The sequence below is a fragment of the Mustelus asterias genome, unplaced genomic scaffold (genome assembly GCF_964213995.1).
Source record: "Mustelus asterias unplaced genomic scaffold, sMusAst1.hap1.1 HAP1_SCAFFOLD_2226, whole genome shotgun sequence".
Taxonomy (NCBI): domain Eukaryota; kingdom Metazoa; phylum Chordata; class Chondrichthyes; order Carcharhiniformes; family Triakidae; genus Mustelus; species Mustelus asterias.
In genome coordinates, this window is record NW_027592171.1 from 1 (window position 1) to 61,720 (window position 61,720).

Here is a 61,720-nt window from a genome sequence, read left to right on the forward strand (position 1 = left end):
AGTAAGTTGCACCTAGATCTCCAAACTGTACCTTGTCCCTGGGAATGTTTGATGGGGACAGTGTAGAGGGAGCTTTACTCTGTATCTAACCCCGTGCTGTACCTGTCCCGGGAGTGTTTGATGGAGACAGTGTAGAGGGAGCTTTACTCTGTATCTAACCCCGTGCTGTACCTGTCCTGGGAGTGTTTGATGGAGACAGTGTAAAGGGAGCTTTACTCTGTATCTAACCCCGTGCTGTACCTGTCCTACGAGTGTTTGATGGGGGACAGTGTAGAGGGAGCTTTACTCTGTATCTAACCCTGTGCTGTACCTGTCCTACGAGTGTTTGATGGGGGACAGTGTAGAGGGAGCTTTACTCTGTATCTAACCCCGTGCTGTACCTGTCCTACGAGTGTTTGATGGGGGACAGTGTAGAGGGAGCTTTACTCTGTATCTAATCCCGTGCTGTACCTGTCCCGGGAGTGTTTGATGGAGACAGTGTAGAGGGAGCTTTACTCTGTATCTAACCCCGTGCTGTACCTGTCCTGGGAGTGTTTGATGGGGACAGTGTAGAGGGAGCTTTACTCTGTATCTAACCCCGTGCTGTACCTGTCCCGGGAGTGTTTGATGGAGACAGTGTAGAGGGAGCTTTACTCTCTGTCTAACCCTGGGCTGTACCTGTCCTGGGAGTGTTTGATGGGGACAATGTCGAGGGAGCTTTACTCTCTGTCTAACCCTGGGCTGTACCTGTCCTGGTAGCGTTTGATGGTGACAGTGTACCATGAATACAGAAAATTACAGCACAGGAACAGGCCCTTCGGCCCTCCAAGCCGGCACCAACCACGCTGCCCGACTTAACTAAAACCCCCTTCCTTTCCGCGGACCATATCTCTCTATTCCCATCCTATTCATGTATTTGTCAAGACACCCCTTAAAAGTCACTGCCGTATCCACTTCCACTCTCTCGCTCGGCAACGAGTTCCAAGCACCCACCACCCTCTGCCTCATACATCTCCTTTAAACCTTGCCCCTCGCACCTTAAACCTGTGCCCCCCTAGTAATTGACATCCACCCTGGGAAAAAGCTTCTGACTATCCACTCTGTCCATGCCTCTCATAATCTTGTCGACTTCTAACAGGTCGCCCCTCAACCTCCGTCGTTCCAATGGGAACAAACCAAGTTCCTCCAACTCTCCTCATAGCTAATGCCCTCCATACCAGGCAACATCCTGGTAAATCTGGTAAATCTTTTCTGTACCCTCTCCAAAGCCTCCACATCCTTCTGGTAGTGTGGCGACCAGAATTGAACACTATATTCCAAGTGCGGCCTCACTAAGGTTCTATAAAGCTGCAACATGACCTGCCAATTTTTAAACTCAATGCCCCAGCCGATGAAGGCAAGCATGCCATATGCCTTTTTGACTACCTTCTCCACCTGCATTGCCACTTTCAGTGACCTGTGTATCTGTACACCCAGATCCCTCTGCCTATCAATACGCTTAAGACTTCTGCCATTTACTGTATATTTCCTATCTGGATTAGACCTTCCAAAATGCATGTCTGTAGAGGGAGCTTTACTCTGTATCTAACCCCGTGCTGTACCTGTCCTGGGAGTGTTTGATGGGGACAGTGTAGAGGGAGCTTTACTCTGTATCTAACCCCATGCTGTACCTGTCCTGGGAGTGTTTGATGAGGACAGTGTAGAGGGAGCTTTACTCTGTATCTAACCCCGTGCTGTACCTGTCCTGGGAGTGTTTGGTGGTTGGTTTGAGTATTCATTCAGCCATTTTTGAGTTGGGGCTGTGCTGGTCCTTTCTCAATGGCCAGGGTTTTGCAAGTGTGGAGTTGGATGTGCTGGAAGATTAATGTGGTGTTTATGTGCTCTGTTGTCTCCCTGGCAGGAGGAGATTCCACGACAGCTGCAGTACATTGGGCTGTACCTCCTGCATATTGCGGGCGCTTACCTACTCAAGTAAGACTGGCTTGGAGCAAGCTTATGTTTCGCATGGGGTAAAGGGCTAAGGGTCAGAGTGCAGGGCAGCAGGACGAGGGGTCTTGGATCAGAGTCCAGCAGCAGCAAAGGTCAGAGTGCAGGTCAGCGCGGTGAAGGGCTGAAGATCAATGTGCAGGACAGCAGGGCCGAGGGTCCGATCATGGGTCAGCAGGGTGAAGGGCTATGGGTTAGAATACGGGTCAGCAGAGTGAAGGCTCATGGGTCAGAATGTGATCAGCAGGGTGAGGGGGTCAGAGTGCAAGCCAGCAGAATTAAGGGCTGAGGGTGAGAGTGTAATGGGGGAATGTGGGGTAAGGTGTACTCACTCAGTCTGTCTCTCTGTAGTTTGACACGGCTGGGAGTGGTGTTGCTGGTGTTACAGAGTGTGGCGGAGCTGGTATTTCACACAGCGCGTTTATTCTACTTCATCAATGAGAACAACCAGAAGTTGTGAGTATGCGGTCATGCGGCTCGGTTTGAGCTGGCTATGATTAGCCTGGAGATGGTGCTGGGAATGGTACCACACCCCTGGGACAGCAGAAGGAATGAATTGAATTGATTCACATGATTGGTAATGGGGCCGGACGGGCACGCTGAGGGATGAGATCTTATTTTAAATCTGAGATTGAAAGATTTTTGTTATCCAGAGTTATTAAGGAATATGAGGCAAAGGATCAGCCATTGTTTCTTTGAAAGGCACACCAGCTCCAGCTGTGCGGCACTTCCTCAACACTGACCCTCCGACAGTGCGGCACTCCCTCAGTACTGACCCTCCGACAGTGCGGCACTCCCTCAGTACTGACCCTCCGACAGTGCGGCACTCCCTCAGTACTGACCCTCTGACAGTGCGGCACTCCCTCAGTACTGACCCTCCGACAGTGCGGCACTCCCTCAGTACTGACCCTCCGACAGTGCGGCACTCCCTCAGTACTGACCCTCCGACAGTGCGGCACTCCCTCAGTACTGACCCTCCGACAGTGCGGCACTCCCTCAGCACTGACCCTCTGACAGTGCAGCACTCCCTCAGCACAGACCCTCTGACAGTGCAGCACTCCCTCAATACCGAGCCTCTGGCAGCGCGGCAATCCCTCAGCACTCACCCTCTGACAGTGCAGCACTCCCTCAGTACTGACCCTCTGACAGTGCGGCACTCCCTCAGCACTCACCCTCTGACAGTGCGGCACTCCCTCAGTACTGACCCTCTGACAGTGCGGCACTCCCTCAGCACTGACAGTGTGGCACTCCCTCAGTACTGACCCTCTGACAGTGCGGCACTCTCTCAGTACTGACCCTCTGACAGTGCGGCACTCTCTCAGTACTGACCCTCCGACAGTGCGGCACTCCCTCAGTACTGACCCTCTGACAGTGCGGCACTCCCTCAGTACTGACCCTCTGACAGTGCGGCACTCCCTCAGTACTGACCCTCTGACAGTGCGGCACTCCCTCAGTACTGACCCTCTGACAGTGTGGCACTCCCTCAGTACTGACCCTCTGACAGTGCGGCACTCTCTCAGCACTGACCCTCTGACAGTGCGGCACTCCCTCAGTACTGACCCTCTGACAATGCGGCACTCCCTCAGTACTGACCCTCTGACAATGCGGCACTCCCTCAGTACTGACCCTCTGACAGTGCGGCATTCCCACAGTACTGACCCTCTGACAGTGCAGCAGTCCTTCAGCACTGACTCTCTGACAGTGCAGCACTCCCTCAGTACTGACCCTTTGACAGTGTGGCACTCCCTCAATACCGACCCTCTGACAGTGCGGCACTCCCTCAGTACTGACCCTCTGACAATGCGGCACTCCCTCATTTCTGACCCTCTGACAGTGCGGCACTCCCTCAGTACTGACCCTCTTACAGTGCGGCACTCCCTCAGTACTGACCCTCTGACAATGCGGCACTCCCTCATTTCTGACCCTCTGACAGTGCGGCACTCCCACAGTACTGACCCTCTGACAGTGCAGCACTCCCTCAGTACTGACCCTCTGACAGTGCAGCACTCCCTCAGTACTGACCCTCTGACAGTGCAGCACTCCCTCAGTACTGACCCTCTGACAGTGCAGCACTCCCTCAGTACTGACCCTCTGACAGTGCAGCACTCCCTCAGCACTGACTCTCTGATAGTGCAGCACTCCCTCAGTACTGACCCTCTGACAGTGCGGCACTCCCTCAGTATTGACCCTCTGACAGTGCAGCAGTCCCTCAGCACTGACTCTCTGACAGTGCAGCACTCCCTCAGTACTGACCCTCCGATAGTGCAGCACTCCCTCAGTACTGACCCTCTGACAGTGCAGCACTCCCTCAGTACTGACCCTCTGACAGTGCAGCACTCCCTCAGTACTGACCCTCCGATAGTGCAGCACTCCCTCAGTACTGACCCTCTGACAGTGCGGCACTCCCTCAGTATTGACCCTCTGACAGTGCAGTGCTCCTTCGGTACTGACCCTCTGACAATTCAGTCCTGACCCTTCAGTAGTGTGGCACTCGCTCAGTACTGACCCTCTGACAGTGTGGCACTCCCTCAGTACTGACCCTCTGACAGTGTGGCACTCCCTCAGTACTGTGCTTGATGCGTTACTCCAGACTGAAGCCTGCGGCCTCCTGCTTGAGAGGTCAGTATGTTACTGACTGAGAGTTGAGCATATGTGTCTGGGCGATGTTGTGATGATGTAATGGGACTATCTCTGTTCACTGCTTCCTTTCTTTTTGAGCAGTTTTAATGCCTGGGCGGTTATTTTTGTCGTGACCCGACTAATGACCCTGACTCTTACTGTGCTGGTCGTGGGCTTTGGTCTGTCCCGTGTCGAGTATCAGACCTTTGATATAGAAAAGGGAATCTTCAACACCCTTCCCATTCGGTGAGTTCACGTCTCTCAATATCTCTCCCTCTCTTAGTCTTCCATACTCTACCTCAGTCTCACTTGAACCTACCTCACCCCCAGCACTCCCCAGTGTCCCTCTGTCTCTTGTTTTATTTGTTTATGGGATGTCATGGTTGCTGGCTACACCAGCATTAATTGCCCATCCTTGATTGCCCCCTTGAGAAAGTGGTGAGCTGTCTTTGTGAACCGCTGTGATCCTTGAGGCATAGGCAGATCCATAGTGCTGTTAGGGAAAGAGTTCCAGGATTTTAACCTAATTACAGTAGTGTGTGCGCACCCATGGTGTGGGGAATGAATGCTGAATGTTGTAGATGGGGTGCCAAGCAAGCGGGCTACGTTGTACTGGAGATGTGTTTCTTCACTGTTGTTGGAGCTGCACTCATCTGGGCAAGTGGAGAGTATTTCATCACACTCCAGACTTATGTTTTGTAGATGGTGAAAGATCTTTAGGAAGTCAGAAAGTGAGTTATTCTTCAAAGAATTCCCAGCCTCTGACCTGCTCTGGTAGCCACAGTAAGAAGTTTAACAACACCAGGTTAAAGTCCAACAGGTTTATTTGGTAGCAAATGCCATTAGAACCTAGAACATAGAACAGTACAGCACAGAACAGGCCCTTCGGCCCACGATGTTGTGCCGAGCTTTATCTGAAACCAAGATCAAGCTATCCCACTCCCTATCATCCTGGTGTGCTCCATGTGCCTATCCAATAACCGCTTAAATGTTTCTAAAGTGTCTGACTCCACTATCACTGCAGGCAGTCCATTCCACACCCCAACCACTCTCTGCGTAAAGAACCTACCTCTGATATCCGTCCTGTATCTCCCACCACGAACCCTATAGTTATGCCCCCTTGTAATAGCTCCATCCACCCGAGGAAATAGTCTTTGAACGTTCACTCTATCTATCCCCTTCATCATTTTATTAGCTTTCGGAGCGCTGCTCCTTTGTCAGGTGGAGTGGAGATCTGCTCACAAACAGGGCACAGAGACACAAACTCAATTTACAGAATGGCTCTGGTAGCCACAGTATGACTGGTCCAGTTATGTTTCTGGTCAATTGATAGGGTATTGATAGTGGTGGTTTCAGCTGATAATGTTTTTGGGAGATGGTTAGATTATCTCTTGTTGGAAGTGGTCATTGCCTTGCTCTAGTCAGGCACAAATGTCATTTGCTACTTATCAGTCCAAACCTGAATGTTGTCCACGTCTTGGTGCATTTGGACATTGACTGCTTCAGTATCTGAGGAGTCGTGAATGTTGCTGAATGCTGTGCCATCATCAGCAAACATCCCCACTTCTGACCTTATGATGGAGGGAAGGTCATTGATGAAGCAGCTGAAGATTGTTGGGCCTAAGACACTACCCTGAGGGACTCCTGAATGATGCCCCAGCACTGAGTTGCTTGACCAACAATCACAAACATCTTCCGTTGTGTCAGGTATAACCCAATCAGTGGAAAGCTTTCCCCAATTCCCATTGACTCCAGTTTTGCTAGAGCTCCTTGATGCCAAATGCTTGATATCAAGGGTAGTCACTCTCACCTCTCCTCGAGTTCAACTTTTTTGTCCATGTTTGAACCAAGGCCGTAATGTGGTCAGGAGCTGAGTGGCCCTGGCGAAACCCAAACTGAGTGTCAGTGAGCAGGTTATTGCTGAGTGCTGCTTGATAGTCCCAGCCATCACTTTGATGATGATCGAGAGTGGACTGATGGGCTGGTAATTGATTAGATTAGATTAGTTCTCCATTTTGTGGACAGGATGTACTTGATCAATTTTCCACGTTGTTGGATTTCTGTGTCTCACTTGCTGCCACTCACATCCTCCCTCCATCTTTCCAGTTATGAGTAATGTGTTCGGTGACTATCCTCGAACTATGTGCTCACTTCTCCCTTTCTGGTTCCAGACTCTGTATCCTAGCAACTGTGTGTATCACCCAGGCCTGGATGATGTGGCGATTCATTAACTTCCAGCTGCGACGGTGGAGAGAGTTCCGAGCTGAGCAGGCATCTCGCAGGAAAATCACAGGAGTGATGGCAACAAGGGGGCGGGTTATACGTAGGGAACCAGGTAAGTGATGGGGCGGGTATGGGGTCAGTGTGGTGGGGTTTTGATGGGGTTTAAGGACAGTGTGAGATCACAGGTCAGATGGGTGTTAGGTTGGGGATTGAGGGTGGAATGGAGGTCAGGGTCAGTGGGAGTGTTTGGGATCAGATAGATTTTGGGGTCTTGGCTCTCAGTAACTCAATTTCTTTTTCTCTCAGGTCACCATGAGAACGGTTTGATTAAATCAGAGAATGGAGCATCACCAAGGGCTCGGAAAACCAAATCTCCTTAAACTGGACCAAGCAGGGTTGGGGAAATTGACCAATCACATCCTGCTCCTGAGAATTACCCCAGAGCCTCCAGTCAATTTTATTTTTTTCGTTCTCCCCTCAAATACTGCCTCTGAGCTTTGATGTTCCATCTTCCAGCAAGGTATTCAACCATAGGACCAATCTGCAATTCACAGGAAATGAGTTACCAATCACTTCCATCCGAGCTCACTGAGAGCAGCTAACCCCAGACTAGATGACGTCAGCTCACCAGTGTAGCCCAGAGATGGGGTCTTAACCTTTCTGCTCAGTTGGAGCTGGTGGGTTTAACCCGTGGCTCTTTGGGCCTGGGATTAACTCAAACTGTATTTGGACATATGTCATGTCTATACCCCAGCAGCGCACTCTAACGGCCCAGTGATTATCGCTGTGGCCCCACCCTGGGAGGAGGTTCTGGTGCTGGGAGAGGGTGTCTGAGATCATGTAATGTTCAGCTCTTTCCACAGCACCCCAAGAGCAAAGGTGATTGGTGGATAATGGCAAGGGTCATTCCCACAACCCTTACTGACCTCAGTCTAGGGGTTGCAGTCATGTAAATCATGAGCATAAGTGTAAATAAAAATGTGCATTAAATATTGTGTGTGTGTGTCGATGATGTGTATCTCCGAATAATCAGACTTGTGCTTGTGAGACTCTGGGGAAGGAGAACTCAATACTGTGACCCCTGACAGCAGAGATTGGAACCCCTGGATGGGTCAGTTTTTCAGGGAGGCTGAGGGCACTGTGACTGCAGCAACTCAAAAGACTAAGACACAATCTTACTGAATGAAGGCAGTTACTATCCAACAGTCTGCAGCAAGTGTTTGAAATATTACTTTATTGGAATTGCAATTGCTCCCAGTTAGAAAGATCACTTCCTGTGTTTGACATTCACGTTTAATATTCTCAGTATGTTGACCTTAGCGTCCTGTAGTACACGCTGCAGTGTATGGGTACTGTGCTTATCAGATGCCTCCCTGGGACTGGTATCTCCCTGCTACAGTGGTGGACAGATAGCTTCCTGGGACTGCTGGACTTGAATATCTCCCTGGTACTGCGGTATCTGAATATCTCCCAGGGATTGAGGTGGGCAGATATCTCTCTTAGATTGTGATTCTGGTGGTCTGGAGTCAAGGAACTGTGTACATTCTAATGGCACCATTAAACAGTCCTCACTGCTCATCTCTACAGGAGCAGGTTCTCGGTCACTAAACGACATAGTGCTGGAGAAACAAAAAGCAAGGTTGATAGTTAGAAGGGGGTTAATTCTGGTGTTGAAGGAAGGTGCTTTGATTATTGGCAGGGTGGGGGGAGGGTTAACTGTGGCTGGTGGACAGGATCAATTTCGTGGGTGGGGGGGACTTTATTACAGGCAATGAAGAGGGCAATTAGCATCAAGAGGGGCACAGCCACCTAGCGATTTGGTATACAGCTAATTACTGCTCTAGAGTAATCAGTTAATACATTCCAGCCAACAGTCCTGCAGGGCAGCTCAGCCCATTCAACTACTGTGATACTTTTTAAAGCTTATTTATTAGTGTCACAAGTAGGCTTACATTAACACTGCAATGAAGTTACTGTGAAAATCCCCCAGTCGCCACACTCCGGCACCTGTTCAGGTAAACTGAGGGAGAATTCAGCATGGCCAATGCACCTAACCAGCATATCTTTTGGACTTTGGGAGGAAACCCACGCAGATGTGGGGAGAACGTGCAGAGTCTGCACAGTGACCCAAGCTGGGAATTGAACCCAGGTTCCTGGCACAGTGAGGCAGCCATGTTAACCACTGTGCCATCATAATACTGGCTGCCAATGACCTGAAGCAGAGTAAAAGGTCTAACTTGGGCTTTCCAGCCACAGTGGCCTGGGGTCTGTTGATTGAACAGACTTGTATACATATGGGAATTGAATGGGATCAGGATCAAGCTCTGTCATAACTTGGCAGAGCTGATTTCCAGTTGAGATGCTGAAGGTGCTGGGGTAAATATATCAGAGCCTGCAGGAGGAAATCAAAACTGGAATGAAAGGAGCACTTACCAAGCTTTCTGCTCTATCTCCTTCAGTTGGGTTTTCAGTGACTCCTGGACTATTTGTGTCTTCCTTTCCTGGGCTTTCTGGCAGAATGAGTTCAGAGTCTCACTGGGGAATTCTGCAGCATTTGCTTCCAGGTATTTATAAACATACGCATCAGCATCAGTGATGATGAAACGACAGCCAAGAACTAGAGTGACAAATGTAATTCATGTGAGAGAAATTGGGCAAAGGGGAGAACACATATCGGAAATTGAACTGCAACATCAGGAACATTATGTACATCTCTGCCTGTAATAAAGTCTCCCCCCACCTCTAGAAATTGATCCTGTTTCATCACCCACAAAACTCAGTTCCCCCCCGCTCCCCTCCCCCGCCAGCACAGAAATAGACCATTCAGCCCAAGCAGTTCATGCCAGTGTTTAACCGTCTCTTCCCTTCTGCCTTTCTGCCTGTTTAGCTTTCTCCTAAATGTGTCTACTATTCACTTCAACCATTCCTTATGGTAGCAAGTTCCATAGTTTTATCATCTTTGGGTGGAGAAGTTTCTTCTGATTTCCATAGTGGATTTCTTGGTGACTGCCTTATATTGATGGTCTCTTTCATGCTCTTCCCCACATTCTCTAGAGTGGCTAGAGTGAATGTTGGACCCTTGGAAGATGAGAGGGGGGATTTAATAGTGGAAAACGAGGAAATGGCTGAGACTTTAAATAAGTTCTTTGTGTCGGTCTTCACGGTGGAAGACACAAATAGTTTGCCGAATATTAGAGATCGAGAGTTGGTGGGAGGGGAGGTCCTTAATACAATTACTGTTACTAAGGAGGTGGTGCTTGGTAGACGAATAGGACTGAAGGTAGACAAGTCCCCGGGCCCGGATGGAATGCATCCCAGGGTACTGAAAGAAATGGCTGAGGTAATAGCAGATGCGTTAATAGTAATTTATCAAAATTCGCTGGACTCTGGGGTAGTGCCGGCTGACTGGAAAACAGCTACTGTTACGCTGCTGTTTAAAAAAGGAAGTAGACAAAAGGCGGGTAACTACAGGCCGGTTAGCTTAACGTCCGTAGTTGGGAAGATGCTAGAGTCCATTATTAAAGAGGAAATAACAGAGCACCTGAATAAGAATGGTTCGATCAAGCAGACGCAGCATGGATTCATGAAGGGAAAGTCGTGTTTGACGAATCTACTGGACTTTTATGAAGATGTCACTAGTGCGGTTGACAGAGGGGAACCGGTGGATGTGGTGTTTTTAGATTTCCAGAAGGCGTTCGATAAGGTGCCTCACAAAAGGTTGCTGCAGAAGATTGGGGTACACGGAGTTAGGGGTAAGGTGTTGGCGTGGATTGGGGATTGGCTATCTAACAGGAAGCAGAGAGTTGGGATAAATGGGTGCTTTTCTGGTTGGCAATTGGTGACCAGTGGCGTGCCGCAGGGATCGGTGCTGGGGCCTCAATTGTTTACCATTTACATAGATGATCTGGAGGAGGGGACTGAATCTAGGGTATTCAAGTTTGCTGATGACACGAAGGTGAGTGGGAAAGCGAATTGCGTGGAGGACGCGGAAAGTCTGCAGAGAGATTTGGATAGGCTGAGCGAGTGGGCGAGGATCTGGCAGATGGAATATAACGTTAGCAAATGTGAGGTTATCCACTTTGGAAGAAATAATAGTAAATTGGAATATTATTTAAATGGAGAAAAATTACATCGTGCGACTGTGCAGAGGGACCTGGGGGTCCTTGTGCACGAATCGCAAAAACTCAGTCTGCAGGTGCAGCAGGTGATCAAGAAGGCGAATGGAATGTTGGCCTTTATCGTGAGGGGGATAGAATATAAAAGCAGGGAGGTCTTGCTGCAACTGTACAAGGCACTGGTGAGGCCGCAACTGGAGTACTGTGTGCAGTTTTGGTCCCCTTATTTGCAAAAGGATATATTGGCCTTGGAGGGAATGCAGAGAAGGTTCACCAGGTTGATACCGGAGATGAGGGGTGTAACTTATGAGGAGAGATTAAACAGATTGCGTCTGTACTCTTTGGAGTTTAGAAGGATGAGGGGTGATCTTATAGAGACATATAAGATAATGAAGGGGCTGGATAGGGTAGAGGTGGAGAGATTCTTTCCACTTAGAAGGGAAACCAGAACTAGAGGGCACAGCCTCAAAATAAGGGGGGGCCGGTTCAGAACAGAGTTGAGGGGGAACTTCTTCTCTCAGAGGGTAGTGAATCTCTGGAATTCTCTGCCATAAGACCATAAGACCATAAGACATAGGAGCGGAAGTAAGGCCATTCGGCCCATCGAGTCCACTCCACCATTCAATCATGGTTGATTTCAACTCCATTTACCCGCTCTCTCCCCATAGCCCTTAATTCCTCGAGAAATCAAGAATTTATCAATTTCTGTCTTGAAGACGCTCAACGTCTCGGCCTCCACAGCCCTCTGTGGCAATGAATTCCACAGACCCACCACTCTCTGGCTGAAGAAATTTCTCCTCATCTCTGTTCTAAAGTGACTCCCTTTTATTCTAAGGCTGTGCCCCCGCGTCCTAGTCTCCCCTGTTAATGGAAACAACTTCCCTACGTCCATCCTATCTAAGCCGTTCATTATCTTGTAAGTTTCTATCAGATCTCCCCTCAACCTCCTAAACTCCAATGAATATAATCCCACGATCTTCAGACGTTCATCGTATGTCAGGCCTACCATTCCTGGGATCATCCGTGTGAATCTCCGCTGGACCCGCTCCAGTGCCAGTATGTCCTTCCTGAGGTGTGGGGCCCAAAATTGCTCACAGTACTCCAAATGGGGCCTAACCAGTGCTTTATAAAGCCTCAGAAGTACATCCCTGCTTTTGTATTCCAAGCCTCTTGAGATAAATGACAACATTACATTTGCTTTCTTAATTACGGACTCAACCTGCAAGTTTACCTTTAGAGAATCCTGGACTAGGACTCCCAAGTCCCTTTGCACTTTAGCATTATGAATTTTGTCACCGTTTAGAAAATAGTCCATGCCTCTATTCTTTTTTCCAAAGTGTACGACCTCGCACTTGCCCACGTTGAATTTCATCAGCCACTTCTTGGACCACTCTCCTAAACTGTCTAAATCTTTCTGCAGCCTCCCCACCTCCTCAATACTACCTGCCCCTCCACCTATCTTTGTATCATCGGCAAACTTGGCCAGAATGCTCCCAGTCCCGTCATCTAGATCGTGATTGAAGTGGTGGAGGCTTCCTCGTTGAATATGTTTAAATCACGGGTAGATAGTTTTCTGATCGATAAGGGAATTAGGGGATATGGGGAGCAGGCGGGTAAGTGGAACTGATTTGCTTCAGATCAGCCATGATCTTGTTGAATGGCGGGGCAGGCTCGAAGGGCCAGATGGCCTACTCCTGCTCCTATTTCTTATGTTCTTATCTGCTCAGATGAGGAGGAACGCAACAGACACCTACAGACGCTGAAAGACGCCCTCTTAAGAACAGGATATGGCGCTCGACTCATCGATCGACAGTTCCGACGTGCCACAGCAAAAAACGCACCGACCTCCTCAGAAGGCAAACACGGACCATGGCCGACAGAGTACCCTTCATCCTCCAGTACTTCCCCGGAGCAGAGAAGCTACGACATCTTCTTCGGAGCCTTCAACATGTCATCGATGAAAACGAATATCTTGCCAAGGCCATCCCCACACCCCTATACTTGCCTTCAAACAACTGCGCAAGGTCAAACAGACCATTGTCCGCAGCAAACTACCCAGCCTTCAGGAAAACAGTGACCACAACACCACACAACCCTGCCACAGCAACCTCTGCAAGATGTGCCGGATCATCAACACAGATGCCATCATCTCACGTGAGAACATCATACACAGGTACAAGGTACATACTCATGTGATTCGGCCAACATTGTCTATCTCATACACTGCAGGAAAGGATGTCCTGAGGCATGGTACATTGGGGAGAGCATGCAAACGCTACGACAATAGATGAATGAACACCGCTCGACAATCACCAGGAGTGTTCCCTTCCTGATGGGGAACACTTCAGCAGTCAAGGGCATTCAGCCTCCAATCTTCGGGTAAGCGTTCTCCAAGGCGGCTTTCAAGACACACGACAGCGCAGAATTGCCAAGTTCCGCACACATGAGGATGGCCTCAACCGGGATCTTGGGTTCATGTCACACTACCTGTGAACCCGGCCATTTGGCCTCAGCTTGCAAAATCCTATTAACTGTCCTGGCTTGAGACAATTCACATCTCTAACCTGTGCTTAACCCTCTCTCCACTCGCATTGTCTGTACTTGTAAAGACTTGATTATTTGTTAAGACTTGCATTCCAACCATTATCTTGTAATTGAGTCTGTGTCTATATATGCCCTGTTTGTGAACCCAACTCTCCACTCATCTGATGAAGGAGCAATGCTCCGAAAGCCTGTGCTATCAAATAAACCTGTTGGACTTTAATCTTGTATTGTGAGACTTCTTACATCCCAGTCCAACACCGGCATCTCCACATCACTTGTAAAAGGTTCGAGAGTGAGGGGGCACAGATTTATCCAGAGAGAGAGCGAAAAGAGGAGAGGGAGAATGGTCACCATGTCCATAGAGAGAGCGATAGAGAGAGAAAATGCTCATCATGTCCAGAAAAAGGGGAGAGAGAGAGACAGAGACAGAGACTGAAATTCACTGTGTTCAGAGAGAGAGAGAGAGAGAGAGAGAGAGAAAATGGTCACCAAGTCCAGGAATAGATAGAGAGAGAGAAAAAGAGAATAGTCACCATGTCCAGAGAGAGAGAATGGCCATCATCTTTAGAGAGAGAATTATGGTGGTGTGGATGCTGATTCCAGTTTGTCTCTGGTTCCGGACAACACCGTCCAGTCCACAGATCAGGATTTGCCGGAAGTCCTGGGTCACACTGACTTGTTTGAGAATTATTCTCATGTTTGATCATACCTTCTACAACTGAACAGATCGCGAGATCCTTAGCTGTGTAAAATTCTGGGCTTTCTACATTGCTTCCTGGTTTGGGAATCCGTATCTTTGACAAAACCTTCCCTCCTATTCTCCCAGAGTTGCGAAGTGGAGGTTCGAAGATGCTGATTTCATCAGTGGCCACATGGAAACTGAGGATAAACCGCCGATTCCAGTCATTAGGGTTCCTGGATTCCTACAGCCAAGAGAGAGCAGTGACTTTATAACAGGACCTAGCATTCATCTGTGATAAGTAAGGCCATTTCACCTGATTTCCCAACCTAATCCTCCACTGTATCCCTCTCCAGCCGTGTCCACTCTCCTGCACCCATCTCCTTCCCTGTAGCCGTCTCTTCTGTGCCCCCATACTCCCCTCTCCTGCATACTATCTCCTCGCTTATAGAGTCATAGAGGTTTACAGCATGGAAACAGGCCCTTCAGCCCAACTTGTCCATGCCGCCCCTTTTTTCTAAGCTAGTCCCAATTGCCTGCATTTGGCCCATATCCCTCTATGCCCATCTTACCCATGTAACTGTCTAAACGCTTTTTAAAAGACAAAATTGTACCCGCCTCTACTACTACCTCTGGCAGCTTGTTCCAGACACTCACCACCCTGTGTGTGAAAAAATTGCCCCTCTGGACTCTTTTGTATCTCTCCCCTTAAACCTATGCCCTCTAGTTTTAGACTCCTCTACCTTCGAGAAAAGATATTGACTATCTAGCTGATCTGTGCCCCTCATTATTTTATAGACCTCTATAAGGTCACCCCTCAGCCTCCTATGCTCCAGAGAAAAAAGCCCCAGTCTATCCAGCCTCTCCTTATAACTCAAACCATCAAGTCCCGGTAGCATCCTAGTAAATCTTTTCTGCACTTTTTCTAGTTTAATAATATCCTTTCTATAATAGGGTGACCAGAACTGTGCACAGTATTCCATGTGTGGCCTTACCAATGTCTTGTACAACTTCAACAAGACGTCCCAACTCCTGTACTCAATGTTCTGACCGATGAAACCAAGCATGCTGAAGGCCTTCTTCACCACTCTGTCCACCTGTGACTCCACTTTCAAGGAGCTATGAAATGTACCCCGAGGTCTCTTTGTTCTGTAACTCTTCCCAATGCCGTACCATTAACTGAGTAAGTCCTGCCCTGGTTCAATCTACCAAAATGCATCACCTCGCATTTATCTAAATTAAACTCCATCTACCATTCATCAGCCCACTGGCCCAATTGATCAAGATCCCGTTGCAATCCGAGATAACGTTCTTCACTGTCCACTATGCCACCAATCTTGGTGTCATCTGCAAACTTACTAACCATGCCTCCTATATTCTCATCCAAAGAAGTGGCAGATGTGTAATGGTCCATTTTGGCAGGTCAAATGGGATGAAGGAGTATAATATCAAGGGTAAGACTCTTAGCAGTGTAGAGGATCAGAAGGACCTTGGGGTCCGGGTCCATAGGACTCTTAAATCGGCCTCGCAGGTAGAAGAGGTGGTTAAGAAGGCGTATGGTGTGCTGGCCTTCATCAATCGAGGGATTGAGTTTAGGAGTTGGGAGTTAATGATGCAGCTTTATAAGACCCTCGTCAGACCCCACTTGGAGTACTGTGCTCAGTTCTGGTTGCCTCATTACAGGAGGGATGTGGAAATGATTGAAAGGGTGCAGAGAAGATTTACAAGGATGTTGCCTGGATTGGTTAGCATGCCTTATGAGGATAGGCTGAGGGAGCTCGGTCTTTTCTCCTTGGAGAGACGAAGGATGAGAGGTGACCTGATAGAGGTGTACAAGATGTTGAGAGGCATAGGTCAGGTGGATTCTCGGAGGCTTTTTCCCAGGGCTGAAATGGCTGCTACGAGAGGACACAAGTTTAAGGTGCTGGGGAGTAGGTACAGAGGAGATGTCAGGGGTAAGTTTTTCACTCAGAGGATGGTGGGTGAGTGGAATCGGCTGCCATCAGTGGTGGTGGAGGCAAACTCGATAGGGTCTTTTAAGAGACTTCTGGATGAGTACATGGGACTTAATAGGATTGAGGGTTATAGGTAAGCCTATATATAAGCCTAGGTAGGTAGGGACATGACCGGTGCAACTTGTGGGCCAAAGGGCCTGTTTGTGCTGTATTTTTTCTATGTTCTCTATGTTCTATAAATGACAAATAGCAGTGGACCTAGCACCAATCCCTGAGGCACGCCGCTGGTCACAGGTCTCCAGTTTGAAAAACAACCCTCTACAACCACCCTCTGGTTTCTGTCATCAAGATGTGGAGATGCCGGCGTTGGACTGGGGTAAACACAGTAAGAAGTTTAACAACACCAGGTTAAAGTCCAACAGGTTTATTTGGTAGCAAAAGCTTGTGTGGCTTTTGCTACCAAATAAACCTGTTGGACTTTAACCTGGTGTTGTTAAACTTCTTATTCTGTCATCAAGCCAATTTTGTATCCATTTGGCTACCTCACCTAGATCCTGTGAGATTTAACCTTATGCAACAACCTACCATGCGGTACCTTGTCAATGGCCTTGCTAAAGTCCATGTAGACAACATCAACTGCGCTGCCCTCATCTACCTTCTTGGTTACCCCTTCAAAAAATTCAATGAAATTTGGAAGACATGTTTTTCCACTCACAAAGCCATGCTGACTGTTCCTAATCAGTCCTTGCGTCTCTAAATGCCTGTAGATCCAGTCTCTCAAAATACCTTCCAACAACTTACCCACCACAGATGTGAGGCTCACCGGCCTGTAGTTCCCGGGCTTTTCCCTGCAGCCTTTTCAAATAAAGGCACAACGTTTGCCACCCTCCAATCTTCAGGCACCTCTCCTGTGACTATTGATGATACAAATATCTCTGCTAGGGGACCTGCAATTTCCTACATAGCCTCCCACAATGTCCTGGGATACACTTCATCAGGTCCCGGGGATTTATCTACCTTGATGCACATTAAGACTTCCAGCACCTCCTTCTCTGTTACATATACACTCCTCAAGCCATCACTATTTATTTCCCCCAAGTTCCCTAACATCCATGCTTTTCTCAACAGTAAATACTGATGAGAAATATTCATTTAGGATCTCATCCATCTCTTGTGGATCCGCACATAGATGACGTTGTTGATCCTTAAGAGATCCTACTCTCTCCCTAGTTACTCTTGTGCCCCCGTCTTTCTGTGGCCTCTCCTTCCTGTCTCCATGTCTCTTCCTCTGTGTTCCCTCTTGCCCTGTGTTAGCCCTCTTAGAACCATAGAAAATTACAGCTCAGAAACAGGCCTTTTGGCCCTTCTTGTCTGTGCCGAACCATTTTTTGCCAAGTCCCACTGACCTGCACTTGGACCATATCCCTCCACACCCCTCTCATCCATGAAGCCGTCCAAGTTTTTCTTAAATGTTAAAAGCATTTACCACTTTATCCCACAGCTCATTCCACACTCCCACCACTCTCTGCGTGAAGAAGCCCCCCCTAATATTCCCTTTAAACTTTTCTCCTTTCACCCTTAACCCATGCCCTCTGTTTTTGTTCTCCCCTAGCTTCAGTGGAAAAAGCCTGCTTGCATTCACTCTATCTATACTCATCAAAATCTTATACACCTCTATCAAATCTCCCCTCATTCTTCTTGTGCAGCTCTTCATCCAGGACTCACTCCTGTTTCCGCCCCCCCCCCCCCCCCCCCCCCCTCTTCCTGATTGTCCTTCTTACCATTTTAGCTTCATATCGCAGGATGATTTTGTCATTTTCCAGCATTTTGAGGACATCTTTCTTTGGAGGTTTCGGGATGAATGACAGACAATTCCCCAGCGAATCCTCGACTGAACCAAATCCATTGTATGGAGGAATCCACTAGAGTCAATGGGAATAGGGCATTACAACATTGCAGCCACTGAATACAGAGAAAAAGGAGAGGGCTGAGATTGGCACAGCGCTGAGGGAGTGGTCAGGGATTGGTGCCACACAAAGGGAGTGGCCTGGGATTGGTGCAGCACAGAGGGAGTGGTCAGGGATTGGTGCAGCATAGAGGGAGTGGTCAGGGATTGGTGCAGCATAGAGGGTGGTCAGGGATTGGTGCAGCACAGAGTGAGAGGCCTGGGATTGGTGCAGCTCAGAGGGGGAGGCCTAGGATTGGATAGCAGAGGGGAAGGCCTGGGATTGGTGCAGCACAGAGGGCGAGACCTAGGATTGGTGCAGCACAGATGGAGTGGTCAGGGATTGGTGCAGAACAGAGGTAGTGGCCTGGGATTGGTTCAGTTCAGAGGGGGAGGCCTAGGATTGGTTAGCACATAGGCGAAGGCCTGGGATTGGTTCAGCACAGAGGTAGTGGCCTGGGATTGGTTCAGCTCAGAGGGGGAGGCCTAGGATTGGTTAGCACAGAGGGGAAGGCCTGGGATTGGTTCAGCACAGAGGTAGTGGCCTGGGATTGGTTCAGCTCAGAGGGGGAGGCCTGGGATTGGTTATACTATTGAATAAATTGATGTTAACAAAAGGAAAGAAACAGATTGGTGAGAGTCTGGCAGGTATTTATTTATGTAGTTGATAGTGAAGAATATAATTGTTGTCTCCAGAATGATATCAATGGTTTGGTTGAGAGGATAGAGAGGTGGCAAATGGAATTCAATCAAGAGAAATGTGAGGTAATTCATTTTTGGAGGGCAAATAAAGCAAGAGAATGCACAATAAACAAGAGGATCTTAAGAAGGGTAGAGGAAGTGAGAGACCCTGCAGAGTGTTGTCATGGCCACGAAGTGCACAGGAATCGTCAATAGATCTCCCCGTGGGCTTCGTGAAGTACAAATTCCCCTATTGGGTGAGTGGAGACTCGCCCAATGGGAAGTGAGCAGCAGGAGGTTAATACCTAATGCTTCAACCTAGACTGTTGTACTCCTGGTGATGGAAGACTGGCCTTGGTGAAATTATTATTTTGTTGACGAGGAGTAAAACCATTTTGTTCTCTCCCTGAACAACCTCTAAGTCAAGAATAAGTAACACTTCTCCGGTAAGGAAAAGCAATTGTGCCTCTTTTCGGGAAACTATACCAGTGGGGAACACTGGGTCCAATACACAAAGTGCATGCGTTACTTCTTCCATGCTAACGACATTTAAGGAGACAAAAAACAAAAAGTAATTTTGTTGACGGCATGCAGCGCCCTGACATTCAGCATGAATAAAATCTGACCTATCCGGGTGCCCTTGACTCGAAAACGTTTAATGAGCTAGTAAACATTCATTCTGACTCCATCATTATGAAGTGCTTCGAAAGGTTAGTCATGGTACGCATCAACACCATTTGCAACTTCTCAGATACTGAACCAGTCCATGTTCAAATGCAACAAGATCTGGACAATATCCAGGCTTGGGCTGACAAGTGGCAAGTAACATTTGCACCACACAAATGCCAGGCAATGACCATCACCAATAAGAGACACTCTAGCCACCGTCCCTTGACATTCAATGGTCTCACCATCACTGAATTCCCCACTGTCAACATCCTTGCGGTTACCATTGACCAGAAACTCAACTGGACTCACCACATAAACACAGTGGCTACAAGAGCAGATCAGAGGCTAGGAATACTGCGGCGAGTAACTCACCTCCTGACTTCCCAAAGCCTATCCACCATCTACAAGACACAAGTCAGGAGTGTGATGGAATACTCCCCACTTGCCTGGATTGGTGCAGCTGCAACAGCACTCAAGAAGCTCAATACCATCCAGGACAAAGCAGCCCCGCTTGATTGGCACCAAATCTACAAACATTCAATCCCTCCACCACCGACGCTCAGTAGCAGCAGTGTGTACTATCTACAAGATGCACTGCAGCAATTCACCAAAGATCCCGAGACAGCACCTTCCAAACTCATGACCACTTTCATTTAGAAGGACAAGGGCAGTAGATAGATGAGAACACCACCACCTGCAAGTTCCCCTCCAAGCCACTCACCATCCTGACTTGGAAATATATCGCCATTCCTTCGCAGTTGCTGGGTCAAAATCCTGGAATTCCCTCCCTAATGGCATTGTGGGTCAACCCACAGAACATGGACACAAAGTGATTCAAGAAGGCAGCTCACCACCACCCTCTCAAGAGCAACTAGGGGTGGGCAATCAATGCTGGCCCGTCAGCGGTGCCCATGTCCCACAAATGAATAATTTAAAAAATGGATCAATTCCAGCTTCCCAGCCACTAGTTCACCTACCGCCTCAACAGGTCCACAGCAGATGCCACCTCCCTGGCCCTAATCTCAACCTTGGAACACCTAGATAACAAAGACACTTATGTCAGACTCCTATTTATTGACTACAGCGCAGCCTTTAATATCATTATTCCTACAAAACTCATCTCCAAACATCGTGGCCTAGGACTCGGTTCCTCCCTCTGAAACTGGATCCTGAACTTCCTAGCCCACAGACCACAATCCGTAAGGATAGGCAACCACACCTCCTCCACAATCATCCTCAACACTGCTGCTCCACAGGGTTGTGTTCTCAGCCCACTACTATACTTCATAGAAACCCTACAGTGCAGAAAGAGGCCATTGGGCCCATCGAGTCTGCACCTACCACAATCCCACCCAGGCCCTACCCCATATCCCTACACATTTACCCACTAATCCCTCTAACCTACACATCTCAGGACACTATGGGGCAGCTTTAGCATGGCCAATCGACCTAACCCGCACATCTTTGGACTGTGGGAGGAAACCAGAGTGTGAAGTTGTACGAACTAAGTAATGGCATGATGGGAAAATTGGTCAACTATTTGGTACAATATAAGAATGGCTGACCAAGCTATTCCAAAATGCCTGACCTCTGTAAGGCCTGATAAGATTGACTCCTCATAATCCAGGGCTGTATGAGTAAGACAAGATAAGGTCAGGGATGAAGGAGTCACCGACCATTTTGTGTTACATCAAAGGACAAGATAAGGGTATGAATGATGAGACAAAGAGTTCTAGGAGGTCAGCAGGTTGTGCCATGATTCTATTACTGATCGAATCCCTGAATAAGTTCTAGTCACGCAAACTGATAATGATTATGTATAAATACTGAACTGATTCTTTGTGTAAGCGCGGACTTGAGGAGGAATTAGCAAGTTGTACCAACTGCTCTCTGAACTCAAGTTTCAGCCAATACTGCATGCAGTCTTTCGTAAATAAAGACTAGTTATTTAGTCGGAACGAATTTTGTTGAGTCTTTCTATCACAGTCAAGAAGCAGGAAAGTTTCCACTTCAATAGGAGCACCCAGAGGAAACCCACGCAGACACGAGGAGAATGTGCAAACTCCACACAGACAGTGACCCAAGCCGGGAATCGAACCCAGGTCCCTGGAGCTGTGAAGCAGCAGTGCTAACCACTGTGCTATCATACTTCTTATAAACCTATGACTGTGTGGCCAAATATCCCTCCAATTCAATTTTCAAGTTTGCTGATGACACCACCGTAGTGGGTCAGATCTTAAACAATGATGAGGTGGAGTACAGGAAAGAGATAGAGAATCCGGTGAATTGGTGCAACCCTCTCTGCCTCAATGTCAGTAAAACAAAGGAGATAGTCATCGACTTCAGGAAGTGTAGTGGAGGACATGCCCGTGTCCACATCAATGGGGATGAAGTGGAAATGGTTGAGAGCTTCAAGTTTCTAGGTGTCCAGATCACCAACAACCTGTCCTGGTCCCTTTCTCAGGACGCTAAGGAAACGCTAAGACATGTCCGTTACGGCTCTCACCAACTTTTACAGAGGCACCATAGAAAACATCCTTTCTGGTTGTATCACAGCTTGGCATGGCTCCTGCTCTGTCCAAGACCGCAAGAAACTACAAAGGGTCGTGAACGAAGCCCAGTTCATCATGCAAACCAGCCTCCCATCCATTGACTCTGTTTACACTTGCCACTGCCTCAGAAAAGCAGCCAGCATAATCAAGGACTCCAGACATCCTGGACATACTTTTTTCCATCTTCTTTATTATATATCGTTAATATATAATGTGAACAGTTGGGATCCTAGCACAGATCCTTGCGGTACCCCTCTAATCACTGCCTGCCAATCAGAAAAGACCTATTTATGTCAACTTTTTGTTTCCTATTTGCTGACCAGCTTTCTATCCATCTCAAGGCACTACCTGTGCTTTAACTTTACATTGAGTCTGCATAGTTATGTGAGACCTTGTTGCAAGTGTGCTGAAAGTCTAAACCACATCCACTAGTTCTCCTGATTTTTTCTACTGGTTACATCCTTAAAGAATTCCAATAGATTTGTCAAGTGTTCATTGCAAGAGAATTTGAGTACAGGAGAAAGGATGTCTTACTACGGCTGCACAGGGCCTTGGTGAGACCACACCTGGAGTATTGTGTGCAGTTTTAATCTCTTTATCTAAGAAAATAAATACTTACCACAGAGGGAGTGCAGTGAAAGTTCACCAGATTGATTTCTGGGATGACAGGATTGTCGTATGAGGAGAGATTGGGTTGACTAGACCTGTATTCACCAGAATTTAGAAGAATGAGAGGGAATTTCATTGAAACGTATAAAATTCTGACAGGGCTGGGCAGACTGAGGCACCATAGAAAACATCCTTTCTGGTTGTATCACAGCTTGGTATGGCTCCTGCTCTGTCCAAGACCGCAAGAAACTACAAAGGGTCGTGAACGAAGCCCAGTTCATCACTCAAACCAGCCTCCCATCCATTGACTCTGTTTACACTTGCCACTGCCTCAGAAAAGCAGCCAGCATAATCAAGGACTCCAGACATCCTGGACATACTTTTTTCCATCTTCTTTATTATATATCGTTAATATCGTTTCCTTTGGCTGGGGAGTCTAGACCAAAGAGTAATGGCTCAGGAAACAGGATAGGCCATTTTGGACTGAGAGGAGGAGAAACCTCTTCATTCAGAGGGTAGTGAACATGTGGAATTCTCTACCACAGAAGGCTGTGGAGGCCAAGTCACTGAATGTTCTAAAGTGAGAAATAGATAGATTCCCAGACACTAAAGGTATCAAGGGTAGCTGGAGGGTGAGGGAGTATCACATTGAGATAGAGGATCACTACCTCCCTCTGGCTAAGTCATCACAACACATTAGCAGGCCATTCAGCCCACAGAATTCATGCAAGTGCTCTGTGGAGAAATCCAGTGAACCCAATCTTGCGCCCACCCCCCGCCCCGCCCTCCCATCTATCCCAGAACACTGAAAGTTAATTTCCCTCAACCGCTCATCCAATCTCCTTTCTAAAATCATTCATCTTTTCCACTTCTGCCATCCATGTAGGCACTGAGTTCCAGTTATGCACTTGCTGGACGATTAAGACTTCTTCAGAATTCGCCCATATCTCTTCTCCAAAATCTTAACCCTGTGACCCCCCCCCCTCCGCCTTTAAGTTTAAGTTTGTTTATTAGTGTCACGGGTGGGCTTGCATTGACACTGCGGTGAGGATACTGTGGGGGTCCCCTAGTCGCCACACTCTGGCATCTTTTTGGGTGCACTGGGGAGAAGTTGCGCCGGTGCGCCTGGCCAGCACATCTTTCGGGCTGTGTGGGGGGGGGGGGGCCGGGAGAGAAGAGCGGGAGCAGGGGACCAGAGCACCCGGAGGGGACCCACGCAGATGCGGGGAGGGCGTGTGGGCTCCGCACGGACAGTGACCCAGACCAGGAGTTGAACCAGAGTCCCTGGCGCTGTGGGGTGGCATTGCTAGCTGCTGTGCCACCATGCCACCCATCCTATCAGATCTCCTCTCAACTTTCTTCACCCCAAGGAGAACATCCCCAACTTCTCCAACCTTCTCACTGACTTGACCCAAAAAAGACTGGCAAAAAAGACACTGCTTGAACAACAAGAGCCATTAACCCAGTGGAGGGCAACCTGCAGCATGGGGTGGGGGGGGGACATGCAGCCCATCTGCGTTCTGAGTGCGGACCCACCAGATATTGTGTTGGCCATTGTCCACGCGCAGGGTTGCCCCATTCTTGTCAAGCTGCTAGAGGCAGTAGTAGAGGCGGGTACAATTTTGTCTTTTAAGAAGTATTTAGACAGTTACATAGGTAGGATGGGTATAGAGGGATATAGGCCAAACGCGGGCAATTGGGACTAGCTTAGTGGTTAATAAAAGGGGCGGCATGGACAAGTTGGGCCGAAGGACCTGTTTCCATGCTGTAAACCTCTATCAGCCACATTGAAGGGAGGAGAAGGTTCAATGAGCCAACTGGGGTACCCCTGTTCCTATTTTCTACGTTTCTATGTTTGTATGTTGAGGAAGAAACCTTCACTCATTAAAAACGTACCTGGATCTGCACCTGAAGTGCTGTAACCTGCGAGGCTAAGCACGAGGAGCTGGAGGATGGGATTAGAATGAGTGGTTCAATTTTCAGCTAGCGCAGACATGATGGGCTGAGTGGCTGAATTTTTGTGTCATAATCTTTCTATGGTTCTATGGTGCAATGGTGAGGATGAGAGAAAAGTAGACCAGGGTGTCACAGAGGGAATGGTCCCTACAGAATGATGACAGTGGGAGTGAGGGAATATGTGGGTGGTGGCATCATGTTGGAGTTGGCAGAAATGGCAGAGAATAATACATTGAATACGGAGGCTCAGAGGCTGGTGGGGTGGAAAGTGAGGACAAGGGGAACCCTATTATGGTTCTGGGAGGGAGGGGAAGGGGTGAGGGTCCTGTCAACCATGGTGGGGGCGGGGGGGGGGCGGAGCTATGGAAAAAGGAAAATGAAGAGTCATCCAAACTTGAAACATTGGCTCTATTCTCTCTCCACAGATGCTGTCAGACCTGCTGAGATTTTCCAGTATTTTCTGTTTTTGTTTCAGATTCTAGCATCTGCAGGATTGAGAAGAAAGGACACTGACTGAAGGTGAATGACAAATAATGAAAGTAAGAACAGAGTGGTTACAATTTGGACTGTGGGGCAGGAAGACTTAAACTTGCCTAATGGAATGAGCTAATTATCTGAAGAAACAATATTATCAGAGCTGTGATAAAAAGATGGGGGAGTGAGATTAATGAGTTGCTGTTGGAGACAGCCAGCAGAGGGATTCTGTGCTGTGACGATTCCATGATTCTATGATTGTGTGAAAGCAAGAGATGATATTCTGCACTACAATCTGGAGGGTGCTCAAATCCACACCTCAGACCGTCCATGAACATCAGACACCCGATTTGTCAGCCAATTAAACAGGCTCCTGGGAATAGGACAGACCATTAAGAGGGTGTCCTCCCCCCCAATACAAACCTTTTTCTCTGGCTGGGCAGGTTTCTTGATGACATCGACAGGTTGAAGCTCAACTCCTCGAATGTTCTGGTAATAGTAATTCTTTGTGAACTCATCACAGTCGTAGATGAAGAATTCACGGCCGAGGAGAGTGACCGGCTGACCAACAATGAAATCCCTTGGACCGTAATATTCCTTCACCTCCTGGTCAGACAGTTCCATTGAAATTGTGGGGAAGTTTGCTGCAGAGAGAGAGAGTGAGTAAGTGAGACAGAGAGAGTGTGTGTGAGAGAGAGAGAGAGAGAGAGAGGGAGGGTGCGAGAGAGAGAGGGTGCGAGAGAGAGAGAGAGAGGGTGCGAGAGAGAGAAAGAGGGTGCGAGAGAGAGAGAGAGAGGGTGCGAGAGAGAGAGAGAGAGGGTGCGAGAGAGAGAGAGAGGATGCGAGAGAGAGAGGGTGCGAGAGAGAGAGGATGCGAGAGAGAGAGGGTGCGAGAGAGAGAGGGTGCGAGAGAGAGAGAGAGAGGGTGCGAGAGAGAGAGAGAGAGCGAGAGAGAGAGAGAGGGTGAGAGAGAGAGCGAGAGGGTGAGAGAGAGCGAGAGGGTGAGAGAGAGCGAGGGTGCGAGAAAGAGAGCGAGAGAGAGAGAGCGAGAGGGTGCGAGAGAGAGAGGGTGCGAAAGAGAGAGAGGGTGCGAGAGAGAGAGAGAGGGTGCGAGAGAGAGAGAGAGAGGGTGCGAGAGAGAGGGTGCGAGAGAGAGAGAGAGAGGGTGCGAGAGAGAGAGAGGGTGCGAGAGAGAGAGTGAGAGAGAGAGAGGGCGAGAGAGAGAGCGAGAGGGTGAGAGAGAGAGAGGGTGCGAGAGAGAGAGGGTGCGAGAGAGAGAAAGAGGGTGCGAGAGAGAGAGAGAGAGGGTGCGAGAGAGAGAGAGAGGGTGCGAGAGAGAGAGAGAGGGTGCGAGAGAGAGAGAGAGAGGGTGCGAGAGAGAGAGAGAGGGTGCGAGAGAGAGAGAGAGGGTGCGAGAGAGAGAGAGGGTGCGAGAGAGAGAGAGAGGGTGCGAGAGAGAGAGAGGGTGCGAGAGAGAGAGAGAGGGTGCGAGAGAGAGAGGGTGCGAGAGAGAGAGAGAGGGTGCGAGAGAGAGAGAGAGGGTGAGAGAGAGCGAGAGAGTACGAGAGAGAGGGTGCGAGAGAGAGAGAGAGAGGGTGCGAGAGAGAGAGAGAGAGGGTGCGAGAGAGAGAGAGAGAGGGTGCGAGAGAGAGAGAGGGTGCGAGAGAGAGAGAGAGGGTGCGAGAGAGAGAGGGTGCGAGAGAGAGAGAGAGGGTGCGAGAGAGAGAGAGGGTGCGAGAGAGAGAGCGAGAGAGAGAGCGAGAGGGTGAGAGAGAGAGCGAGAGAGTGCGAGAGAGAGGGTGCGAGAGAGAGAGAGAGGGTGCGAGAGAGAGAGAGAGAGAGGGTGCGAGAGAGAGAGAGAGAGGGTGCGAGAGAGAGAGAGAGAGGGTGCGAGAGAGAGGGTGCGAGAGAGAGAGAGGGTGCGAGAGTGCGAGAGAGGGTGCGAGAGAGCGAGAGAGGGTGCGAGAGAGCGAGAGAGGGTGCGAGAGAGCGAGAGAGGGTGCGAGAGAGAGAGCGAGAGAGAGAGAGAGGGTGAGAGAGAGAGCGAGAGTACGAGAGAGAGGGTGCGAGAGAGAGAGAGAGAGGGTGCGAGAGAGAGAGAGAGAGGGTGCGAGAGAGAGAGAGAGAGGGTGCGAGAGAGATAGAGAGAGGGTGCGAGAGAGAGAGAGAGGGTGCGAGAGAGAGAGAGTACGAGAGAGAGGGTGCGAGAGAGAGAGAGAGGGTGCGAGAGAGAGAGAGAGGGTGTGAGAGAGAGAGGGTGCGAGAGAGAGAGAGAGAGGGTGCGAGAGAGAGAGAGAGAGGGTGCGAGAGAGAGGGTGCGAGAGAGAGGGTGCGAGAGAGAGGGTGCGAGAGAGCGAGAGAGGGTGCGAGAGAGAGAGGGTGCGAGAGAGAGGGTGCGAGAGAGAGGGTGCGAGAGAGAGGGTGCGAGAGAGAGGGTGCGAGAGAGCGAGAGAGGGTGCGAGAGAGCGTGCGAGAGAGAGAGGGTGCGAGAGAGAGAGGGTGCGAGAGAGAGAGGGTGCGAGAGAGAGAGAGAGGGTGCGAGAGAGGGTGCGAGAGAGAGAGGGTGCGAGAGAGAGAGAGAGAGGGTGCGAGAGAGAGAGAGGGTGCGAGAGAGAGAGAGGGTGCGAGAGAGAGAGAGAGGGTGCGAGAGAGGGAGAGAGAGGGTGCAAGAGAGAGAGAGGGTGCGAGAGAGAGACAGAGGGTGCGAGAAAGAGAGAGAGTGCGAGAGAGAGAGAGTGCGAGAGAGAGAGTGCGAGAGAGAGTGCGAGAAAGAGAGAGAGTGCGAGAGAGAGAGAGAGTGTGAGAGAGAGAGAGTGCGAGAGAGGGAGCGAGTGCGAGAGAGAGAGCGAGTGCGAGAGAGAGCGAGTGCGAGAGAGAGCGAGTGCGAGAGCGAGCGAGTGCGAGAGCGAGCGAGTGCGAGAGCGAGCGAGTGCGAGAGCGAGCGAGTGCGAGAGCGAGCGAGTGCGAGAGAGAGCGCGTGCGAGAGAGAGCGAGTGCGAGAGAGAGCGAGTGCGAGAGAGAGCGAGTGCGAGAGAGAGCGAGTGCGAGTGCGAGAGAGAGTGCGAGAGAGAGAGAGTGCAAGAGAGAGAGTGCGAGAGAAAGAGAGTGCGAGAGAGAGAGAGTGCGAGAGAGAGACAGAGAGAGAGAGTGCGAGAGAGAGTGCGAGAGAGAGAGTGCGAGAGAGAGAGTGCGAGGGAGAGTGCGAGAGAGAGAGAGTGCGAGAGAGAGAGAGTGCGAGAGAGAGAGAGTGCGAGAGAGAGAGTGCGAGAGAGAGAGAGTACGAGAGAGAGTGCGAGAGAGAGTGCGAGAGAGAGTGCGAGAGAGAGTGCGAGAGAGAGTGCGAGAGAGAGTGCGAGAGAGAGTGCGAGAGAGAGTGCGAGAGAGAGTGCGAGAGTGCGAGAGAGAGTGCGAGAGAGAGTGCGAGAGAGAGTGCGAGAGAGAGTGCGAGAGAGAGTGCGAGAGAGAGTGCGAGAGTGCGAGAGAGAGAGAGTGCGAGAGAGGGAGAGTGCAAGAGAGAGAGTTGTGAGAGCAAGAGAGTGCGAGAGAGAGAGTGCGAGAGAGAGAGAGTGCGTGAGAGAGAGAGTACGAGAGAGAGTGCGAGAGAGGGAGTGCGAGAGATAGAGTGCGAGAGAGAGAGTGCGAGAGAGAGTGCGTGAGAGAGAGAGTGTGAGAGAGAGAGTGCGAGAGAGAGAGCGAGAGAGAGAGTGCGAGAGAGAGAGCGAGAGAGAGAGTGCGAGAGAGAGGGAGAGAGAGAGAGTGCAAGAGAGGGAGAGAGTGCGAGAGAGAGACAGAGTGCGAGAGAGAGACAGAGTGCGAGAGAGAGACAGAGTGCGAGAGAGAGACAGAGTGCGAGAGAGAGACAGAGTGCGAGAGAGAGACAGAGTGCGAGAGAGAGACAGAGTGCGAGAGAGAGACAGAGTGCGAGAGAGAGACAGAGTGCGAGAGAGAGACAGAGTGCGAGAGAGAGACAGAGTGCGAGAGAGAGACAGAGTGCGAGAGAGAGACAGAGTGCAAGAGAGAGACAGAGTGCAAGAGAGAGACAGAGTGCGAGACAGAGACAGAGTGCGAGACAGAGACAGAGAGCGAGAGAGAGCGAGAGAGAGACAGAGTGCGACAGAGTGTGAGTGCAAGAGAGAGAGTGCGAGAGAGAGAGTGCGAGAGAGAGAGTGCGAGAGTGCGAGAGAGAGTGCGAGGGAGAGAGAGTGCGAGCGAGTGCGAGTGCGAGAGTGCGAGAGAGAGACAGAGTGCGAGAGAGAGAGTGCGAGAGAGAGTGCGATAGAGAGTGCGAGAGAGAGAGAGTGCGAGAGAGAGTGTGCGAGAGAGTGCGAGAGAGAGAGAGTGCGAGAGAGGGAGAGTGCGAGAGAGGGAGAGTGCGAGAGAGGGAGAGTGCGAGAGAGAGAGTGCGAGAGAGAGAGAGTGCGAGAGAGAGAGAGTGCGAGAGAGAGAGAGTGCGAGAGAGAGAGAGTGCGAGAGAGAGAGAGTGCGAGAGAGAGACAGAGTGCGAGAGAGAGTGCAAGAGAGAGAGAGAGTGCGAGAGAGGGAGAGTGCGAGAGAGGGAGAGTGCGAGAGAGGGAGAGTGCGAGAGAGGGAGAGTGCGAGAGAGGGAGAGTGCGAGAGAGGGAGAGTGCGAGAGAGGGAGAGTGCGAGAGAGGGCGAGTGCGAGAGAGTGCGAGAGCGAGAGAGTGCGAGAGAGAGATCTCCCTCTCTCGCACACACTCACTCACCCTGTCTCTCGCTCGCACACACACTCACTCACCCTGTCTCTCTCTCGCACACACATTCACTCACCCTGTCTCTCTCGCACACACACTCACCCGCCCTGTCTCCCTCTTGCACACACACTCACTCACCCTGTCTCTCTCGCACACACACTCACTCACCCTGTCTCTCGCTCGCACACACACTCACTCACCCTGTCTCTCTCTCGCACACACATTCGCTCACCCTGTCTCTCTCGCACACACACTCACCCGCCCTGTCTCCCTCTTGCACACACACTCACTCACCTTGTCTCTCTCTCTCTCACACACACACACTCACTCACCTTTTCTCTCTCTCGCAGACACACTCATCCTGTCTCTCTCTCTCTGTTGCACACACAGTCACTCACCCTGTCTCCCTCTCTTGCACACTCACTCACCCGGTCTCCCTCTCGCACACACACTCACTCACCGTCTCCCTCTAGAAACATAGAAAACTACAGCACAAAACAGGCCCTTCGGCCCCACAGGTTGTGCCAACATATCCCTACCTTCTAGGCCTACCTATAACCCTCCATCCTATTAAGTCCCATGTACTCATCCAGGAGTCTCTTAAAAGTCCCTATTGAGTTCGCCTCTACCACCACTGACGGCAGCCGATTCCACTCGCCCACCACCCTCTATGTGAAAAACTTCCCCCTAACATTTCCCCTGTACCTACCCCCCAGCACCTTAAACCTGCGTCCTCTCGTAGCAGCCATTTCCACCCTGGGAAAAAGCCTCTGAGAGTCCACCCAATCTATGCCTCTCAACATCTTATATACCTCTATTAGGTCTCCTCTCATCCTACGTCTCTCCAAGGAGAAAAGACCGAGCTCCCTCAGCGTATCCTCATAAGGCATGCCACTCAATCCAGGCAACATCTTTGTAAACCTCCTCTGCACCCTTTCAATCTTTTCCACATCCTTCCTGTAATGAGGCGACCAGAACTGAGCACAGTACTCCAAGTGGGGTCTGACGAGGGTCTTATATAGCTGCATCATTATCCCCGGACTCCTAAACTCAATCCCTCGATTGATAAAGGACAGCACACCATACGCGTTCTTAACCACCTCCTCCACCTGCGGGGCCGATTTTAGAGTCCTATGGACCCGGACCCCAAGGTCCTTCTGATCCTCTACCGTACTAAGAGTCTTTCCCTTTATATTGTACTCCATCATCCCATTTGACCTGCCAAAATGGACCACTACGCATTTATCTGGGTTGAAGTCCATCTGCCACTTCTCCGCCCAGCCTTGCATCCTATCTATGTCCCTCTGTAACTTCTGACATCCCTCCAGACTATCCACAACCCCACCAACCTTTTTGTCGTCGGCAAACTTACCAACCCATCCCTCCACTTCCTCATCCAGGTCATTTATGAAAATGACAAACAGCAAGGGTCCCAGAACAGATCCCTGGGGCACACCACTGGTGACCGACCTCCATTTAGAAAAAGACCCATCTATACCCACTCTCTGCCTCCTTTGGGCAATGATGTGGAGATGCCGGCGTTGGACTGGGGTAAGCACAGTAAGAAGTCTCACAACAGCAGGTTAAAGTCCAACAGGTTTATTTGGTAGCAAATACCATAAGCTTTCGGAGCACAGCTCCTTCGTCAGATGGAGTGGAAATCTGTTCTCCAACAGTGCACAGACACAGAAATCAAGTTACAGAATACTAATTAGAATGCAAATCTCTACAGCCAGCCAGGTCTTAAAGGTACAGACAATGTGGGTGGAGGGAGCATTCGACGCAGGTTAAAGAGATGTGTATTGTCTCCAGACAGAACAGCTAGTGAGATTCTGCAAGATCAGGGGGAAAGCTGTGGGGGTTACTGATAATGTGACATAAGTCCAACATCCCGGTTTAGGCCGTCCTCATGTGTGCGGATCATCGACACGGATGCCATCATCTCACGTGAGAACACCATCTACCAGGTACACGGTACCTACTCTTGCAACTCGGCCAACGTTGTCTACCTGATACGCTGCAGGAAAGGATGTCCCGAGGCATGGTACATTGGGGAAACCATGCAGACGCTACGACAACGGATGAATGAACACCGCTCAACCATCACCAGGCAAGACTGTTCTCTTCCTGTGGGGGAGCACTTCAGCAGTCACGGGCATTCAGCCTTGGATCTTCAGGTAAGCGCTTTCCAAGGCGGCCTTCACGACACACGACAGCGCAGAGTCGCTGAGCAGAAACTGATAGCCAAGTTCCGCACACGAGGACGGCCTAAACCGGGATGTTGGATTTATGCCACATTATCAGTAACCCCCACAGCTTTCCCCCTGATCTTGCAGAATCTCACTAGCTGTTCTGTCTGGAGACAATAAACATCGCTTTAACTTGTGTTGAATGCTCCCTCCACCCACATTGTCTGTACCTTTAAGACCTGGCTGGCTGTAGAGATTTGCATTCTAATTAGTATTCTGTAACTTGATTTCTGTGTCTGTGCACTGTTGGAGAACAGATATCCACTCTATCTGACGAAGGAGCTGTGCTCCGAAAGCTTATGGTATTTGCTACCAAATAAACCTGTTGGACTTTAACCTGGTGTTGTGAGACTTCTTACTGTCCTATGGGCAAGCCAGTTCTGGTTCCCCCGGCAGCAGCCCCTTGGATCCCATGCCCTCTCACTTTTTCGAGAAGCCTTGCACGGGGGACCTTATCGAACGCCTTGCTAAAATCCATATAAACCACATCTACCGCTTTCCCTTCATCAATGCGTTTAGTCACATTTTCGAAGAACTCCACCAGGCTCGTAAGGTACGATCTGCCTTTGACAAAGCCATGCTGAGTATTCTTGAGCATACTAAACCTCTCTAAATGCTCATAAATCTTGTCGCTCAGGATCTTCTCCATCAGCTTACCAACCACTGAGGTTAGACTCACCGGTCGGTAATTACCTGGGCTATCCCTATTCCCCTTCTTGAAAATAGGAACCACATCCGCAATCCTCCCGCACCTCTCCGTCTCCATTGACGACGCAAAGATCACCGCCAGAGGCTCTGCAATCTCTTCCCTCGCCTCCCACAGTAACCTGGGGTACATCCCATCCGGACCCGGCGACTTATCTATCTTGATGCCATTCAAAGATTCCAGCACAACCTCTTTCTTAAAGGCCACATACTCAATCTTTTCAGTCCACCGCAAGCCCACAGTACATCCACCCATGTCCTTCTCCTCTGTGAAAACCGAGGCAAAATACTCATTAAGCACCTCTGCCATTTCTACTGGTTCCGTACAGATTTTCCCGCCTTCACCTTTTATAGGCCCTGTTCTTTCAAGTCTCATCCTTTTACTCTTGACATATAGAACGCCTTAGGGTTTTCCTTAATTCTACTTGCCAAGGCCTTCTCGTGACCCCTTCTGGCTCTCCTAATTTCCTTATTTAGTCCCTTCCTACAAGCCGTATACTCATCTAGATCCCTATCTTCGCCAAGCTCTCTGAACCTTTTGTACACTTTCCTTTTCTTCTCGACTAGGTCCCGCACAGCTTTCGTGCACCACGGTTCCTTTAACCGTCCAACTCCTCCCTGTCTGCTCGGAACATTGTCCTGCAGAACCCTAGACAGACATTCCTTGAAAAACTGCCACCTCTCTTCAGTACATTTCCCCGAGAATACCTCCTTCCAATTTACTCCTCTAATTTGCTGCCTTATGTCTTCATATTTCCCCTTACTCCATATAAACGCTTTCCTAGCTTGCCTGATCCTCTCTTTTTCCAATGCAAGCATAAAGGAGATAGAGTTATGATCGCTATCCCCAAGATGCTCTCCCACTGAGAGATCTGGCACCTGTCCAGGCTCATTGGTCAGTATCAGATCAAGTACAGCCTCTCCTCTAGTAGGCTTGTCCACATGCTGTGTCAGGAAACCCTCCTGAACACATCTAACGAACTCCTCCCCATCCAATCCCCTTACCCTAGGGATATTCCAATCTATGTTTGGGAAATTAAAGTCTCCCATCACAACAACTCTGCTATTATTGCAACTCTCCAGGATCTGTTTCCCTATCTGCTCCTCCACCTCCCTGTCACTATTGGGCGGCCTATAGAAAACTCCCAGCAAAGTGATCGGCCCCTTCCCACTCCGAACTTCCACCCACAGAGACTCTGTAGACAATCCCTCCACAGCATACACCTTCTCTACAGCTGTGACACTATCCCTGATCAGCAGTGCCACACCACCCCCTCTCTTGCCTTCCTCCCTGTCCTTCCTGAAACATCTGAATCCCGGCACCTGTGGTATCCAGTCCTGTCCCTGAGACATCCAAGTCTCCGTAATGGCCATCACATCACACTTCCAGGCATCGATCCACGCTCTGAGCTCATCCCCTTTATTCACTATACTCCTGGCATTAAAGTAAACACATCTCAATCCTTTGGTCTGAGCTCTCCCCTTCTCTATCCCCCGTCCATCCTCCCTCTTTCACCGTCTATAACCCTTCTCTGTTTGCGAGCTAACTTCCTCGCTCCCAGTCACTTCGTCTCGATCCCCTCCCCGCAACCTATCTAGTTTAAACTCTCCCCAGTAGCCTTAGCCAACCTTCCCGCCAGGATATTGGTCCCCTTGGGATTCAAGTGCCACCCGTTTTTTGTATACATGTCACACCTGCCCCTAAAGAGGTCCCAATGGTCCAGGAACCTGAATCCCTGCCCCCTGGACCAGTCCCTCAGCCACACATTCATCCTCCACCTCACTCCATTCCTGCCCTCACCTTCCCGTGGCACAGGCAGCAATCCTGAGATTACTACCTTTGCTTTCCTCCTCTTCAGCTGTCTCCCTAATTCCCTATACTCTCTTTTCATGACCCCTTCCCCCTTCCTTCCCACATCAGCGGTACCAATATGTACCGCAACCTCTGGCTCCTCTCCCTCCCTCCTCAGGATTTCTGGGAGTCGACCAACTACATCCTGGATCCCGGCCCTAGGGAGGCAGACCACCATCCGAGACTCCCGCCTGCCTCCACAAAAACGCCTGTCCGACCCCCTTACTGTCGAGTTCCCGATTAACACTGCCTTCCTCCCCTTTTTCTTAGCCCTCTGAGTTCCAGGGCTGGACTCCACTCCGGAGACAGGGCTGCTTCCCCTAGGCGGGCTGTCCCCCCCAGCAGTACTCAGGCAGGAGTACTTGTTGTGTAGGGGCACATCCACCGGGGTGCTCTCAATCACCCGAGCTTTACCCTTCCTGGCCGTCACCCACTTGGCCTTCACCCGTGGCCCTGGTGTGACCACCTGATGATAGCTCTTGTCTATCACCTCCTCATTCTCCCTTAACAGCCCAAGATCCTGGAGCTGCAGTTCCAGCTCCTTAACACGGCCCCTCAGGAACCGCAGCTCGACACACCCCTCACAGATGTGGATGTCCGGGAGGCCAGGACCTCCCACATCCTACACTGGGAACAACACACTGGCTTCACACTCATATTTGCCCCTTTATACCAAGGTACACAGAGAAAAGTAAAGAAGAATGAAAAAACTCACCCCTGCTCGCCCTATCCCCCGAAGCCCTGTGAGCCAAAGCCCTTATAGCTCACACTCTGCTTCCCACACACTCCGCTGCCCACTGTATACTGCAGCCTACCTTTTATACTTCGCGCACTTAAAAAACCCTTCCCAGACTCCTTAGCAGCCCACTTCCGGTTTTCAGTTTAAAATTAAGAAAAATACTACTACAAAAATAAAGGCAAAAATAACACACGAACTGACTAAATAAATAAATCAATCAATCAAATCTCTCACCAGCACTCCTGCCACAAATCACTCCCTCTCTGCTTGCTCCAGCACACACACTCACCATCTCCCTCTCGCACACACACTCACTCACCCTCTCTCTCTCTCTTGCACACACACTCACCTTGTCTCTCTCTCTCTCTCTCTCTCACACACACACACACTCACTCACCTTGTCTCCCTCTCGTGCACACACTCACTCACCTGTCTCCCTCTCGCAGACACACTCATCCTGTCTCTATCTCTCTGTTGCACACACTCCCACTCACCTGTCTCTCTCTCTCTCTTGCACACACACTCACTTTGTCTCTCTCTCACACACGCACGCACACACACACTTTCTGACTGGAAGACTGTGTCCAGTGGGGTCCCTCAGGGTTGAGTGTTGGGGCTCTTGCTGTTTGTGGTTTATATAAATTATTTAGACTTGAACGTATGATAGTTGAAAAGTAAGTTTGCCGTTGCTACAAAAATTGATAAGTGGTAGTGACGAGGATAGCCTTAGATTACAGGAGGATATAGACGGGCTGGTTAGTGGCAAATGGAATTCAATCTGGATCAGTGTGGGGTGATGCACTTGGGCAGGACAAACAAGGCAAGGGAATAGATGATGAGCAGCAGGATCCTGGGAAGCACCGAGGATCAGAGGGATCTTGGTGTGCATATACACCGGTCCCTTAAGATAGCAGGACAGGTGGATAAAGTGATTAAGAAGGCAAATGGTATACTTTCCTTTATTAGCCGAGACTAAGTTTAGAATCCCTACAGTGCAGAAGGAGGCCATTCAGCCCATCGAGTCTGCACCAACAACAATCCCACCCAGGCCATATCTCCCCCCTTAACCACATTTACCCTGCTAATTCCCCCGATTCTCCCCAAGGGGAATTTAGAATGGCCAATCAACCAAGCCTTCATATCTTTGGAGTGTGGGAGGAAACCAGAGTGCTTGGAGGAAACTCACACAGACACAAAGAAATATAGAAACTAGAAGCAGGAGTAGGCCATTCGGCCCTTCAAGCCTGCTCCGCCATTCATCTTGATCATGATTGATAATCGAATTTAATATCCTGTTCTCCACCCCCCCACCCCCCATATCCCTTGAGCTCCAAGAGAAATATCTAATTTCTTCTTGAAATCAGACGTTTTGCCCTCAACTATTTTCTGTGGTAGTGAATTCTACACATTCACCAGTCTCTGGGTGAAGAAATTTCTCCTCACCTCAGTTCTAAAAGGTTTACCCCTTATTCTCAAACTACGAACCCTAGTTCTGGACACCCCCACCACTGGGAACATTCTTTCTGAATCTACCCTGTCTAACCCTGTTAGAATTTTATAAGTTTCTATGAGGTCCCCTTGGAACTCCAGTGAATATATTCCTAAACGACTTAGTCTCTTCTCAGATGACAGACCTGCTATCCCAAGAATCAGCCTGGTAAACCTTCGCTGTACTCCCTCTATAGCAAGGACATCCTTCCTCAGATAAGGACACCAAAACTGCACACAATACTCCATGTATGACCTCACCAACGCCCTATACAACTGCAGCAAAACATCCCTATCCCTCTACTCAAATCCTCTCACAATGAAGACCAACATAACATTTGCCTTCTTTACTGCCTGCTGTACCTGAGCACTTACTCTCAGCAACTGATGCACGAGGACTCCAAGGTCTCGTTGAGTATCCACCTCTCTCAATTTACACTCATTCAAGTAATAATTATTGCTACCAAAGTGGATAATCTCACATTGATCCACGTTATACTGCATCTGCCATGCAGATGCCCACACACTCGGCCTGTCCAAATCACACTGAAGCATCTCTGCATCCTCCCCACAGCTCACCCTCCCACCCAACTTTGTATCATCTGCAAATTTGGAGATAATATATTCAGTTCCCTCTTCCAAACCATTAACATATAATGTGAACAGTTGGGGTCCTAGCACAGATCCCTGCGAAACCCCGCTAGTCACTGACTGCCAATCAGAAAAAGACCCATTTATGCCAACTCTATGCTTCCTATTTGCTACACAGTAAGAAGTCTCACAACACCAGGTTAAAGTCCAACAGGTTTATTTGGTAGCAAATACCATAAGCTCCTATTTGCTAACCAGCTTCCTATCCATCTCGGGATATTACCTGCAATCCCCTGTGCTTTAACTTTACATAGTAGTCTGTTATGTGAGACCTTGTTGAAAGCCTTCTGAAAGTCTAAATAAACCACATCCACTGGTTCTCCGGTCAACTCTGCTAGTTACATCCTCAAAGAATTCCAATTGATTCATCAAGCATGATTTCCCTCTTGTAAATCCATGCTGACTTTGTCTGATTATACCACTGTCTTCCAAATGCCAAGTTATGAAACCCTTGATAATAGACTCTTGCAACTTCCCCAGTACTGACGTTAGGCTCACTGGTCTACCTCCCTTTTTGAATAGCGGGCTTCCATTAGCTACCCTCCAATCTGTTGGAACTATTTCAGAGTCCAAGAAGGTGGAATATCCATCTTCAATCCCATTAATTTCGCCAAAACCATTTCTCTACTAATGCTGGTTTCCTTCAGCTCCTCACTAAAACATGTTTCTCTCAGCTCATCTGGCACATTATTCATGTCTTCCTTTGTGAAGGCTGAAGCAAAGGACAAATTTAATTCCTCAGCCATTTCTTTATTCCCCGTTATGAATTCTCCCTTTTTCTGACTGTGAGGGGCCTACATTCATTTTTGTCAATCTTTTTCTCTTTACATAGAAACTTTTACAGTCAGTTTTTATGTTCCCCGCTAGCTTACTTTCATACTCCATTTTCCCCTTAGAATATAGAACATTACAGCGCAGTACAGGCCCTTCGGCCCTCGATGTTGCACTGGCCAGTGAAACCAATCTAAAGCCTGTCTAACCTACACTACTGTTGCAGGCAGGGCATTCCACGCCCTTACCACTCTCTGAGTGAAGAACCAACCTCTGACATCTGTCCTATATTTATCACCCCTTAATTTAAAGCCATGTCCCCTCATGCTAGCTATCACCATCCGAGGAAAAAGGCTCTCACTATCCACCCTATCTAATCCTCTGATCATCTTGTATGCCTCTATTAAGTCACCTCTTAACCTTCTTCTCTCTAACGAAAACAACCTCAAGTCCCTCAGCCTTTCCTCATTAGACCTTCCCTCCATACCAGGCAACATCCTAGTAAATCTCCTCTGCACCCTTTCCAATGCTTCCACATCCTTCCTATAATACGGCGACCAGAACTGTATGCAATACTCCAAGTGTGGCCGCACCAGAGTTTTGTACAGCTGCAACATGACCTCCTGGCTCCGAAACTCAATCCCTCTACCAATAAAAGCTAACACTCCGTACGCCTTCTTAACAACCCTATCAACCTAGGTGCCAACTTTCAGGAATCTATGCACATGGACACCGAGATCTCTCTGTTCATCCACACTACCAAGTACCTTACCATTAGCCCAGTACTCTGTAATCCTGTTACTCCTTCCAAAGTGAATCACCTCACATTTTTCCGCATTGAACTCCATTTGCCACCTCTCAGCCCAGCACTGCAGCTTATCTATGTCCCTCTGTAACCTGCAACAACCTTCCGCACTGTCCACAACTCCACCGACTTTAGTGTCATCTGCAAATTTACTAACCCATCCTTCTATGCCCTCATCCAGGTCATTTATAAAAATGACAAACAGCAGTGGCCCCAAAACAGATCCTTGCGGTACACCACTAGTAACTGAACTCCAGGATGAACATTTCCCATCAACCACCACCCTCTGTCTTCTTACAGCTAGCCAATTCCTGATCCAAACGGCTACATCACCCTCAATCCCATGTGTCCGTATCTTCAGCAATAGCTTACCGTGGGGAACTTTATCAAACGCTTTACTGAAATCCATATACACCACATCAACTGCTTTACCCTCATCCACCTCTTTGGTCACCTTCTCAAAGAACTCAATAAGGTTTGTGAGGCATGACCTACCCTTCACAAAACCGTGTTGAATATCCCGAGTCCAAAGAGTGTCCAAAGATGTTTAGGTTAGGTGGATTAACCATGGGAAATGTGCAGGGTTACAGGAATAGGGCGGGGGGTGGGCCTGGGGTGAGATGCTCTTTTGGAGAATTGGTACAGACTTGATGGGGCTGAATGGCTTCCTTCTGTACTGCAGGGATTCTATGGAAAGTGTGCAGAGGAGATTTACCAGGATGTTCATAGAATCATACAGTGCAGAAGAGGCCCTTTGGCCCATCGAGTCTGCCCGACATGTGAAAAACACCTGAACTCCCATCTCATCCCACTTGCCAGCACTTTGCCCATAGCCTTGAATGTTATGATGCGCCAAGTGCTCATCCAGGTACTTTTAAAAGGATATGAGGCAACTCACCTCTACCACCCTCCCAAACCAGCACATTCCAGACCGTCACCATCCTCTGGGTAAAAAGGTTTTCCTCACATCGCGCCCCCCCCCACCCAAACCTCCTGCCTCTCATCTTAAACCTATGCCCCTCGTGACTGACCCTTCAACAAAGGGAACAGCTGCTCCTTGTCCACTCTGTACATGCCCCTCATAATCTTGTACACCCAGATCAGGTCGCCCCTCAGTTTTCTCTGCTCCAATGAAAACAACCCAAGCCTACCCAACCTCACTTCATAGCTTAAATGTTCCATCCCAGGCAGCATCCTGGTGAATCTCCTCTGCACCCCTTCCAGTGCAATCACATCCCTCTGATAAAGTTGTGCACATTACTCCAGCTGTGGCCTCACCAAAGTTCTATACAACTCCATCATGACTTCCCTGCTTTTGCAATCTATGCCTCGATTGCTAAATGCAAGTGTCCTATATGCCTTTTTCACCACCCTACTAACATGCCCTTCCGCCTTCAGAGATTGTTAGACAAACATGCAACGGTCCCTTTGTTTCACAGAGCTTCCTACTGTCATGCCATTCAGTAAATACTTCCTTCCAAACACTTTTCAAGGTTAAGTTCCATTTCATAGAATCTCTATAGTGCAGAAGTAGGCCATTCAGCCCATCGAATCCCACCCAGGCCCTATCCCCGTAATCCCACATATTTACCCCGCTAATCCGTCTAACCGACGCATCCCGGGACACTAAGGGACAATTTAGCATGGCCAATACACTTAATCCGTACATCTTTGGACTGCGGGAGGAAACCAGAGCTTCTGAAGGAAACCCACACAGACACAGCGAGAATGTGCAGACTCCGCACAGACAGTGACCCAAGCCAGGAATCGAACCCAGATCCTTGGCACTGTGAGGTAGGAATGCTAACCACTGTGCCACCCATCTGGCACTTATCTGCCCATTTGACCATCCCGTTTATACCTTCTTGTAGCCCAAGACACCCGGCCAACCTTTGTGTCATCTGCAATTTACTAATCCTACTCCCCACATAGTCATCAATGTCATTATATAAATAACGAATCATGAGAGAGACAGCACAGGTCCCTGTGGTATGTCACTGGACACTGGCTTCCAGTCATTAAAGCAGCCTTCTGTCATAGAAACAGAGGAGATAAGAGCAGGAGGAGGCCATTCGGCCCTTCGAGCCTGCTCTGCCATTCATTGCGGTCCTGGCTGATCGTCCGACTCAATAGCCTAATCCTGCTTTCTCCCCATAACCTTTGATCCCATTCACCCCAAGTGCTATATCCAGCCGCCTCTTGAATACATTCAATGTTTTGGCATCAACTACTTCCTGTGGTAATGAATTCCACAGGCTCACCATTCTGGGTGAAAAAATGTCTCCTCACCTCCATCCTAAATGGCCTGCCCCGAATCCTCAGACTGTGACCCCTGGTTCTGGATTCCCCCACCATTGGGAACATCCTTCCTGTATCTACCGTATCTAGTCCTGTTAGAATTTTATAAGTCTCTGAGATTCACCCATCATCATCCTCTGTCTCCTGCAACTGAGCCAATTTTGAATCCACCTTATCCTATGTGCATTTACCTCCTTTACAAGTCTCCCATGTGGGACCTAGTCAAAAGCTTTCCTGAAATCCATTTAACTACATTGACAGCACTACTCTCATCTACACACGTGGTCATCACCTTAAAAATTCAAACAAATTTGTTAGGCATGACCTCCCTCTGATGAAGCCATGCTGACCATTCCTGATCAAGCTTTGCTTCTCCAAGTGGAAATGCTCTCCTTCAGAATTTTCTCCAATAGTTTCCCTACCACTGACATGAGACTCACTGGTCCGTCAACCTTTCTGAAAACTCAGCTGTTCTCCAGTCCTCTGGCACCTCCCCTGTTGTGGAGATGCCGGCGTTGGACTGGGGTAAACACAGTAAGAGTTTTAACAACACCAGGTTAAAGTCCAACAGGTTTATTTGGTAGCAAATGCCATTAGCTTTCGGAGTGCTGCTCCTTCATCAGATGGAGTAGATATCTGCTCTCAAACAGGGCATACAGAGACAAAAAATCAAGTTACAGAATACTGATTAGAATGCGAATCTTTACAGCTAATCATCTAATTAGCTGTAAAGATTCGCATTCTAATCAGTATTCTGTAACTTGATTTTTTACAAAGAACAAAGAGCAATACAGCACAGGAACAGGCCTTTCAGCCCTCCAAGCCCGCGCCGCTCCATGGTCCAAACTAGACCATTCTTTTGTATCCCTCCATTCCCACTCCGTTCATGTGGCTGTCTAGATAAGTCTTAAACGTTCCCAGTGTGTCCGCCTCCACCACCTTGCCCGGCAGCGCATTCCAGGCCCCCACCACCCTCTGTGTAAAATACGTCCTTCTGATATCCGTGTTAAACCTCCCCCCTTCACCTTGAACCTATGACCCCTCGTGAACGTCACCACCGACCTGGGAAAAAGCTTCCCATCATTCACCCTATCTATGCCTTTCATAATTTTATACACCTCTACTAGGTCACCCCTCATTCTCCGTCTTTCCAGTGAGAACAACTCCAGTTTACCCAATCTCTCCTCATAACTAAGCCCCTCGATACCAGGCAACATCCTGGTAAACCTCCTCTGCACTCTCTCTCAGGCCTCCACGTCCTTCTGGTAGTGTGGCGACCAGAATTGGACGCATTACTCCAAATGCGGCCGAACCAACGTTCTATACAACTGCAACATCAGACCCCAACTTTTATACTCTATGCCCCGTCCTATAAAGGCAAGCATGCCATATGCCTTATTCACTACCTTCTCCACCTGTGACGTCACCTTCAAGGATCTGTGGACTTGCACACCCAGGTCCCTCTGCGTATCTACACCCTTTATGGTTCTGCCATTTATCGTATTGCTCCCCCCTACATTAGTTCTACCAAAATGCATCACTTCGCATTTATCTGGATTGAACTCCATCTGCCATTTCTTTGCCCAAATTTCCAGCCTATCTATATCCTTCTGTAGCCTCTGACAATGTTCCTCACTATCTGCAAGTCCAGCCATTTTCGTGTCGTCCGCAAACTTACTGATCACCCCAGTTACACCTTCTTCCAGATCGTTTATATAAATCACAAACAGCAGAGGTCCCAATACAGAGCCCTGCGGAACACCACTAGTCACAGGCATCCAGCCGGAAAAAGACCCTTCCACTACCACCCTCTGTCTTCTGTGACCAAGCCAGTCCTCCACCCATCTAGCCACCTCCCCCTTTATCCCATGAGATCCAACCTTTTGCACCAACCTACCATGAGGGACTTTGTCAAACGCTTTACTAAAGTCCATATAGACGACATCCACGGCCCTTCCCACGTCAACCATTCTAGTCACTTCTTCAAAAAACTCCACCAGGTTAGTGAGGCATGACCTCCCTCTCATGACCTCCCTCTCACAAAACCATGCTGACTATCGTTAATTAGTTTATTCCTTTCTAAATGCGCATACATCCTATTTCTAAGAATCCTCTCCAACAACTTCCCTACCACGGACGTCAAGCTCACCAGCCTATAATTTCCCGGGTTATCCCATGTAAAATGGGATTAGAATAGTTGGGTGGTTTGCCTTGGACTAATGCAGATGCGGTGGACCAAAGGACATTTTTCTATGCTGTATACCTCTGTGACTCTATTACCATATGAGAGAGTTTGTATGTGACTGAGAGAGAGAGAGAGTATGCAAGTGATTGTGAGGGAGAGAGTGAATATCTGTGGACAGTAACCCGGTGAGAGTCAGTGCGTGTGTGTGAAATCCGTGCCTCACTGAGGGTCAGTGTGTGTGGGACCTGTACTCCATTGAGTGTCAGCATGTTTGGAACCCTTTCCCAGTGAGAGTCACTGTGAGTGAAACTGTACCCCAGTGAGATTCAATGTGTGCGAGCTGTAACCCAACAAGAATTTGGTGTGTGTGTGACCTGTACCCCAGTGAGTGTCAGTGTTTAGATAAGGAGAGTGGGCATCATTTTGGCAGAGTCTCACCTGTCGCATTTTTCACTGACTTGGGAAAGCGCCTTCGCCCCACCATAAGAGGAAATGGATCTCGTCCATCATTCTTTTCATAAACTTCACGAATCTCCACAGTCCCATCAGCCAGGTAATAATGAATAATGTACCGTCGACACTCGCCAAACATATTGTCTGTGTCATTCCAGTAGGCATAAAATCTGAGAACCTTCTCAAGGGAAGAAGAGAGTTATTGAAGGAGCACATAGAACAGTACAGCACAGAACAGGCCCTTCGGCCCACGATGTTGTGCCGAGCTTTATCTGAAACCAAGATCAAGCTATCCCACTCCCTATCATCCTGGTGTGCTCCATGTGCCTATCCAATAACCGCTTAAATGTTCCTAAAGTGTCTGACTCCACTATCACTACAGGCAGTCCATTCCACACCCCAACCACTCTCTGCGTAAAGAACCTACCTCTGATATCCTTCCCATATCTCCCACCACGAACCCTATAGTTATGCCCCCTTGTAATAGCTCCAGCCACCCGAGGAAATAGTCTTTGAATGTTCACTCTATCTATCCCCTTCATCATTTTATAAACCTCTATTAAGTCTCCCCTCAGCCTCCTCCGCTCCAGAGAGAACAGCCCTAGCTCCCTCAACCTTTCCTCATAAGACCTACCCTCCAAACCAGGCAGCATCCTGGTAAATCTCCTCTGCACTCTTTCCAGCGCTTCCACATCCTTCTTATAGTGAGGTGACCAGAACTGCACACAATATTCCAAATGTGGTCTCACCAAGCTCCTGTACAGTTGCAGCATAACCCCACGGCTCGTAAACTCCAACCCCCTGTTAATAAAAGCTAACACACTATAGGCCTTCTTCACAGCTCTATCCACTTGAGTGGCAACCTTTAGAGATCTGTGGATATGAACCCCAAGATCTCTCTGTTCCTCCACAGTCTTCAGAACCCTACCTTTGACCCTGTAATCCACATTTAAATTAGTCCTACCAAAATGAATCACCTCACATTTATCAGGGTTAAACTCCATTTGCCATTTTTCAGCCCAGCTTTGCATCCTATCTATGTCTCTTTGCAGCCTACAACAGCCCTCCACCTCAGCCACTACTCCACCAATCTTGGTGTCATCAGCAAATTTACTGATCCACCCTTCAGCCCCCTCCTCTAAGTCATTAATAAAAATCACAAAGAGCAGAGGACCAAGCACCGATCCCTGTGGCACTCCGCTAGCAACCTGCCTCCAATCCGAAAATTTTCCATCCACCACCACCCTCTGTCTTCGATCAGATAGCCAGTTACCTATCCAATCGGCCAACTTTCCCTCTATCCCACACCTTCTCACTTTCATCATAAGCCGACCATGGGGGACCTTATCAAACGCCTTACTAAAATCCATGTATATGACATCAACTGCCCTACCTTCATCAACACACTTAGTTACCTCCTCAGAAAATTCAATCAAATTTGTGAGGCACGACTTGCCCTTCACGAATCCGTGCTGACTATTCCGGATTAATCCGCATCTTTCTAAATGCTCGTAAATCCCATCCCTAAGGACCTTTTCCATCAATTTACCAACCACCGAAGTAAGACTAACCGGTCTATAATTACCAGAGTCATTTCTATTCCCTTTCTTAAACAGAGGAACAACATTCGCCATTCTCCAGTCCTCTGGCACCATCCCCGTGGACAGCGAGGACCCAAAGATCAAAGCCAAAGGCTCTGCAATCTCATCCCTTGCCTCCCAAAGAATCCTAGGATACATTTAATCAGGCCCAGGGGACTTATCGACCTTCAGTTTATTCAAAACTGCCAGGACATCCTCCCTCCGAACATCTATTTCCTCCAGCCTATTAGCCTGTAACACCTTCTCTTCCTCAAAAACATGGCCCCTCTCCTTGGTGAACACTGAAGAAAAGTATTCATTCATCTGACCTTAAGGTCAAAGGTCAGGGCACTAACCTTACGGTCATAGGTCAAGAATTGCTTCAGCTTGTCAAAGTCTGAAGGAGTGACGTGCTCCCGAGCAGGGTTTCTTTTGCGGCTCTCTATGTAGGGATCTGGTGGAATCATTTCAGGACAATTTGGGATAATGCCATGGCTCACCATGAAATCCTGGAAAATAGGAGACAACAAGAAGATGTCAGCAATAAAACAGAGGAGGAACAGAACAAGACTAAACCCAACAAACCTTTTTTTAAAAAAAGCCACATTTGTACTCTCATACTCATTCACTGAAATCAAGGCCCAAGCTCTTGGGCCGGCCGCATGCACTCGCTTCCAGGAGTCATTCAGCACTTCTTATTTTCACTTCCACACTCCATCCAGGTCAGGTTTTTGACTCAGTATTTAATTTAGTAACAGGGGCTACAGTTGGTTAGGAACAGCCATGAATTTGCTGCGGTTGAATTGCTGCTCAATGCCTTAGCCTCACCTCACCCTGACAATGGGAGCCCTGGCTGATTTCTCCCTTTCTCCCTAATCCAGTGGCAGGAGCAGGGACCCTGGCTGATTTCCCCTCTCTCTTTCTAACCCAGGGTCACTGGATAATGATCAGCAGCAGGAACACTGGCTCATTACCCTTTCACTCTTTCCCTAAACCAGAATCACTCGACAGTGAGCAGCAGCAGGAACGCTGGCTGATTTTCTCTCTCTCTCTCTCCCGGGGGTCAATGGGCAGTGATCAGGAGCAGGAGCCCTGACTGATTCCACCCTCCCTCTCTCTAATCCAGGGATGACTGGACAGTGATCAGGAGCAGGAACTCTGGCTGATTTCCCCGCTCTCTAACCCAGGGGTCAATGGGCAGTGATTAGGATCAGGAACCCTGGCTGATGTCCCCCCCTCTCTCTCTCTAACCCAGGGATGACTGGACAGTGATCAGGAGCGGAAACCCTGGCTGATTTCCCCTCTCTCTTTAACCCAGGGGTCACTGGACAGTGATCAGGAGCAGGAACCTGGCTGACATATCTCGGTGTGTTCAGGAGGGTTTCCTGACACAGCATGTGGACAAGCCTACAAGAGGAGAGGCTGTACTTGATCTGATACTGACCAATGAACCTGGACAGGTGTCAGATCTCTCAGTGGGAGAGCATCTTGGGGATAGCGATCATAACTCTATCTCCTTTATGCTTGCATTGGAAAAAGAGAGGATCAGGCAAGCTAGGAAAGTTTTTATATGGAGTAAGGGGAAATATGAAGACATAAGGCAGCAAATTAGAGTAAATTGGAAGGAGGTACTCTCGGGGAAATGTCATGAAGAGAGGTGGCAGTTTTTCAAGGAATGTCTGTCTAGAGTTCTACAGGACAACGTTCCGAGCAGACAGGGAGGAGTTGGTCGGTTAAAGGAACCGTGGTGCACGAAAGCTGTGCGGGACCTAGTCGAGAAGAAAAGGAAAGCGTACAAAAGGTTCAGAGAGCTTGGCGAAGATAGGGATCTAGATGAGTATACGGCTTGTAGGAAGGGACTAAAGAAGGAAATTAGGAGAGCCAGAAGGGGTCACGAGAAGGCCTTGGCAAATAGGATTAAGGAAAACCCTAAGGCGTTCTATAAATATGTGAAGAGTAAAAGGATGAGACGTGAAGGAATAGGGCCTATAAAAGGTGAAGGCGGGAAAGTCTGTACGGAACCAGTAGAAATGGCAGAGGTGCTGAATGAGTATTTCGCTTCAGATTTCACAGAGGAGAAGGACCTGGGTGGATGTACTGGGGGCTTGCAGTGGACTGAAAAGATTGAGTATGTGGACGTTAACAAAGAGGTTGTGCTGGGATCTTTGAATGGCATCAAGATAGATAAGTCGCCGGATAGGGTGTACCCCAGGTTACTGTGGGAGGCGAGGGAAGAGATTGCAGAGCCTCTGGCGATGATCTTTGCTTCGTCGATGGAGACGGGGGAGGTGCCGGAGGATTGGAGGATTGCGGATGTGATTCCTATTTTCAAGAAGGGGAATAGGGATAGCCCAGGAAATTACCGACCGGTGAGTCTAACCTCAGTGGTTGGTAAGCTGATGGAGAAGATCCTGAGGGACAAGATTTATGAGCATTTAGAGAGGTTTAGTATGCTCAAGAATACTCAGCATGGCTTTGTCAAAGGCAGATCGTGCCTTACGAGCCTGGTGGAGTTCTTCGAAAATGTGACTAAACACATTGACGAAGGGAAAGCGGTAGATGTGGTTTATATGGATTTTAGCAAGGCATTTGATAAGGTTCCCCATGCAAGGCTTCTCGAAAAAGTGAGAGCGCATGGGATCCAAGGGGCTGCTGTCCTGTGGATCCAGAACTGGCTTGCCCAAAGGAGGCAGAGAGTGGGTATAGATGGGTCTTTTTCTAAATGGAGGTCGGTCACCAGTGGTGTGCCCCAGGGATCTGTTCTGGGACCCTTGCTGTTTGTCATTTTCATAAATGACCTGGATGAGGAAGTGGAGGGATGGGTTGGTAAGTTTGCCGACGACAAAAAGGTTGGTGGGGTTGTGGATAGTCTGGAGGGATGTCAGAAGTTACAGAGGGACATAGATAGGATGCAAGACTGGGCGGAGAAGTGGCAGATGGACTTCAACCCAGATAAATGCGTCGTGGTCCATTTTGGCAGGTCAAATGGGATGAAGGAGTACAATATAAAGGGAAAAACTCTTAGTACTGTAGAGGATCAGAAGGACCTTGGGATCCGGGTCCATAGGACTCTAAAATCAGACCCGCAGGTGGAGGAGGTGGTTAAGAAGGTGAATGGTGTGATGGCCTTTATCAATCGAGGGATTGAGTTTAGGAGTCCGGGGATAATGATGCAGCTATATAAGACCCTCGTCAGACCCTACTTGGAGTACTGTGCTCAGTTCTGGTCGCCTCATTACAGGAAGGATGTGGAAAAGATTGAAAGGGTGCAGAGGAGATTTACAAGGATGTTGCCTGGATTGAGTGGCATGCCTTATGAGGATAGGCTGAGGGAGCTCGGTCTTTTCTCCTTGGAGAGACGTAGGATGAGGGGAGACCTAATAGAGGTATATAAGATGTTGAGAGGCATAGAACGGGTGGACTCTCAGAGGCTTTTTCCCAGGGTGGAAATGGCTGCTATGAGAGGACACAGGTTTAAGGTGCTGGGGGGGTAGGTACAGGGGAGATGTTAGGGGGAGGTTTTTCACACAGAGGGTGGTGGGCGAGTGGAATCGGCTGCCGTCAGTGGTGGTGGAGGCAAACTCAATAGGGTCTTTTAAGAGACTCCTGGATGAGTACACGGGACTTAATAGGATGGAGGGTTATAGGTAGGCCTAAAAGGTAGGGATATGTTCGGCACAACTTGTGGGGCCGAAGGGCCTGTCTTGTGCTGTAGTTTTTCTATGTTTCTATCTACTGTAAGCATGATCCTTGCTGACAGATAGAGGTACTGCACAGGCAAGCCTTCACCAATAGCAAGTGTACAGGATGATATAATGTTAGCTGAGGATGAACTTACGCATGTAAACTTGTCGCAGTCAGTGAAGCGGTATCGCTTGCCATAGGCCACCACATCCATGGCCACATTGAGATCTTTCCAGTGCCAGCAATCACCCTGGTCGTTCTTCGGGAGACGTTGCCTGTTGATCAATTTGCCCTGGGGTAGTCCAGCGTTGTCCACTTCTGGCTCATGAATGGCAATACTGTCATCTTCCAGGTAATAGTACAAGATGACAGGTCGAACCCTATAATATTCCTGTGGAGACTCATGAACTGTCTCTTTGAAATAGCCATCAAATTTCAATACCTGTTTCAACATACAAAACACCTACTTTCACTGAACGAGCACAGCAGACGGGTGATGGAAGAATAGGAAAATGGAACGGGACTATGGAGAGAGCTCTCTCAAAGAGAGAGCTCTGATGGAAAAATGGGTTCAATGGACAAATGTTGGAACAGCTGTGAAAGCGTTACCTTTTTATCGAATGCCACATGACCTGGGATGAAATCCGCTGGTGGTGTTTGCTTGACCTGGCCGTAGGTTAATGTGGGTCTTTTATTGGCCAATTCATCCACATCAGACAAAGATAGCTGATTTACATGGATTGGTTCCCTACCGATCCCAACTTTGGGCACAACAGGTAGTGCGATGCCATTCTTGTAGGTGAAAGTCTGCGACCGATGAAAGTTTGACTTCTAAAGATAATTAGAAAGGCATGATCTTCAGAACAGTAATAGTTAACAAAAAACAAAAATATCCCCTTCTCCCCAACACCCGATATTGTTGAGAAACACAGAACCCTGGAAAATAAGAGGAGTAGGCTATTCCTAGCTGCATCATTCCATAAGACCATAAGACCATAAGACATAGGAGCGGAAGTAAGGCCATTCGGCCCATCGAGTCCACTCCACCATTCAATCATGGTTGATTTCAACTCCATTTACCCGCTCTCTCCCCATAGCCCTTAATTCCTCGAGAAATCAAGAATTTATCAATTTCTGTCTTGAAGACGCTTAACGTCTCGGCCTCCACAGCCCTCTGTGGCAATGAATTCCACAGACCTACCACTCTCTGGCTGAAGAAATTTCTCCTCATCTCTGTTCTAAAGTGACTCCCTTTTATTCTAAGGCTGTGCCCCCGCGTCCTAGTCTCCCCTGCTAATGGAAACAACTTCCCTACGTCCATCCTATCTAAGCCGTTCATTATCTTGTAAGTTTCTATTAGATCTCCCCTCAACCTCCTAAACTCCAATGAATACAATCCCACGATCCTCAGACGTTCATCGTATGTCAGGCCTACCATTCCTGGGATCATCCGTGTGAATCTCCGCTGGACCCGCTCCAGTGCCAGTATGTCCTTCCTGAGGTGTGGGGCCCAAAATTGCTCACAGTACTCCAAATGGGACCTAACCAGTGCTTTATAAAGCCTCAGAAGTACATCCCTGCTTTTGTATTCCAAGCCTCCTGAGATAAATGACAACATTACATTTGCTTTCTTAATTACGGACTCAACCTGCAAGTTTACCTTTAGAGAATCCTGGACTAGGACTCCCAAGTCCCTTTGCACTTTAGCATTATGAATTTTGTCACCGTTTAGAAAATAGTCCATGCCTCTATTCTTTTTTCCAAAGTGCAAGACCTCGCACTTGCCCACGTTGAATTTCATCAGCCACTTCTTGGACCACTCTCCTAAACTGTCTAAATCTTCTGCAGCCTCCCCACCTCCTCAATACTACCTGCCCCTCCACCTATCTTTGTATCATCGGCAAACTTGGCCAGAATGCCCCCAGTCCCGTCATCTAGATCGTTAATATATAAAGAGAACAGCTGTGGCCCCAACACTGAACCCTGCGGGATACCACTTGTCACCGGTTGCCATTCTGAGAAAGAACCTTTTATCCCAACTCTCTGCCTTCTGTCTGACAGCCAATCGTCAATCCATGTTAGTACCTTGCCTCGAATACCATGGGCATTCATTATAATCATGGCTGATTATCCAACTCAATAGCCTGCACCCGCACCCCCCCTGCCGATATCCTTTGATCCACTTTTCCCCAAGAGCTATATCTAACTCCTTCTTGAAAATATACAGTATTTTGGCCTCAGCTGCTTTCTGTGGTAGTGAATTCCACAGGTTCACCACTTTCTGGGTGAAGAAATTTCTCCTCATCTTAGTCCAAAATGGTTTACCCTATATCCTTAGACTATGACTCCTGGTTCTGGACACCCCCACCATCGGAAACATCCTTCCTGCATCTACCCTGTCTGGTCCTGTTAGAATTTTATAGGTTTCTATGTGATCACCCCTTATTCTTCTAAACTCCAGTTTTACAATCCTATAAAATATAATCCTAACCGACTCAGTCTCTCCTTATGCACTAATTCTGTCATCCCAGGAATCAGTTTCTGCACTCTCTCGATAGCAAGAATATCCTTAGAGTCACAGAGATTTACAGCATGGAAACAGGCCCTTCGGCCCAACTTGTCCATGCCGCCCTTTTTTTAAAACCTCTAAGCTAGTCCCAATTGCCCGCATTTGGCCCATATCCGTCTGTGCGATCTTACCCATATAATTGTCTAAACGCTTTTTAAAAGACAAAATTTTACCTGCCTCTACTACCACATCTGGCAGCTTGTTCCAGACACTCACCACCATTTGTGTGAAAAAATTGCCCCTCTGGACCCTTTTGTCTCTCTCCCCCCTCACGTTAAATGTATGCGCACTAGTTTTAGACTCCCCTTTCGTTGGGAAAAGATATTGACTATCTAGCTGGTCTGTGCCCATCATTATTTTATAGACTTTTATAAGATCATCCCTCAGCCCTCTATGCTCCAGAGAAAAAAGTCCCAGTCTATCCAGCCTCACCTTATAACTCAAACCATCAAGTCCTGGTAGCATCCTAGTAAATCTTTTCTGCACTCTTTCTAGTTTAATAATATCCTTTCTATAAAGGATATACTGTGCACAGTATTCCAAGTGTGGCCTTACCAATGTCTTGTACAACTTTAACAAGACGTCTCAATTCCTGTATTCAATATTCTGACCAATGAAACCAAGCATGCTGAATGCCTTCTTCACCACTCTGTCCACCTGTGACTCCACTTTCAAGGAGCTATGAACCTGGACCCCAAGGTCTCTTTGTTCTGTAACTCTCCCCAACACCCTACCATTAACTGAGTAAGTCCTGCCCTCGTTCAATCTACCAAAATGCATCACCTCGCATTTGTCTAAATTAAACTTAATCTGCCATTCGTCAGCCCACTGGCCCAATTGATCAAGATCCCGGTGCAATGCGAGATATCCTTCTTCACTGCCCATTATGCCACCAATCTTGGTGTCATCTGCAAACTTACTAACCATGCCTCCTATATTCTCATCCAAATCATTAATGTAAATGACAAATAACAGTGGACCCAGCACGGAGGAGGTTACCAGGCAAGTGGATGAAGGGAAGGCGGTGGATGTTGTCTACCTGGATTTCAGCAAGGCCTTTGACAAGGTCCGTCATGGGAGGTTAGTTAGGAAGGTTCAGTCGCTAGGTATACATGGGGAGGGAGTAAATTGGATTAGACACTGGCTCAATGGAAGAAGCCAGAGAGTGGTAGTGAAGGATTGCTTCTCTGAGTGGAGACCTGTGACTAGTGGTGTGCCGCAGGGATCAGTGTTGGGTCCATTGTTGTTTGTCATCTATATCAATGATCTGGATGATAATGTGGTAAATTGGATCGGCAAGTTTGCTGATGATACATGTAGTGGACAGTGAGGAAGGTTTTCAAAGCTTGCAGAGGGATTTGGACCAACTAGAAAAATGGGCTGAAAAATGGCAAATGGAATTTAATGCAGACAAGTGTGAGATATTGCACATTGGAAGGACAAACCAAAGTAGAATGTACAGGGTAAATGGTAGGACTCTGAAGAGTGCAGTTGAACAGAGGGATCTGGGAATACAGGTACAGAATTCCCTAAAAGTGACGTCACAGGTGGATAGGGTCGTAAAGAGTGCCTTTGGTATATTGGCCTTTATAAATCGGAGTATCGAGTATAAAAGTTGGAGTGTTATGGTAAGATTATATAAGGCATTGGTGAGGCCGAATTTGGAGTATTGTGTACAGTTTTGGTCACCTAGTTACAGGAAGGATGTAAATAAGGTTGAGAGAGTGAAGAGAAGGTTCACAAGGATGTTGCCAGGACTTGAGAAGCTGAGTTACAGAGAGAGACTGAATAGGTTGGGACTTTATTCCCTGGAGCGTAGAAGATTGAGGGGAGATTTGATAGAGGTGTATAAGATTTTGATGGGTATAGATAGAGTGAATGCAAGCAGGCTTTTTCCGCTGAGGCTAGGGGAGAAAAAAACCAGAGGGCATGGGTTAAGGGTGAAAGGAGAAAAGTTTAAAGGGAATATTAGAGGGGGCTTCTTCACGCAGAGAGTGGTGGGAGTGTGGAATGAGCTGCCGGATAAAGTGGTAAATGCGGCGTCACTTTTAACATTTAAGAAAAACTTGGACGGGTTCATGGATGAGAGGGGTGTGGAGGGATATGGTCCAAGTGCAGGTCAGTGGGACTAGGCAAAAAATGGTTCGGCACAGCCAAGAAGGGCCAAAAGGCCTGTTTCTGAGCTGTAATTTTCTATGGTTCTATGGATCCCTGAGGCACACCGCTGGTCACAGGTCTCCAGTTTGAAAAACAACCCTCTACAACCACCCTCTAGATTCTATCATCAAGCCAATTTTGTATCCATTTAGCTACCTCACCCTGGATCCCGTGAGATTTAACTTTATGCAACACCTACCATGCGGTACCTTGTCAAAGGCCTTGCTAAAGTCCATGTATACAACATCGACTGCACTGCCCTCATCTACCTTCTTGGTTACCCCTTCAAAAAACTCAATCAAATTTGTGAGACATGATTTTTCACTCACAAAGCCATGCTGACTGTTCCTAATCAGTCCTTGCATCTCTAAATGCCTGCAGATCCTGTTTTTCAAAATACCTTCCAACAACTTACCCACCACAGATGTGAGGCTTACCGGCTTGTAGTTCACAGGCTTTTTCCTGCAGCCCTTTTTAAACAAAGGTACAATATTTGCCATCCTCCAATCTCCTTCCTCAGATAAGAAGGCCAAAACTGCACACAATACTCCTGGTGTCCTCTCACCAAGGCCCTGTGTAATTGCAACATGATATCCCTGCTCCTGTACTTGAATCCTCTCGCTATGAAAGCTAATATACAAAGAACAAAGAACAGTACAGCACAGGAAACAGGCCCTTCAAGCCTGTGCCGCTCCTTGGTCCAACTAGACCAATCGTTTGTATCCCTCCATTCCCAGGCTGCTCATGTGACTATCCAGGTAAGTCTTAAACGATGTCAGCGTGCCTGCCTCCACCACCCTACTTGGCAGCGCATTCCAGGCCCCCACCACCCTCTGTGTAAAAAACGTCCCTCTGATGTCTGAGTTATACTTCGCCCCTCTCAGCTTGAGCCCGTGACCCCTCGTGATCGTCACCTCCGACCTGGGAAAAAGCTTCCCACTGTTCACCCTATCTATACCCTTCATAATCTTGTACACCTCTATTAGATCTCCCCTCATTCTCCGTCTTTCCAAGGAGAACAACCCCAGTCTACCCAATCTCTCCTCATAGCTAAGACCCTCCATACCAGGCAACATCCTGGTAAACCTTCTCTGCACTCTCTCCAATGCCTCCACGTCCTTCTGGTAGTGCGGCGACCAGAACTGGACGCAGTACTCCAAATGTGGCCTAACCAGCGTTCTATACAGCTGCATCATCAGACTCCAGCTTTTATACTCTATACCCCGTCCTATAAAGGCAAGCATACCATATGCCTTCTTCACCACCTTCTCCACCTGTGTTGCCACCTTCAAGGATTTGTGGACTTGCACACCTAGGTCCCTCTGTGTTTCTATACTCCTGATGACTCTGCCATTTATTGTATAACTCCTCCCTACATTATTTCTTCCAAAATGCATCACTTCGCATTTATCCGGATTAAACTCCATCTGCCACCTCTCCGCCCAATTTTCCAGCCTATCTATATCCTGCTGTATTGCCCGACAATGCTCTTCGCTATCCGCAATTCCAGCCATCTTCGTGTCGTCCGCAAACTTGCTGATTACACCAGTTACACCTTCTTCCAAATCATTTATATATATCACAAATAGCAGAGGTCCCAGTACAGAGCCCTGCGGAACACCACTGGTCACAGACCTCCAACCGGAAAAAGACCCTTCGACCACTACCCTCTGTCTCCTATGGCCAAGCCAGTTCTCCACCCATCTAGCCACTTCTTTACCGCCTGCTGCACCTGCATGTTTACCTTCAGTGACTGGTGTACGAAGACAACCACGTCTCATTGCACATTCCCCTCTCTTAATTTGTAGCTATTCAGGTATAATCTGTCTTCTATCTTTGCTACCAACGTGGATAATCTCACATTTATCCACATTCTACTGTATCTGCCATGCAATTGCCCACTCACTCAACTTGTCCGAATCACACTGAAGCTTCTCTGCATCCTCCTCACAGCTCACCCTCACGCCCAGCTTTGTGTCATCTGACCTCCTGATCTATCCTAAGCATCAGGTGAATGAAGCTGTTCAACGGAATAAAAAGACCACAAGACATAGGAGCAGATGTAAGCCATTTGGCCTATCTAGTCAGCTCTGCCCTTCAATGAGATCATGACTGATCTGCTATAATAATCTTCAATGGCATGGTGGCACAGTGGTTAGCACTGCTACGTCACAGCACCAGGGACCTGGATTCAATTCTGGCCTGAGGTGACTGTCTGTGTGGAGTCTGCATGCTCTCCCCATGTCGGCGTGGGGTTTCCTCTGGGTGCTCCGGTTTCCTCCCACTGTCCGAAAGATGTGCAGGTTAGGTGGACTGGCCATGATAAATTGCACCTTAGTGTCCAAAGATGGAAAAGTTACGGATTAGTGTGGGAAACGTGTGGGACTACAGGGATCGGGCCTGGGTAAGATACTCTGTCAGAGTCGGCGCAGATTCGATGGGTCAAATGGCCTCTTTCTGCACTATAGGGATTCTATGAACTCCACTTTCCTGACTTATCCACATAACCCTCTTCCCTAAATGGTCCAGCCTCTACAGCGCTCTGTGGTAAAGAATTCCACAGATTCACTAGCCTCTGAGAGAAGAAACTCCTCCTCATCTCTGTCTTAAATGGGTGACCCCCTTACTCTGAGATTATGAACTCTGGTCTTAGACTTTCCGACAAGGGGAAATCAATCTCTCAGCATCTACCCTGTCAAGTCCCCTGAAAATCTTATATATTTCAGTAATGTCACCTCTCAGTCTTCTAAATTCTTCAAAGACAAAAGTCAAAAAGATTACATCATAATTTGGCAATAAATGCCAAAAAACAAGCCTGACAGATCTGTGTCTCAATGCGAGGAGCATTTGTAATAAGTTGGATGAATTAACTGCGCAGACAGTCATTAACGGATATGGTGTAATTGGGATCACGGAGACCTGGTTCCAGGGTAACCAGGGATGGGAACTCAACATCCAGGGGTATTCAATATTCAGGAAAGATAAATGGAAAGTAAAAGGGGGTGAGGTAGCGTTGCTGGTTAAAGAGGTTAATGCAATATTAAGGTAGGATATTAGCCTGGACGATGTGGAGTCTGTATGGGTGGAGCTGAAGGAACAAAAAGAGCTAGTGGAAGTTGTTGTACAGACCATCAAACAGTAGTAGTGAGGTTGAGGATGGCATCAAGCAGGAAATTAGAGATGAGTGCAGTGAGGGTACAGCAGTTATCATGGGTGACTTCAATCTGTATATTGATTGGGCTCACCAAACTGGTAGCAATGCGATGGAGGAGGATTTCCTGGGATGTATAAGGGATGGTTTTAGAACATAGAACACAGAAAAAATACAGCACAAACAGGCCCTTCGGCCCACAAGTTGTGCCGGTCATGTCCCTACCTACCTAGGCTTATATATACGCTTACCTATAATCCTCAATCCTATTAAGTCCTATGTACTCATCCAGAAGTCTGTTAAAGACCCTATCGAGTTTGCCTCCACCACCACTGACGGCAGCCGATTCCACTCGCCCACCACCCTCTCAGTGAAAAACTTACCCCTGACATCTCCTCTGTACCTACTCCCCAGCACCTTAAACCTGTGTCCTCTCGTAGCAGCCATTTCAGCCCTGGGAAAAAGCCTCTGAGAATCCACCCGATCTATACCTCTCAACATCTTGTACACCTCTATCAGGTCACCTCTCATCCTTCGTCTCTCCAAAGAGAAAAAAACCGAGCTCCCTCAGCCTCTCCTCATAAGGCATGCCAACCAATCCAGGCAACATCCTTGTAAATCTTCTCTGCACCTTTTCAATCATTTCCACATCCCTCCTGTAATGAGGCAACCAGAACTGAGCACAGTACTCCAAGTGGGGTCTGACGAGGGTCTTATAAAGCTGCATCATTATTTCCCGACTCTTCAACTCAATCCCTCAATTGATGAAGGCCAGCACACCATAAGCCTTCTTAACCACCTCCTCCACCTGCGAGGCCGATTTAAGAGTCCTATGGACCCGGACCCCAAGGTCCTTCTGATCCTCCTCACTGCGAAGAGTCTTACCCTTGATATTATACTCCTTCATCCCATTTGACCTGCCAAAATGGACCACTACACATTTATCCAGGTTGAAGTCCATCTGCCACTTCTCCGCCCAGTCTTGCATCCTATCTATGTCACGCTGCAGCTTCTCACATCCCTCCAAACTATCCACAACACCACCAACCTTCGTGTCGTCGGCAAACTTACCAACCCATCCCTCCACTTCCTCATCCAGGTCATTTATGAAAATGACAAACATCAAGGGTCCCAGAACAGATTCCTGGGGCACTCCACTGGTGACCGACCTCCATTCAGAAAAAGACCCATCTACAACCACTCTCTGCCTTCTGCAGGCAAGCCAGTTCTGGATCCACAAGGCAACAGCCCCTTGGATCCCATGCCCTCTCACTTTCTCGAGAAGTCTTGCATGGGGGACCTTATCGAACGCCTTGCTGAAGTCCATGTAAACCACATCTACCGCTTTTCCTTCGTCAATGTGTTTAGTCACATTTTCAAAGAACTCCACCAGGTTCGTAAGGCACGATTTGCCTTTGACAAAGCCGTGGTGACTACTTTTGAGCATACTAAACTTCTCTAAATGTTCATAAATCCTGTCCCTCAGGATCTTCTCCATCAACTTACCAACCACTGAAGTTAGACTCACCGGTTGGTAATTTCCTGGGTTATCCCGATTCCCTTTCTTGAATATAGGAACCACATCCGCAATCCTCCAATCCTCCGGAACCTCTCCCGTCTCCATCGACGACGCAAAGATCATCGCCAGAGGCTCTGCAATCTCTTCCCTCGCCTTCCACAGTAACCTGGGGTACATCCCATCCGGTCCTGGCGACTTATCTATCTTGATGCTATTCAAAATTTCCAACACATCCTCTTTCTTAATGTCCACATACTCAATCTCTTCAGTCTGCCTCAATCCTGTAGTACAACCACCCAGGTCTTTTTCCACCGTGAATACCGAGGTAAAGTATTCATTAAGCACCTTTGCTATTTCTTCCGGTTCTGTACATACTTTCTCACCTTTTATAGATCCTATTCCTTCACATCTCATCCTTTTACTCTTCACATATTTATAGAACGCCTTTAGGGTTCTCCTTAATCTTATCTGCCAAGGCCTACTCGTGACCCCTTCTGGCTCTCCTAATTTCTTTCTTAAGTCCATTCCTAGATCCCTATCATCACCTAGCTCTCTGAACCTTTTGTACGCTTTCCTTTTCTTTCTCACTAGGTTCAGCGCAGCTTTCATGCACCACGGTTCCCGTAACCTACCAACACCTCCCTGTCTCATCGGAACGTTGTCATGCAGAACTCCAGACAAACATTCCTTGAAAATCTGCCACCTTACTTCAGTACATTTCCTCGAGAATGCCTCCTTCCAGTTTACGCCTCTGATCTCCTGCCTGATGGCTTCATATTTCCTCTTACTCCAGATAAACACTTTCCTAGCTTGCCTGATCCTATCTCTTTCCAATGCTAGCGTAAAGGAGATAGAGGTATGATCACTATCCCCAAGATGCTCCCCCACTGAGAGATCCGACACCTGTCCAGGCTCATTAGCCAGTACCAGATCGAGTACAGCCTCTCCTCTTGTAGGCTTATCCACATGCTGTGTCAGGAAACCCTCCTGAACACACCTAACAAACTCCTCCCCATCCAAACCCCTTACCCTAGGGATATTCCAATCGATGTTTGAAGCACAGGATTTGAGCTGAGTATATGCACAATCAACTGAAGTCAACTCGGGGGCATAATCTAAAAATTAGGCCAGACTGTTCAGAAGAGATGTTAGGAAGCACTTCCACATACAAATGACAGTAGAGATTTGGAACTTTCTTCTATAAAACAGCAGTTGCTGCTGGATCACTTGCTATTTTTAACTCTGAGATAGATAAACTTTTGTTAAGCAAAGATATTAAGGGATAAGGGATATGGGTCAAAGGCAGATATATGGAAATAGGCCACAGGTCAGCCATGATCTCATTAAATGGCAGAACAGGCTCAATGGGCTGAATGGCCTACCCCTGTTCCGATGAACCAAACTGTACTAAATCTTAACCAAATTTCAGAGTCGACACAAAGGAAATAATGATTGTCAATTCCATAGTTGGCAGTTCAGAGCAGGAATTCAAAATAAAAATCAACCAGATGCAAACCAGGCAAATGGCAGGCAGAAATGACACGCAAGGAAGGTGCAACCCTGAAAGACTCCATACTGAATACAGACTTACCATCAATCTTAGAGGTCCATGTGCTCACAACAACCACAATAAAACAACAAAGTCACCAAGGCAACAAGGGCCACGGGAGCTACATTCTTTGAACAAAGAACATCACCCAGAGGAAGAGCCAATGCTATCAGGCACATGGACTATTAAAAGAGCTGCATAATTTAAGATGTGGAGATGCCAGTGTTGGACTGGGACGGGCACAGTCTCACAACACCAGGTTAAAGTCACAGGTTTATCTGGAATCATGAGCTTTCGGAGTGCTGCTCCTTTATCAGGTGAGTGGAGAGGTGGGTTCACAAACATGGTACATATAGGCAATGACACAATTGTAAAGTAATGGTTGGAATACGATAGTGACTTTCCAGAGGCGTCTTGACAAATACATGAATATCTTGGGAATGGAGAGATATGGTCCCCGGAAGGGTAGGGGGTTTTAGTTAAGTCAGGCAGCATGGTTGGTGCAAGCTTTGTTCTCTCTGCGTTTCTTTCTCTCTCTCTGCCACCCCCCCCCGCCCCCGCCGTTCTCTCTCTCTCTCCCCCCTCCCCTCTCTCCCTCACCTGTTCCCTCTCTCCCCCGATTTTCTGTCTCTCTCCCCCAATTCTTTCTCTCCCCCACCCCGTTTTCTCTCTCTCTCCCCGTTCTCTCTCTCCACCCTGTTCTCTCTTTCTCTCTCCCCCCCTCATTCTCCCTCTCTCCCCCCCCCCCTTCTCTCTCCCCCCTCCCCCCTTCTCGCACCCCCCTCCCCTCTCCCCACTTCTCTCTCCCCACTCCCCCCCCTTCTCTCTCCCCACTCCCCCCCTTCTCTCTCCCCACTCCCCCCCTTCTCTCTCCCCACTCCCCCCCTTCTCCCTCCCCACCCCCCCCTTCTCTCTCCCCACTCCCCCCCTCTCTCTCCCCCCCTCCCCCCTTCTCTCTCCTCCCTCACCCCTTCTCTCTCTCCCCCCTCCCCTCTCCCGGTCCCCCACACCACCCCTTCTCTCTCCCCCACTCCCCCACTTCTCTCTCTCCTCTCCTCTCTCTCCCCACTCTCTCTCTCCTCTCTCTCCCTCCTCCCCTTCCTCTCTCTGCCCGCCCCCCCTCCTTTCTCTGCACCTTCCCCTCCTCTCTCCCCCCCCTACTCGCTCTCCCCCTTCCACCTCTTCGCACTCTCCCTCCCCCTCCTCGCTCTCCTCTCTCCCTCCCCCCCCCCGGTCTGCCGCCTTCCCCTCCCTCTCTCTCCTTCTTCCCCCCCCTTCCTCTCTCTCTCCCCCCCTCTCTCCCTCTTCCCCCTCTCTCCCCTCCTCTACCCCCTCGCTCCCTCTCTCTCCCCCTCCCTCCCTCCCTCTCTCTCCCCCTCCCTCCCTCCCTCCCTCTCTCCCTCCCTCCCCCCCTCCCTCCCTCCCTCTCTCTCCCCCCTCCCTCCCTCCCTCTCTCTCCCCCCTCCCTCCCTCCCTCCCTCTCTCTCTCTCCCCCTCCCTCCCTCTCTCTCCCCCCTCCCTCCCTCCCTCTCTCTCCCCCCTCCCTCCCTCCCTCCCTCTCTCTCCCCCCTCCCTCCCTCCCTCTCTCTCTCTCCCCCCTCCCTCCCTCTCTCTCCC

General features: G+C 48.7%; 2 protein-coding genes across 2 annotated transcripts; one reads left to right on the forward strand and one right to left on the reverse strand.

Annotated features, from left to right (window-relative positions):
* Positions 1-1,873: 1,873 nt before the first annotated feature.
* Positions 1,874-7,802, forward strand: LOC144489479 (translocating chain-associated membrane protein 2-like). The gene is made up of 5 exons (XM_078207347.1): positions 1,874-1,950; positions 2,317-2,421; positions 4,687-4,830; positions 6,756-6,919; positions 7,114-7,802. Exons 3-5 carry the CDS (start codon positions 4,727-4,729, stop codon positions 7,185-7,187), a joined length of 342 nt encoding a protein of 113 aa, XP_078063473.1. The 5' UTR covers positions 1,874-1,950; positions 2,317-2,421; positions 4,687-4,726; the 3' UTR covers positions 7,188-7,802.
* Positions 7,803-8,021: 219 nt separating this feature from the next.
* On the reverse strand, positions 8,022-49,989 carry efhc1 (EF-hand domain (C-terminal) containing 1; the record flags this gene model as incomplete). The annotated part of the gene is made up of 9 exons (XM_078207345.1): positions 8,022-8,426; positions 9,241-9,424; positions 14,176-14,389; positions 17,882-18,022; positions 25,410-25,630; positions 43,880-44,072; positions 45,831-45,983; positions 49,313-49,600; positions 49,768-49,989. Coding segments are annotated over 9 exons (1,842 nt in total), but the record flags the coding sequence as incomplete, so codon positions are not given.
* Between the last annotated feature and the right edge of the window lie 11,731 nt (positions 49,990-61,720).

What these genes read in the sequence shown, in the direction of transcription:
- LOC144489479 (XM_078207347.1), top strand. Translation starts at nt 4,727, where the DNA reads ATGACCCTGACTCTTACTGTGCTGGTCGTGGGCTTTGGTCTGTCCCGT. An exon ending in TTCAACACCCTTCCCATTCG is followed by an intron (nt 4,831 to 6,755) that starts GTGAGTTCACGT and finishes TTCTGGTTCCAG; the next exon opens with ACTCTGTATCCTAGCAACTG. An exon ending in GGTTATACGTAGGGAACCAG is followed by an intron (nt 6,920 to 7,113) that starts GTAAGTGATGGG and finishes TTTTTCTCTCAG; the next exon opens with GTCACCATGAGAACGGTTTG.